The 72,089-nt window shown below is 32.4% G+C and overlaps 1 protein-coding gene, 2 long non-coding RNA genes and 1 pseudogene across 7 annotated transcripts; 2 read left to right on the top strand and 2 right to left on the bottom strand.

Annotated features, from left to right (window-relative positions):
• Positions 1-15,543: 15,543 nt before the first annotated feature.
• Positions 15,544-35,371, bottom strand: LOC145047312 (uncharacterized). Of its 5 annotated transcripts, XR_013682188.1 has the most exons (5): positions 35,293-35,371; positions 34,279-34,330; positions 32,190-32,307; positions 30,308-30,408; positions 21,219-21,487 (listed from the first exon to the last, which is right to left on the bottom strand). It is a non-coding gene; the product is annotated as an uncharacterized LOC145047312 (long non-coding RNA). The 5 variants fall into 5 exon arrangements; XR_013682186.1 differs by lacking the exons at positions 21,219-21,487; positions 32,190-32,307 and adding an exon at positions 15,544-15,765; XR_013682187.1 differs by lacking the exons at positions 21,219-21,487; positions 32,190-32,307 and adding an exon at positions 15,544-15,765 and having other exon boundaries at positions 30,319-30,408.
• Positions 30,311-32,919, top strand: CYP707A4 (cytochrome P450, family 707, subfamily A, polypeptide 4). The gene is made up of 9 exons (XM_078995566.1): positions 30,311-30,676; positions 30,795-31,116; positions 31,189-31,338; positions 31,432-31,680; positions 31,808-31,897; positions 31,985-32,063; positions 32,185-32,291; positions 32,414-32,532; positions 32,639-32,919. The coding sequence occupies exons 1-9, from the start codon at positions 30,477-30,479 to the stop codon at positions 32,730-32,732; spliced, it is 1,410 nt and encodes a 469-aa protein (XP_078851692.1). The 5' UTR covers positions 30,311-30,476; the 3' UTR covers positions 32,733-32,919.
• Positions 35,372-54,912: 19,541 nt separating the features above from the next.
• On the bottom strand, positions 54,913-56,991 carry LOC144997499 (uncharacterized). The gene is made up of 2 exons (XR_013659825.1): positions 55,776-56,991; positions 54,913-55,637 (listed from the first exon to the last, which is right to left on the bottom strand). It is a non-coding gene; the product is annotated as an uncharacterized LOC144997499 (long non-coding RNA).
• A 505-nt stretch (positions 56,992-57,496) lies between these two features.
• On the top strand, positions 57,497-61,864 carry LOC145046490 (uncharacterized; annotated as a pseudogene).
• Positions 61,865-72,089: the final 10,225 nt, after the last annotated feature.

Raw genomic sequence — 72,089 nt, 5'->3', positions numbered from 1 at the left:
TCATTCCTTTTATAGCCCTCAAGTTATATTAGGGTTTTGCATCTGGGTCGTTACGCCTGATGTAACCTTGGGTACGCTGGGCGTACCTGGATGAATCCGCATACAAATTAAGCGCGCGAGTACGCGCAACGTACTCCTTGGTACGCCCAGCGTACTCACAAGCTTAGCATTCTTACAAGGGACCTAACATGATAAATTGGAAGAAAAAAAAAAAGAAGGGTTAAATGGTCGAACCTGAATTTCGGGATGTTACAATTCATTTATGAATAACGTTGTAGTTATGTGTGAATGGTTGTATTCATTTATGAATAGCATGTGTATTCATTTATGATAGAATGTGTATTAATTTATAAATAACAGTATATTCATTTGTGAATTGCAATGTATTCGTGTGTGAATGATTGTATTTATTTATGAATAGTAGTGTATTAACGTGAATGAGTGTATTTATTTATGATTAGAGGTATTCATTTTAGGAAAAAAAATGATGATTTTTACACTATTTTTTATTTTCAATATATGAAAAATCCATTGTATTATTTTTGTAAATTGATGTGTTTTCATTTATGATTGGAAGTGTATTGAGTTGGGATTGGATTTCTATTCATATTTAAAAAAAAAAAAAAAACAAAACAAAAACGTGAAATAGTAGAAAATAATATTTTCTTAAGATTTTCTTTTCAGATTTAATATAAAAGGAAATATTAATTTTTTTAGGTAATTTTTTTGAAATGGTCATATATATTCTTTGGAAAAAATCATAAAAAAAATATTTATATATATTTCATTAACTAAAAGGAAATATTAATTTTGTTAGGTAATTAAAATCATTATCCCTAGATTTTAGAAAATCATTAATTAATATTTGAGTAAATTACCAAAATCATCCCTATGGTTTGATTAAAATTGCACGTTTGGTACTTAACTTTTATTTTGCACTCGGATCATCCCTATGGTTTGATTTTGTTGCGTTTTTCGTCCCTATGATTTGGTCAAAATTACATGTTTGGTCCCTAACTTTATGTATGTAAGGGACGAAAAACGCAACATAATCAAACCATAGGAACGATCCGAGTGCAATAAGAAAAGTTAGGGACCAAACGTGCAATTTTGACCAAAGCATAGGGACGATTTCACTAATTTACTCTTAATATTTATATAAAGTTACTAATATACCCTTATAAAATGATTGGTCCAGAATTGTTCTCGCATTCTCAACCTTTTCGGTGTTCTCATTTGATTATTTCCATATATATATATATATATATATATATATATATATATATATATATATATATATATATATATATATATATATATATAAAATGAATAAATACACTTTTAAAGATACAAATATGGTTTTATACACTACGAAGAGTTTTATATATTTTTAAAACTATAAATCATGAATCCTCTTTATATATATTTCTAAAAGTACAAATACAATTTTAATATATATATATATATATATATATATATATATATATATATATATATATATATATATATATATATATATATATATATATATATATATATATATACGCCTTTTATTAAAATTTTCCAGTATTAAATACAATAAATGCATTATTTACTTACTTTTTCCAGAATTATATACAATAAATGCATTATTTCAGACATTAAGAAACAAAAAGAGTTACAGCTTAGCTGGTCAGCATTTTGTTTGCGTTGTGGGAGGCCTAGGTTCAAAAGCCGACGTCTCCAAATCCTATATTTGAGCTATTAACGCTGACTCAGCACAAAGTCAAACAAGGTTAACTGACTAGTTGTTGTAGGTAAAAACCAGTCACGGGGCAAAAATGAACAATTTTTCCAGTATTTGATCTATCATTACACCAAAAAACTTACTTGGGACATAACCGGACATTTTGTGTAAATTTGGGGGGTTTTATGTCAATAACCCTTTATATATTTGTTATTCTTTCTTTGTTCCACTCAACTATTTTTATATTAATATTAATAAATAGGGATAATGACTTGAAAGGGTAACGAACTTTCGATTTTTTTCACATTTAGTCACTAAACTTTTTTTCGTTATCTATTTGTCATTGAACTATTGAAACTGTTCATATTTTAACCTTATGACCAGTTGTTACCGGTCATAAGGGTAAAATTTAAACAGTTTCAATAGTTTAGTGGCAAATAGATAACCGAAAAAAAGTTTAGTGACTAAATATGAACAAAATTGAAAGTTTGTTTCCCTCTAAAAAGTTCAATGACTAAATGTGAATAAACTTCCTCTTGTATTATGTTTTAGCAAATTATTTATTTTTGTAAAATTGTAGCAACATTTGTTGATGAAGAAATCTATGAAAAAAAAACAACAACAACAAAACCCTGAAAATATATTTAAAAAAAAAAACAAAAAACCGAAACCGAAATAAAAAAAACCAATGGTTTGACATTTTCCTAAATAAAAAATCAAAATTTCCAATCTGATTTTTGTTTTACAAAAAAATGAACCTTTCTCACTGATATGAATTATGACCATTGGTTTGGCATGCGGAATTCATGACATCCCACGAATACGTAGTTACAACATCGTCTGAACTCATAATTCATAGTAAGGGGTTAGAGTATCATCGCATGAATACGTAGTTACAACATCGCCTGAACTTGTAATTCATCATCTATAGGTTATGGGCCTGCTGATGTTTCCACTGGGTTGTCTAGAATAATCTGTGGTCGTCATCTATACTTTGGTAGATGACTACATCGCCACATTGCCGGTTAAGGTTATGATATCTCCTGTCATCCTACATCACCTATTCATCATCATCTATTTACCTATTTATGATCACCTATCTCTCATCATTTTATTTCATCACACACCAATTATTTCATCTACACATGTTTCATCCGCAACATATTTGTAGATATAAAATAAATATACCGTTTAAATCTTTTAAAACATTATAAAATCGTTCATCCAACATAGACAACAAGTATTCAAATAATATGAACACATAGCACGTAATTTATATAAAATACTTCATATTTATGTGTAAGATGAAAGTAACTATATATACCATAAAAATCCCATAAATGCTTCCTAAATTCAAACCCCAAGGTTTACTTTACTAAAGTTTCATATTCTCGACTCTCTGGACCTAGAAGGGTCCAGATTCCTAACTTCAAACCTTAAGGTTTACTCTACTAAAGCTTCATATTCTCGGCTCTCTGGACCTAGAAGGGTCCAGATCTATAACACAAACTTGCAAGAGGGGTTTGAAGCATTCAAAACCCCAAAGATGAAGTGATTCAAGCCCTAACCCCAAAATGGAATCTACACAATAGGGAAGGAAAGGGGTTCATTTTTATACCTCAGAATGAAGCTCCTTGCTTGAATAACTCAGAACAATAACCTTCCTTGGTCCCTCTTGCTGGAACTCTTCTCCTTTCTTGCAAAATCACACCAAAAAGCTCAAGATATTTCTTCCTCTCATTCTACACACTCAAACTCACTAGGGTTCTCACTTATGGGAAAGGTAGTCGCAATTCAAGGCCATAAGTGCCTTTAAATATGGCTCGGACCCAAAGATTTAGGGTTTCTGCCAACAGCGCGGACTCGTCGAGTCCATTCATTAATCCGAAGCATCAGTCGTGACCTTACTCGACGAGTTGAGGCATCAACTCGTCGAGTCTCTCTTCTTAACTCAAAAGAAAAATACTTAAATTATGATACCCGGAAATCCGGATGTTACATTTTGTTTTTTTATTTCATAGATTTCTTCATCAACAAATGTTGCTACAATTAAACAAAAATAAATAATTTGTTAAAACATAATACAATAGGAAGTTTGTTCACATTTAGCCATTGAATTTTTTTGAGGGAAACGAACTTTCGATTTTGTTCACATTTAATCACTAAACTTTTTTCGTTATCTATTTGCCACTAAACTATTGAAATTGTTCACATGTTACCGGTCATAAGGGTAAAATGTGAACAGTTTTAATAGTTCAATGGCAAATAGATAATGAAAAAAAGTTTAGTGATTAAATGTGAACAAAATCAAAAGTTCGTTACCCTTTCAAGTCATTATCCCTACTAAATATTATGAAATTTATTTTTTGAAATGTAAGATAAAATATCATTTATTGTCCTTTCATACATTTTATTCACTCGAGAAAAAAAAAATGAAAAAAAAAAAAAAATTACTCTACTTTTACACTACTTTATCCAAATAAAAGTCATCACTCGTTACTTATTAAATACTTTATTTGATGGAGAGAAAGAAAAAGAAAAGGAAGAGAAACAACCTAGTTGGATATCAATCAATGCATTAGTCAATTTGATTCACTACAACAATTAACGTAAGACCTAACGTTATTGATGATTACCACATAAATACTTTTACTTATTTAGGAAAGATTTCAAATTTTTGTGCAAATATCTTACACGTAGTTTCAACTTTCAAGAACTTGACAAATACATATGCATCGAACTGATTTAGGCAGTATATTCATAAATCAATCGGTGAATATAGTGATATAGTGATATATTCATAAATCAATCGGTGAATATAGTGATATATTCATGTGTCATGTTCTTGAAATAAGTTTGTAGCAAAGGATTAAGTTATCATTACATGAAGTACAATATTGATATTTGTCAGTTTCAAATTGAACATGACTTGATTATAATCTAGATAAAAGTCTAACCTGAAGTTAATATTAAATCCATATACTTTTTCTTTATATATATATATATATATATATATATATATATATATATATATATATATATATATATATATATATATATATATATATATATATATATAGGGTTAAGTTCAAATGAGAACACTATTTAATGTGAGAACGTGAGAACACTACTTTATGTTACTATTCTACTATGAATTTTGTATATACAACGATATGATATTATTCATCAACAAATATATAAACAATCACACATTAAAGTGATCAACGGCAAAAGGAAGGGTTGTAAATTTTTATAATGGATGCACATGTACCGGATTATAACAAAACTCACTTCCTTTTTTTCATTTAAAATTTTTTTTAGGTCAAGTTTTTTATCGAAAAAAAATCTGAATATACCGTTGTTCACGATTTTGTTCTCTTTCCATAGGGATCCATGATGATATATAAAAAACGAACTTTTTTTTCGAAAAAATCTCACTTCATTTTCTTTAATGAAAAAAATTAAAGGTCTATTTTTTATAGAAAAAAATTAATAAATATATCCAAATTCATATTTTTTTGTACTTTGTAAACATAGATTCATATTCATATTAAAAATAAATAAATAAATAAATAAAAACGATATTTCAGTTCAGATTCACATTGTGAACTTGCTCAGATTCATATTGTAAACATGTTCAGATTCACATTGTGAACCTCCTTAGATTCACAGTGTGTATAATAATAAATCATATTCACAGTGTGAATCTGAACTGATCGGAGCTTTTTCACATTGTGAATGTTAAAATTTGAAATATTTACAGTTTAGATTCACAATGTGGAATCTATACTGATCGAAGTTTTTTTTTTTTTTTTTTTTTTTTTTTTTTTTTTTTGTGAACCTTCTCAGATTCACAATTTGAATCTGAACTGTTCGAGATTTTGCATATTGTGAATGTTAAAAATTAAAATATTTACAGTTTAGATTCACAGTGTGAATCTACACTGTTCGAGGTTTTTTTTTTAATTGGTGTTGATGTTTATTAATAGATTACAAAAAATTAGTATTTGGTATAATTAGTTTTTTTTTTTTATTAAAAAAAAATTAATATTATAAAAAATAAGTAAATTAAGTGAGTTTTTTTCAAAAAAAAAAAGATCGTTTTTTATATATTATCATGGATCTCTATGGAAAGAGGACGAAAAATCGTGAACAATGGTATATTCAGATTTTTTTTCGATAAAAAACTGGCCTAAAAAAAATTTTAAATGAAAAAAAGGAAGTGAGTTTTGTTATAATCCGGTACATGTGCATCTATTATAAAAATTTACAACCCTTCCTTTTGTCGTCGATCACTTTAAATTCTGACGTTTTGGATTGGTTCCTTGGTTCCTTCAATAATAATGGTTCTCTATTGAATTTTTCCACACACACACACAAACACACACACACACACACACACACACACATATATATATATATATATATATATATATATATATATATATTATTAAAATTATGAAAGATTTTAACAGTAAAATAGTATTTCTTTTTGTCAATTTTGGTCCTCCAAGTTATAACATTAACCCTTTACCTTTATGATTTTGTTCACAAACAACCCTTTCAATTTGGTTTGAATTTTTCATAACCCTTACCTTTTGTTACATATTATTAGTATTTAGTCTTTTGGCAGAAATGATCCTCATCATTATTATTATTATTGTTAGACAAAATTACATGATTGGTCCCTCTGGTTTACCATATTTAACATTCTCTTTTTGATTTTAAATTAATGTTTTATTTATTAGAAAATATTCACCCACTACCATAAACCCACCCATCATCTGCCATCACCACTACCACAAAAATTACATAAATGGTCCATATGGTTTACCCATGGTCACATTAACGAACAAAAAGCAACCGTCTATATTTTCCGGATTGGTTTTTCGACCACTGCCATACATGGCAATAAATTCAGTTTGTGAGACCATTTCTTTATTTTCTTTATTTATTGCAAGAAGTAATGATTTGGATTTCTTTACTTATGTAATTAGATGTCATTGTTTATCTTCATTTTACTAGATTATCTCAATGCAATTTAACATGCTACTTTACTTTACAAAGCAATACCTTCCGACACAGCAACGCAGGGGAATCTTTTCTAGTATATATTAAAGATATGAAGCTTACGAATAGTAAACTGTGCATTTTTTTAGCAGAAATGGTCCCTGTATTTTGCTCCTCATTCTTTACCTATTTTGATATTTTTGGTCCTTGCAATCAATATTTTTACACTTTTTAGGAACCTTTTAATATTTAAAGTTTGCTCATAAAACTTTAACGGTTTAACTTTGATCACTTTTTTAAAAATTTGCTAATTCATACCCCTTTAATTCTTTAACCGTTTTGAAATTTCTGATTCTTGCAATCAAAACTTTTACATTTTTTCATAAAAACATGAAAAAACGATTCGGGCAAACTCTGGGCTTTTCATCATTGCACTTTCTATGTCTATCATATTTATCGATTCGGAAACAATATTGAAAGCTTCTGACCGCCGCGTAGTGGGGGTAACCTTTCTAGTTATTAATAAAAAACATATATCTATACAGTAACAGTTTTTCCTTAAAGATTACACTTTAACCATATAGGAGAGAAATTAAGAAGTCCACAAATAGCAGCATTCCCATTTCCTGAGGCCAACAATAAAAATAGAGTTGCAAAAATTGATCAATCAACCGATTCAAGCTGAACTCAATCTAAACTTAATAGGTTGGGTAGAAAATTTTAACTCATTTAGTTAAATGGGTTAATTTGTCTTACCTATTATCAACATGTTTTTAACCCGTCAAACCATTTAATTTTAATATATACTTTATGTCATATTATAAGTATTAATTTATTAATTATAATGTTGTATTATTATTATTTATGTTTTAAAAAAAGACTAAATTGCATGAAAACCACTATATTATGATAAAATTTCGATTTTGATATCGAGTTATTTTTTTTCTCAATTATGTCATTATATTTACAATTTTATTGTAATATCAAAAAATGACCAGTTATTCCTTTAATAAAATCACTTTTCTCGAATAGCAATAAAGTCACTAAGTTTATCAAAATTTCGATTTTGAGATCGAGTTTAAAATTGCAAGAAATTCACTATATTAGCACAAAATTTTGATTTTGACATCGAGTTTTTTTCCCCCAATTTATTCATTATATTTACAATTTTCTTGCAATGTCAACCAATTGACTGATTCAGAAGATTTTATTATCGTTTAGAAGCTCGATTTGTACAACAAATAAACATAGGTCGGTCCAATGGTTCAAACTAGGGATGAAAATGGAACCAAACCCAAACTGGATGGACCCGAACCTGGAAAACTCGGAAAACCCGGAACCGGTTAACGGTATTTTGTAGAATCGGAAACCGGATCGGTATATAGGAATTGGTTCTGGTTCGGTACCGGGTAAAGTAGATCTAGAACCGAAAAACCTGGAAACATCAAAGTGGGTTGGAACAGGAGAAAGTGAGTTTAGAACTCCGAAAACTCGAGAAAACTGGATTTTTTTGATAATTACTTACGACTTAGTGGGTTGAACTTTAAAAAAATTACATATTGATATTTCGACTTTGAGGGACTGTAAGTCATTGAATATGAAACAAAAATTGACTAATTTATAGTATAAAATCATGCACAAACTCTAAAATACACTGCGGAAAAAAACCGCATGTGTTAACGTTTTCACATAATTCAAAGTACAAAAACAAATAGTTGAAAAGTTTAAAATTTTCAGTTTTGATATCCCAACTCTAGGGGACTGTAAGTCATTGAATATTAAACCAAAAATAACAAAATTATAGTCTAAAATCATGTACAAACTCTAAACTACAAGTTGGAAAAAACCGCATATCAATCCGACTTTAAACGAATTAGATATGCATGTTTTAAAACTTTCATGGAATACAAAAAAGTTGAAAAACTAAAAACCTTCAGCTTTGATATCTCGACTTTGAGGGACTGTAAGTTAATGAATATAAAACTAAAAATGATAAATTTATAATCTAAAGTCATGTATAAACTCCAAATTACACATTGGAAAAAACCATATGTCAATACGACTTGAAACAAATGAGATATTAGACCTGGCAATTTCAGACACGAAGACACGAATCTGTGAGAGACACGACACGACACGAATACACGACACGAATACATCTTAAAATTTGAGATAAAGCTTATTTCTCATTGTGTAATCGTATCGTGTCAAATTCGTGGCTGACACGTTTTCATGACACGAATACACGAATTGCCAGGTCTGTGAGATATGCATCTTTTAAACGTTTCACGAAAACCGGTTCCGACCTCTAAAAGTGGTTCCGGTTCCTAACATCGATTCTGATTCTTAGACCCGGTTTGCCCGGACCCATTGGACCCAAGCCCAAATTACCCGGAACCCGGATAAAGCAAAATTTTAAACCGGAACCGGTTCTATATATTCTGGTTATAATGGTTCCAGTTCCGGTCCAATTTTCCAGTTTTAAATCTCATCCTTAGTTTAAAATTATTTACAAGTCAGCGAAAAATACATAATCACCCTTATAGGATATGCTACTGTAGTTTAAAAGCTTGATTTGTACAACAAGCAAATGAATACCCCTTCAACGTCGAGTTATGCACAACGAATATATGAAGATCCATACAAACTCGCTTCTAAACCAATTGACTGGTTACCATCCTGTAACAACATAATATATAAATGGCATCACATTATTGTGATGTGGAAGCGATGTAAAATTTTATGTGGTAGGATTGAGTTTCAAATATAAGGTTTGAATCAAACTCAATTTCACATATCTTTTTAGGTCATCCAGTGGTTCAAAGTCACCTAAAAGTCAACGAAAAATGAGTAGTCACCCTTTTAGGAGACTCTTTTTATTATAATGTTTAATGTTTAGTTTTTTTTTCAGAGTATTTCTTCACAATTGACGTATGAAAGTCAATCTAGTGGTTTAAACTCACTTAAAAGTTAGTGAAAAATGCGTACTCACACTTTCAGGAGATGTTACTAGGGTTTACAAGTTCGGTTTATACAATAAGTAAATGAAGATCCTTATAATGTCGATGCAAAAGATCCTTATAATGTCGATGCAAAAGATGCTTAGTGAGTTTGAGCTACTAAATCGATCTTATAGGGATCTTCATTTACTTGATGTACAAATCGAGCTTCTAAACCATAATAACATCTCCTAAAAGAGTGACTATGCCATTTTTACTGACCTGTAAGTGAGTTTAAATCATTGGACCAACTATTTATTATTTTTTTGTACAAATCGAGCTTTTAAACCACAATAACATCTCCTGAATTGGTTAATTGTTTGATATTGCAAACAAAAATCTAAATGTAATGACTAATTGAAAAAAAAATTCAGTGTCAAAATCAAAATTTTATAGTAATATAGGGACTTTCTTGCAATTTGAAACTAGATGTCAAAATCAAAATTTTAGTAAACTTAGTGACTTTATTGCAATTCGAGAAAAATGGTTACCGGTAGAACATGGAAAACCAGTCATTTGGTTGATATTACAAAAATACCGTAAATATAAAATCGAAACTTTATAATACCTTTTTTGCACCGGCAATGCTAGTTATTCTGCAAAATACTTCAAAATAAACATTTTGAATGGTTACCAGAACAATTTATTTGTATTTATGAATTGAGATTATGCTTTTTTCATACCAAAAAGGTGTAACATTTGGATAATTTTTATTTTAATATAAATGAATTAGTTCAGGTTTAACTAATTTATTTAATAGTTTGGATTGAAAAATACATATATATCAGTCCAATAAAAACTTATTTATCTAAAAGATTGGATTGGGTTAAAAGTATGGACCCACTTAAATAAAAATATCAAGTTGAATTGAAATCTTGAACCAATAAAAAAGGATGGACCAAACACAACCTAACCTACTCTTTATTGAAAGCTATAAATATTTTGATCACTTTGGACTTTGTAGTTTGTCCCTCTTCACTTTTATATTTTTTTTAGTGTGAATTGAATTTGTAATTTTATGTTGTCAGCTAAAATAAAACTTAATATCATATGAAAATAAACCTATATAACAAAAAAGAAAAATTAAATATCTTTCAATTTTTCTTCCAATTTATCTTTCTAACCATTTGAAATTATGATAAATATCTTTAAAAAAAATTCTTCACAATATAACACTTGCCATCATTTTATATGGATAAAAAGAAAAAAAATAAAAAAATAAAAAAAATATTTAATTTCGGGAAAATGACTCTTGAGGGTAATTAATTTTTACGTTTATGTTCATTTGGTCCCTTTTTCTTGTATGCAATATACCATTGAACTTGTTGTTTGTGTTCACCATAACCCTTTTGACCGACTTTTGACCTGTGATAGCTGGTCAAAGGGTTATGGTGAACATAAACAACAAGTTCGACGGTATATTGAGTACAAAAAAAAGGAAAGGGACCAAATGAGAACAAACTCAGCAGTTGGTTACCCTGCTGAGTCATTTTCCCCGAAAAGTTAAATGAAATTAAAGTTGCAAAATTATCAAAGACTGCAACCTTCTTTGGCTATAACGTATATGAAGAGCGTTTCCGATGGGTAACTTTGTTAAAACATGGTGTATGTTATGCTTATTGTGGTTAGCTGTCAACACCTCTCTTCAAAATGATATGATTGTGTATGAGAGGTATATTTATCAGCATAAACGTTTACCTCAAGGTATATTATAGTGATGTGTCTGCAAAAGCAGCATGATATTGTACATATTGATGTTGTATCTCATCCCATGAATTCGATCTTAAAGCTAAGTAAACTCAAAAATCACAGCACTTGTGATTCCACTCGTTTGTAGACTTGTCTAGAATCCATGATACGATAAATAATTCGATTGGAAGTGTAAATGTAGTCATGAAATGCACCTGCTTAGTCAAGATTCCCCTAATAAATATTCAAGTGCATTACAAAGTTGTACATGTATGAATAGTGTTTTTTCGTGAGTTATGTTTTGAAGAGAAGCAAAAATGAATCTCATAAAGTCATTAATATCAGTAGGAGATGACGTGAAATTTGTTATAAATGAGTAAAGGAAAAATGACTCAGGATGGTAACCAACTGTTGAGTTTGTTCTCATTTGGTCCCTTTCCTTTTTTTTTTTGTACTCAATATATTATCGAACTTGTTGTTTTGTTCATCATAACCCTTTGACCGGCTATCACAGGTCAAAAATCGGTCAAAAGGATTATGATGAACACAAACAACAAGTTCGATGGTATATTGAATACAAGAAAAAAAAAAGGGACTAAATGAGTACAAACACAAAAGTTAATTACTCACAAGAGTCATTTTCCCTTTTGATAATCAAAAAGACCATATTTCCGTTATACACCAAGATAAGGTTTGGTACAAAGATAAAGTACCAAATCCTGTTAGAAAACCGACATTCCATTTAGGACAACAAAATCTAACCAAAACCAAAATACGGTCGTCTTTTTAAAATTAATAATAACAATAATCATAATATGAATACATATGCTTTAACAAATTCAAGAACATATATTTTAAGAGCACGTATTCTAAATAACCTTCTTATTGTAATAAATAAATAAAAACGTATTGTAAAAACCAACATTGGACCACTAGAAGTGTTGATAGTTACTGTTAGTGAGTAAAATCGACATTCTCCATACAATGTGTATAGGGCGCTCAAACATAAAGGGCATATTTAATGTTGAATAAAATGAATCAAAAGCATGCAATTTCTATGGTGATGATATGGAATCTATGATCATGATGATGATGATGATGATTCATGGTGTGGATACTATAACAAGTTAGAAAAAGGCGCAATTTTGGGTGTGCAGTAAATGCGAAAGTGGTCCTAAATCCTCCTGATGTCTCATTCATATTCATGATGTCACAGTGACGACATGTATGGATATTATGATTCATGAAATTATCATGGTCGGCTGAAATTTTTTTGATTACTCAAAAGTCGGTTGATATATGATAGAACCAAATTAAATTTGATGTGAGCAAATACATGTGCGAATTAAAATCTTTCTAGTCGATGAACTTTTTGGGAGAAAAATCAAGAATTTGAGCTTAAAAGTTAAAACAATTATTCCTAGGGGGCCTACAGCTACCTTCAATACCATGCGGTAGTAAATGCGAATGGTTTTCAAACCACACAACTCTTCTCTCCTATTCCATTCCCAGTTTTTGTTTCCAGGAATTTATTGATGTTTTTTTGCTTATTTGAGGCCAACTTAGATGCTCTAGTCGTTTTACATGCTATAGGAGGCAACTATTACTCATTAAAGAAGCAATCAATAATGCATGCATAGAAGATAAGGGCATTGGACCTTTAGCATGCATATATAAAAGTAAAACTCTTCTCTTTTGGAATAGTATTTTTGCCAAAGTATTAATCATCTTTTCTTACTTAAAGGATCTATCTTTAATATAACTATACGATGAGCATCATTCATAGTTATTTGTTTATAGAACTAATCCGAACTCACATGGTGGATAATATTTCTTGCACCTGAATCTGTTGTACGGAATGGAATTATGAAAACAAAGAGATATACCCAATTAATTAAGAAGTTTGTGAATTGGTATTTGTTTTCATCATTAAAGTTATTTGGAGTAACGTCCCAATTCAGAAAGTAAACGGGACCAGTGGGACTTCTAGATCAGCATGTTCAAAAGGAAAACCATACTCACTTCGCTACCTAGTACGTACTGCAAGTTTTTTATTTATTTTTCACATGAATAATCATTGATAAAACAGACTGAATTTCAAGTTTAATATAACTTGATTATTGCCAAAATAGAAAAAAGAATTGATAGCTACATTGACATATATATAAACATATTACGACTATGTTTATGGTTGATTAGCAACATAAACCAGTTCATGATCAATAATACACAAAAAAGGAAACTTATATATGTGTGCGCCAAATTGAAATTGATGAATGATATTTTTAAACCATGTAACCAATGAACCAATCTCATCCATAAAATTTTATTACTTATAGTAGACGTGCATGCACACAATTATTAAAACACTCATTTCTAGTTTTTTAGTTTTTATGATTAATTTTTTATCGGAAAAAAACAACATATCAAAAATTGTATTTTTTTTATTTTCTATAAATAGACAACTATATTAATCTACTACAGCTCGTTTAAATTCAAAGTGTGAATCTCAAATATGTATAAGTGAAGTGCTAGACAGCTATAATCTGAATCACGTCATTTGATATTGATATGTGTGGATTTTAGTAAATTACTTGTGAATTTGTGATAAATTCACTTGCGAATCTTGCAAAGATAGTTTATAAATAATCAAAACGTTGAAATAACATAAAATTACAAGTGAATATACTTCGATTTTTCATATGTAGATGTGAATATTTATTCGAATTTAGATGTGAATGCGAGTAATTTACTTGTAAATCTCAATAAATTATTTTATGAATAATCAAAGTATTGAAATAACAACTCGGATTCACAGTTTGAATGCTAAAAACAGAATTATATATAGTTCAGATTATATATATATATATATATATATATATATATATATATATATATATATATATATATATGTATATCGGATGTCTATTTATAAAAGACAAAAAATTATCGGATGTCTATATATATATCGGATGTCTATTATATATATATATATATATATATATATATATATATATATATATATATATATATATATATATATATATATATATATATCGGATGTCTATTTATAAAAGACAAAAAATTATAAATTTTGGTATATTTAGTTTTTTTTTAATAGAAAATATAATTTAAAAAAAACATGTTTTTTTTATTATAATCTGATGCATGCACGTTTAACGTTTAACATCTAAATGTACAATCTTTCTTTTGACCCTTGATCATTTTTTTCTTTACCGCCGACATTAATTTCTTGTTTCTATGGTTTAAGAAAGTTTATCATTGAACTCAATGTGTGTGTGCCTATATAGGTGTAGATTATTGTATTCTAACTAATTATTATGTGGATGTAAGAATGATTATGAACCAATCATTTTAGTTAATTTAAGAAAGATATTTATCGTTATTATTAAATTAAAAAAGTAATAATAATACCATTTAATTAAAAAAAAAAAAGTAAAAATGTACATTTGCATTACTTCCAAATTAGGAAATAAAAATTTAAAAATGAAATTTTCGGATTTTAAGAGATTTTGTTTATCTTAATTTTGAATTCTGATTTTTTTTAATTACTCCAATTTTAATTATGTTAGAATGTTGTTCTATGATATTGTTTTGTCAAACTGTTTTTCTATTAGAATATTAATAAAGAACAATAAAATTCTTGAACCTGAAATTGAATAATAACAACATTCTAAATTCATACACATCCGAACTTAAATACAAATTCATAAATATTCTCACATACCGATACATTTTAATATAATTGTACATATTCTAACATGATGTCATCAAAATAAATATAATTCATAAGAATAGCATTCTCAAATATATAATTATTGAACAAATACACTTAATTTTTTTCAATGGTCCAAATAATCACACTTAATCTTCTTCAATGTAACTTGTTATTGAACTCAATTTCAAGTCTTTATATTGTATGATCAATCATTGATTCCTTGTTCAAACCATTCTGAAAAAATAGTTCATCACTAAATGCAAAAAAAAAAAAAAAAAAAAAAAAAAAAAAAAAAAAAAAAAACTTAAAGTCCTTTGTACAAATCTACATACTTGTGAATTGCACCAAAACTGTAACATTCCAAAATACGACCCAAAATTTTTTGTTTAAATAATAATAAAAATCATATACTGATTGTCATATCATAAAAACCATACGTCAAATATCTCAACTCATAATAAAATATCGTGAAACAACTGTATCAAATCAAATTACAAATCAAAACAAACTCCCAGGATAAAGACCGAAGTTGTGGTGTGTGCAATGCCATCATCCCGAACTCTTCCCCTTACTTGCGGAAGTACTTGAAACCAAAACTGAAACTGTAAGCATGAAGCTTAGTGAGCTCCCCCAAACTACCACATACCATACAATAACATATAAACACGTACTGGGCCTTGCCCACTGCATCGGACCGAAGCCCGGAAACTGCATCGGACCGTAGTCCGGAACTGACTGGGACCTTGTCCCCTTCATCGGACCGATGTCCGGAACTAACTGCATCGGACCGAAATCCGGAACTAACTGATCATAGCATAACATAAACACGTATCAACTAGCATAACACACATCATCATAAACTAATATATTGTATACTACGTCAGGCCGTAGCCCATAACACAAAACACATAAATCATGTATGAGCCACGAAGGCATCAAACACACTAACAACTACATCGGACCGAAGTCCGGAAACTACTACTAACTAAACGGGTCAGCATTGTGGCCTTAGACCCGTTCCTACCGGAAGGAAACTCACCTCATAGCCTAGCTGCTGAAAGGACTGCTCCGGAATCTGTCTGTTGCATCTCCGGTTTCACCCTGGCTACAATATCCATGAGCACCATCACTCAAATACTGATAACAATAATACTGAGGATAAAATGACTCTCCTACCCCTGGTCCAAGTCAACCTAACTGTCAAAGTCAACATTCAGTTGACCTGACTCGTCGAGTTGGGTCACCAACTTGTCGAGTCCTTACTCTTACTTTCTTGATTCCACTCGCTACTACTCGTCGAGTTTTGGCGCAAACTCGGCGAGTTCCTCTTCGCTACTAACACTCCGACTATCTACATCCTACTCGTCGAGTTGTATGAACAACTCGTCGAGTTCTCCTTCATCAGATGATCATTCTAGCTGTGACTCGTCGAGTTGTATGAACAACTCGTCGAGTCTGTTCTTGAAGTATGAAGATGGCCTTGAACTCGCCGAGTCAGGGCATTAACTCGTCGAGTTCTTCCACAAATGAGTCTAACCTCCTAGCTCACCGAGTCCACCTCTCACTCACTGCTTCCACTCGGCATAACTCGAAAAAGGAAACACAGGGGACTCGCGACTCGACTCGCCGAGTCGCATGCATGCAAACATTATATACTCGATTCTGCTTGAAACCATTCCATATCATTAATAGATCTGGGTTCCTGCGACTTGATTTACACGTAAAGTTTCCAACTTTACGTGTAAATAACATCAAATGAAGGTTTTAAGGTTCAAAGCACACTGTAATAGTAGATCTAAAGCTTTCATGCAAAATGGATCCATAAAGGTGTTAGATCTAAGCTTCCGGAGTTCAAATCTAGCTAAATCCGAAGGCTAATCAACTCCATGAGTCCTCTATGCTACTATTAAGCTAAGAAATGGTTCAAGAATGGCTTTAATGGCTTCAAAAAGGAGATTTAAGCATAGAAACAGAAAAGGGCCAAGATATACCTTACTTGCTTCTGAAATTCCTCAAGGATCTAGGATCTCCTTCTTCTCTTCTTGATCTACCTTCCTTTATCTCTCAAAATCTTCAAATAACACACCAAAATCACACAAAATGCAAAGAGGGCTCTAGGGTTTCGAGAATGATGCTCTGAGGGGTGATGGGGGCTGACTTGAGGCCCCAAAAGTTGTTTAAATAGGGTGCAAACCCTTGAAATTAGGGTATCATCCAGACTGGCGGACTCGCCGAGTTCGGAATATGGACTCGTCGAGTCGCCAACTTAAACGTGTTCGAAATCGCGACCCTACTCGACGAGTCCAGCTACCGACTCGTCGAGTCCCCCCTTAAAACATGAAGAAAAATAACAATAAATAGAATATAAATATTATACCAAAATTGGGGTGTTACAAAAACTCATAACCAAGAATTGTAGAAAATGTACAAATCATAGAGAAAATATTGAGATTCAATTCCGACAGAATCGAAATTCGAGATTTCATTCCGACATAATTGAAATTCAAGATTCAATTCTGGCAGAATTACCCTCACCATTATTATATATGAATACAAAATGGAAATTTAGAATATTTTATATACCGCAGCTAGTCGCTCTCGGTGAACATCATTACCAAACTGAAACCATCACAAACAAGTATCAAAAGCTCAAATTAACATTTGAAGTAAATTACCTTTTGATCCTTGAGTATTGTATTTATTGCAATTTTGGTCCCAACAAGTTTTTTCTTGCAATTTTGGTACTTATTTGAGATTTTTGTAACATTTTTGGTTCATATAGCTGGTTTTTGCAATTTTGACCCCAATAAGATAGTCATGCTACTTGGAACGGAGTCCAAAAAACATTACAAAAACCTCAAATAAGGACCAAATTTTGTCATATTAGTTGGAAGAAGAACCAAAGACTTTAAAAAAAAAAACCTCAAAAAAAAAATACATTTTTGGACCCTGAGTATTGAATTCTAGAACAAGTAGACAAACGATACTAATAAAAAAGAAATTCTATAAAAAGATCCCAGTTCACTAAATTCAAGTTTTTTCTTTTGTAATGATTGAGGACTTATTTGTGGTCTGAATGATGGTGGTGCAAGAGGAGGCTTGCCTTGTGAGGTGGAAGATAGCCATGGTTGATTATGAGGCTGTGAGGTTTATGGTGTAGTTGGTGAAGGCGTTCCTTGTGATCCAACCGGTGTTGTAAAAATCAGTCTAGGCGACCGATTAATCGGCGCCTAAATGCTTGGAGGACTCCAACAGCCTACGAATATGTGTTAGAGGGTTAATTAATCGGCACTGGTCAATATCGGTCAAAGTCAATCCAATTCGGTCCAAATCGGACTAAATCGGACCAATTTTGACGCCTAATCGGACCAAATCATGCCAAATATTAAAAAACCCGCCAGGTCAATGTAGCCAGCTCGCTAACACAACTTGGCTAACTCTAAAAGACCCACAAACTCAAAGGAGCTGGCTAGCCTAAAGCTTAGCTGGGTTTGATTCTCAAAGGAGCTAGATCCCTTTTTTATAGAATAAGTTGCCTTTATCTAATATCCCACCAACGATGTAGGAGAATTTTAACACTTTACACATGGGAGACTTGTAACCTGTTAAAGCATTCATTGCCTTCATCTATTATCCCACCACCGATTGAAGTTGATTTTGGTGCCTCTACACTCGAAATCTCTAAGAACACATTCACGGATGAAGATGAACGACGACAACACTGTTCTTTACCAATATCATCGACATATCTCGATCCAATTTCTAATCGATTAGGCCTCATCTTCTCCATCAAACTCGATGGAGTTGTTTCCTCCGAAATTTCAAAATCATCGCTTTTTGCTCTGGTTGTGTCTCCTTTTACACAAACACCATCTACATTTGTCTCTGAGTATATGGTTGATTACTCTCAGACTAATAAATAGGTTAGTTCCAATTTCGTTTCTGAAATTGAAATATGTAAGTTCTTCTATCTCGAATCAGATTAATTGCAAGAAAAGAATTCAAGGGGTATGATTGCACCCTTTGTCTTCTCTCTAGCTGTGTTGATTTTCGATTATATGTTCTTTCTTTTGGATATGTACTATAAATGTAACCCGATAGATACGATGTGATTGTGTTCTGAGAAGATGGTTTTCGAAATAGTCACCTGGAATAGTCATTGGAATACTCATTATGGTTGGTGGTTTGATGAGAAATGGAAAAATTACTAGAGCACTCCATGTGTTCGATGAAATGTCTGAGTGATGTTATTTGATATACCAAGTTATTCATGGGTTTGAAAAGAGAAGCAAGATCATGGGAGGGAAACAGATGGTCCTCCATCACATATTGAGGCATTCAAAAGTTCAAAAATGTAACAAACCATCTTGCTTTAACAATCTACTTAGAGCATGATCTAACTTCATTGTTGGCTCGATGTATTTAAATTGGCTTTGTTTCACAAGAATACTAGAAAAAGGGTCAAACCATGTATTTGAATTGTTCTTATTCTTATTATTAATGTTATATTTATTAATTTTCTAATATTTTGTAATAAGTAATGGTACCCGATTAATCCCCGCCTAGCCAATTAATCCCTTGACCCTAGTCCACCAATTAGCATACGTCGAGCGATTTCTACAACCTTTGATCCAACTGATGGAAGTCTTAAAAGATCATGATCTTGAAAATCCTACAGTTAAGATGATCATAACTTGATATCATCATCAATGATCAATCTAGTGCATTTATATGTATCATGAATGTCATGTAGCATTACAATTTGATATTAGACCATGAGAGACAAGAGCACTAACTTGTGATGCAGTCTAATTATTAGCACTTGTCTATAGTCTAAGAGAAGATTGCACAGGTCTCTGTGGATGCGATGCAGGAACTCCACTTGGTCGTATTGAAGAATTAGAACCAAGAGATCCCATCATTCCTACTCCCTGCATCCCAGATATTGATTGCCTCACCTTGAATGTAAACACATAAGTTAATGTTGGAGGCCACAAATTATGATAGTGAAATTAGGGTAGAAGGAAATTGGCATACATATGGAGTGCTAGTACTGGTTGCAGCTTCGGGCATACTAACAGTAACAGGACGGCCTAATCCTCCACCAAACTACGAACCAAACGAAGATGGAGTCAATGACGAAAACGAAGTACGAGGCTATGGAAAAGGACCATGTATAGGAACTCCTATAGCCATCCCACCCATCTACGTTGGTGATATTGAAGTTAATGGGGGGAGAAAGGGTGGTAGCTAGCCGACAATGTAACAAGGGTTGACAGTGGTGACTATGGCACCAAGAACGATGACAGAGAATAGAGAGACGGGGTATTGGATTAAGTTGGGGGCGAAGAATCAAGATTAGGGAAAATAGGGTTTTTGAGATTAGTGGTAAGCACGCAAACATGATTTAAGGAAAGTAATCCAACATTTTAGGGTAATTAAATATTTATTATTATTAAAATTAATTAATAGTTAAAATTACCATTTAACCCTTATTTAGGTTTTTAAAATGATTAACTCATAATCATTCCTACATTCACATAATAATTAGTTAGAATACCATATTCTAATATAAGAATAAAATTTTGCCACATGGCATCTCTAAAATACCATTTCACCTAAATGTTAAATTACCAATCTATCCATATATTCCTTTAAATTCTCTATCTTCCTTAAAATTAGATACTAAGGCTAAGAGGAGTGGTAACATTCCTAACACTTTGTCACGTCAAATTTTAGAGTTTCATCTCACTTTTGACCTTTTAACACCTAATCTTAGCATTTAGTAGAGAGTGGTAACACTTCTAGTATTCCATTTTTTTATTTTTGATTTACTTTTTCTAATTTAATTAAATTACTTTATTTTAATATAAAAAAAAAATTATGCATAGATATTAAACAAATTTTATAAACATTGATACAAGCTTTTTTGTGGTTGACAAGTAAGTTTACTTTAACTTTTAAAAGCATATAATCAATATGCCAAACTTTAGTTTGCACAAACGAAAGAAATTCTTTAATAACAAATTTATTAACATAAAACTGATAAACTAGCAATAGATGACAATAAAATAACTTACCACAAACGTGTTAAAGTAAAATAAATAACTTACATATACAATTAGATTAAACTCAATTACATATCAAGTGTTTCTAATTTCTAATAATTTAAGGGCTAAACTAATTCAAGCCCAACAACCTATTAAAGGCCCCTAATGATATAAAGCATTTTAAAGAATACCTAATCCGAATTGCTTTTGTGATATGTGGAAGGCAGTGAGCATTGAAGAACCAAAGGAAGGAGGCATTTGTGTTTCTTCTCACCTTTTGTAATCAATGGTTTACAAACGAAGTTTTTCTCAGTTTTTATTGTTACAATTCATTATATTAAAAAAAAAAAACTAGGTGTGAGATCTGTGTATTACATGGGTTGATTAAACAGATTAAATATAAGGTGTAGACATTAAGTATTTTCTAAAGTAATATTTTGAAATAAATATAAATGAAATGATGAATAAGTAATTCAATTTATAATAATAAAAAACTATTATCATATTTTAAATAATCATGTTAAATATGAATGTGTAAAAATTAAGTATTATTTAAAGTAAACCACAAGGATTATTTATGTAATTTGTCTCAATTAATCTATATTAATAAGACTAATTAATATAAATTCAAAAATCGAATTCATTAATATACTAATAGAAATAAGAATTCACAACTGGAAGGCTTATTATATACATCAATTCACATTAATAGCAATGAGGTATCATTTAATAAGTGGAAATTGAATAAGTATGAAAAAAATACAAAAATGACAAGTGGAAAAAAAAATTTTAATTCTAAGAAAATAACATGTGTCAAATTCAATAAGAAGTTGACATTTGGCAAAATTATCTTTATTTATTAACGTAGATTAGGCGAATGCCCGCGCGTTGCGCAGAAACAACTATATAGTTGAAATCTTTACAAATATATGATTTTTTAGATATAACAATAACGTTGTTGTTACATTTGATATAATAATTTGTATGAACTAAATTGATATATAATATATTGATTATTTTGAATTATATGATAATATATACATATATTATAACTTCATAATCTCAATCGTTTGAATGACTTCTACCTGCGAGTTATACATGAATAAAATTAAATATAATATATGATTTGATGTTATTTATAATTGTTTTTATTGTTAATTAATTTTTTAAAACTTATTTGATTAATGTTTTAATTTCTATCATTATAATTATTTAAAACATCAAACATTGTTTTTTTTAATTTAAAGCTAGCAATATAATCATTTATATAGAGTTGTTTTTAACTATTGTTATTGCAAGTTATTTTAAGCTACTTATTTGGAAACTTTTAACGATTATAAAAATATATTTAAGAAATATTTTAGTTAAATTGAAATTACAATTTAGTTTTTGCTTTTATCACTACAATTTATCACTTTTAACTATTTACAAAATATTCTTTAGTTTTTTTAAATGGAACTGAAATTTATATTTGAGTTGACATTGTAATGCGCAGAAACACCTATATAGTTGAAGTCTTTATAAATATAAATTTTTTAAAATGTAACACTAACATTGTTAAATTTGATATAATAATTTGTATATTAATTTGATATAATATATTGATTATTTTGAATTATATGATAATATATAAATCTAATATAACGTCATAATCTCAATCGTTTGAATGACTTCTACTCGCGAGTTACACATCAATAAAATTAAATATTATATATGGTTTAATATTATTTATAATTGTTATTTTTAACTAATTTTATAAAATTTATTTGCTTAATGTTTTAATTTCTAATATTATAATTATTTAAAACATCAAACATTATTTTTTGATTTTAAAGGTAACAATATAATCATTTATATAGAGTTATTTTTAACTATTGTTATTATAAGTTATTTTAAGCTACTTATTTGAAATTTTTTAACAATTACATAAATATATTTAAGAAATATTTTAGTTAAACTAATATTACAATTTAGTTTTTGCATTTATCACTATAATTTATCACTTTTAATTATTTACAAAATACTATTTGGTTTTTTTAGTGGAACTGAAATTTATATTTAAGTTGACACTGTAATGTTATATTTAAATTAACAATTTAAGTATTTTGTCCAAACTGTTCAAAAATTGTAGCTTTAAATTGATAATGGTTTACATGCAACAACATTTTAAATATAATAAATTAAGTATAATATGTTAAAATTTAAAGACATAACTTTATAAATAGAAGTAAATATATTATTTTAAAATTGAAATTTAGTCTATTTATGATTACACTTTAGGTTTGATATTTATTTAACCTTATTAACCAACTTACAATCAATATTAGAAAGACACTACAATTTATCACTTTTAACTATTTATAAAATAAGCTTTGGGTTGTTTAAGTTAAATAAATTTATATTTATGTTGAGCCTATAATGTTATATTTTAATTAATAATTTAAGTATTTTATACAAATTGTTCAAAAATTATACCTTTAAAATGATAATGGTTTACATCCAACAATATATTAAAACAAATAAATTAAGTATAATATGTTAAAAGTTAAAAAACATAATTTTATAAGTAAAATTAAAGATATTATTTTAATATTGAAATTTAGTTTATATATAAATACACTTTAAATTTGATATTTATTTAACCTAATTACCAAATTATAATTATTATTATAAAGAAATTTAAAAGTCATGGGAGTTTCAAATGAAAGTGGTGAAAGGAAAAAATAATGGGGGTTCCAAATGCATGAGATTTTAAAAAAATACTAGCTTTATAAGTATGTATGACTACGCGAAAGCCCGCGCGCTACGCAGAAACACCTATATAGTTGAAATATATACAAATATATGTTTTTTTAAATATAATAATAACGTTGTTGTTAAATTTGATATAATAATTCATATACTAAATTGATATAATATATTGATTATTGTGAATTATATGATAATACATATATCTATTATAACTGTATAATCTCAAACGTTTGAATGACTTCTACCGCGAACACTCATGAATAAAATTAAATATAATATATGGCTTAATGTTATTTATAGTTTTTGTTATTGTTAATTAATTTTTTAAAATTTATATTCTTAACGTTTTAATTTCTATCATTATAATTATGTAAAACATCAGACATTCTTTTTTTGATTTTAAAGGTAACAATATAATAATTTGTATAGAGTTATTTTTAAGTATTGTTATTGTAAGTTAATTTAAGATACTTATTTGAAAACTTTTAACAATTATACAAATATCTTTAGGAAATATTTTAGTTAAATTGATATTATAGTTTAATTTTTGCATTTAGAACTACAATTTATCACTTTTAACTATTTACAAAATATTCAGTGTGCTTTTAAGTAGAACTGAAATTTATATTTAAGTTGACACGGTAATTTTATATTTAAATTAAAAGTTTAAGTATTTTGTCCAAATTATTCCAAAGTTGTAGCTTTAAATTGATAATTGTTTACATACAACAACATATTAAATCTAATAACTTAATTACAATATGTTAAAAGTTAAAGACATAACTTTATAAATAGAAGTAAATATATTATTTTAATATTGAAATTTAGTTTATTTATGATTACACTTTAGGTTTTGATATTTATTTAACCTTATTAACCAAATTATAATCATTATTATAAAGACACTACAACTTATCACTTTTAACTATTTACAAAATATTATTTGGATTGTTTAAGTTAAACTAAAATTTATTATTAAGTTGGTACTGTAATGTTATATTTAAGTTTATAATTTGAATATTTTATACAAATTAATCAAAAGTTATAGCTTTAAAATGATAATGGTTTACATTCAACAATATATTAAAACTAATAAATTAAGTATAATATGTAAAAAGTTAAAAAAAAACATAACTTTATAAGTAGAATTAAAGATATTATTTTAATATTGAAATTTAGTTTATATATGATTAGAATTTAAGTTTGATATTTAATTAATCTTATTAACCAACTTATAAACATTATTAAAAAGAAATTGAAAAATCATGGGAGTTTCAAATGAATGTAGTTAAAAGAAAAATGCATGGGAGTTTCAAATGAATGTGATGAAAGAAAAAATGATTCCTTTATAATATAGTACTAGGCGAATGTCCGCATGTTGCGCAGAAACACCTATATAACTGAAGTCTTTACAAATATATGATTTTTTAAATATAACAATAACATTGTTGTTAAATTTGACATAATAATTTGTATATATACTAAATTGATATAATATATTGATTATTTTGAATTATATGATAATATATACATTTATTATAACTTCACAATCTCAATCGTTTGAATGACTTCTACCCGCGAGTTACACATGAATAAAATTAAATATAATATATGATTTGCTGTTATTTATAGTTGTTTTTATTGTTAATTGATTTTTTAAAACTTATTTGCTTAATGTTTTAATTTCTATCATTATAATTATTTAAAACATCAAACATTGTTTTTTTATTTTAAAGTTAACAATATAATCATTTATATAGAGTTGTTTTTAACTATTGTTATTGTAAGTTATTTTAAACAACTTATTTGGAAACTTTTAACGATTATAAAAATATATTTAATAAATATTTTAGTTAAATTGAAATTACAATTTAATTTTTGCTTTTATCACTACAACTTATCACTTTTAACTATTTACAAAATATTTTTTAGTTTTTTTTAAATGGAATTGAAATTTATATTTGAGTTGACATTGTAATGCGCAGAAACACCTATATAGTTGAAGTCTTTACAAATATATATTTTTTAAAACATAGCACTAACATTGTTGTTAAATTTGATATAATAATTCGTATATTAATTTGATATAATATATTGATTATTTTGAATGATGTGATAATATATAAATCTATTATAACCTCATAATCTCAATCGTTTGAATGACTTCTACTAATGAGTTACACATCAATAAAATTAAATATTATATATGGTTTAATATTACTTATAGTTATTATTTTTAACCAATTTTTTAAAATTTATTTGCTTAATGTTTTAATTTCTATTATTATAATTATTTAAAATATCAAACATTATTTTTTGATTTTAAAGGTAACAATATAATCATTTATATAGAGTTAATTTTTAACTATTGTTATTATAAGTTATTTTAAACTACTTATTTGAATTTTTTTAACGATTATATAAATATATTTAGAAAATATTTTAGCTAAACTAATATTACAATTTAGTTTTTGTATTTATCACTATAATATATCACTTTTAACTATTTACAAAATATTACTTGATTTTTTTAGTGGAACTGAAATTTATATTTAAATTGACATTGTAATATTATATTTAAATTAACACTTTAAGTATTTTGTCCAAACTGTTCAAAAATTGTAGCTTTAAACTGATAATGGTTTACATGCAACAACATTTTAAATCTAATAAATCAAGTATAATATGTTAAAATTTAAAGACATAACTTTATAAATAGAAGTAAAGATATTATTTTAAAATTAAAATTTAGTCTATTTATGATTACACTTTAAGTTTGATATTTATTTAGCCTTATTAACCAACTTACAATCATTATTAGAAAGACACTACAATTTATCACTTTTAACTATTTATAAAATAATCTTTGGGTTGTTTAGGTTAAATAAAATTTATATTTAAATTGAGCCTATAATGTTATATTTTAATTAATAATTTAAGTATTTTATACAAATTGTTCAAAAATTATACATTTAAATTGATAATGGTTTATATCCAATAATATATTAAAAACTAATAAATTAAGTATAATATGTTAAAAGTTAAAAAAACATAATTTTATAAGTAAAATTAAAGATATTATTTTAATATTGAAATTTAGTTTATATATGAATACACTTTAGATTTGATATTTAGTTAACCTAATTACCAAATTATAATTATTATTATAAAGAAATTGAAAAATCATAGGAGTTTCAAATGAATGTGGTGAAAAGAAAAAAAGAATGGAAGTTTCAAATGCATGAGATTCAAGAAAAAATATTAGCTTTATAAGTATGTATGATTTTAAAAAATATGATGGTTTAAATGCATTAAAAAAAAATAATATAATGATCTTTTAATACTTTCGTGAAAATATATTAGGTTTTTTTAGATCAGAAAACCTTAAATAAGAATTTCCGAAAATGTAAGGGTTTTAGTGCACTAAAAAATAATATAGTGAGTTTTTTAAGTGTTTAATGAAAATACGTTGGTTTTTTTGTGAGGTTTTCCCTTTCTTTCACGTTTATTTTTTTATTGGTTACTCTTAAATACTTAAATATTATATTTTTCACCCTTTTATTTAATGCTTATTAGCAATTTATATCCTTTTCTATTTTGAAAAGTTATTCATTGTCTTAATATTTGTGTACCAATATGCATACATGCTTTTAGAGTATTGAAAATAATAAAATTTGGTATTTTCTTTTTGAAAAAAATAAAATTCTGAAAAATTGAAATATATATATATATATATATATATATATATATATATATATATATGAATAAAAAAATAGTTTTTATATCAGTATTTATACCATTTAATCAAGGTTCTAAATAATGTAATGCGTGACTTGACGGCAATGTCAAGCCTCAAGCTTTTCGAGTCTTGGCGAGTCACGACGTTTGTAAAGCGTGACTTAAGACAGCAGTTTTCTATATACTTAATATTTTTATATGTATTTTCAACTATTATTCATTTTTATTCACATATATGAGTTAAGGCAGCATCTTCGCAAAACTTGACAGCAGTTGCAAGCCATAGAACCATGACGAAGCCCTAACAAGCTTTTTAGAACCTTGCATTTAATAAAGCATAATATATATTTATTGGCATAATGTTTTATATACTTCTTCATATGTGAATGTATGTTTAAGTATATTTTTGTGAGAACCGGCATTCCGAATTTTTAATAGAAAAAACTCTTCTGATATTTTTAAAAAATCCGTCCAAAATCCAATGTATGATTCCATAATATGATGAATAATTTCGAATGTAACTCCGAAACATGACAAATAATTCTAAAATATTTCATGGATTTTACATTATAATTTTATATTCTAACAGGAGCTAAAAGTGTATTATTGATTATAAATTCAAAAATGCGTTATCAATTCATTTTACATGTTTAGTTTGACTTGGATGGTAAAAAACAATTAGTAACTTTCTTTATGTAATGAACTTTTTAATTTTATATCCAAAAATGCCAGTTAATAAGGTATTATTGATTATAAATTCAAAAATGTCAGTCAAATTTTCTAATGGTTTAGTAGTTGTATTATATTTTTTTTAATTTTCAAGACTTAAACTTGTAGAAACCACAGTTAAAAAAGAAAAAACGTTATTCATAATTCGAAATCCTAATAACTAATCAAATATTTGCAACAAAAAAAATAGAAAAATAGAAAATCAATTATTTCTCACAGCCAAAAAGACTGAAAAATTACATAGAAAACAAAATCTAAGATATAAAAGGGGTTAGGACTCAATATATTTATTTATTTATTTCGATAAAAAAACCATAAATTTTCGAATTATGAATAATGTTTTTTTCTTTTACCGTTCTTTCCACATGTTTAAACCCTATATATATATATATATATATATATATATATATATATATATATATATATATATATATATATATATATATATAGAGAGAGAGAGAGAGAGAGAGAGAGGGAAAAGTGAATATACCCTTAAGGGTATATAAGCTTAGGTATCCAAACTTACCATACTACATCATTTTGTATCATATAATACATTATAATTATCTAATTTTCTTATCAATTAACTTCAAACTTGATTTACTTCTAATATTTTTATAAATTACACATTTATCTTCCTCTTACATAATTTTCATTTTCAACTACAATATATATATATAGCCTACTAGGTATTCGGCAAAAAGATATGATGTAAGAGAAATATAATAATGAAATTTCGAAAATATTGAAAGTAAAACATATTAGGAGTTGAAGTTTAAAAACATTATAATAATTATATCATACAAAATGACGTGTTATGGTGTGTTTGGGTACCTAAGCTTATATACCCTTAACGGTATATTCACTTTTCCATATATATATATATATATATATATATATATATATATATATATATATATATATATATATATATATATATATATATATATATATATATATATATATATATATATATATTCAAATATCATATTAGAATACTAGACTATAAATATTGAAACAATTCTAATAGAATATTAAAATAATCTAATAATTATAATAGCTTATTAGAATATTTCAATATATGTAACAATTGTAGTAAAATAGCAAAATATTCTAACATTCTAAGAATTCTATTGGAATATTTACAGTGTAATATTTTATTAAAATATTTCACGTTTAATTTAAAAAAAAATATTTTTTTTTAATTTTTTCGGATAAATTAAATGATGAAAATAATATTTAAAAAGAGGAATTTTCGGAATTTTCCTTCTGTTTTGCATTTTATAATTTTTATTTTTATTTTTTAATCTACAAGATAAGTGGTTAGAATTGCATCCTCATGTCTCACAAAATTAACATGGGTTTAAATGAATATATATATATATATATATATATATATATATATATATATATATATATATATATATATATATATATATATTTTTAGTTTTTTTTTTATGGTTAGAATGAGCGGTTTAACTAGTTTGTTTTGAAATGGAATAATTTGTATATATTTGTTGTTATCTTAAATAGTATTAAGATTAATTATCAATAATAATTTGGTGAATAAAAGGCTGGGTTGTGAATAACGTAGTATAAAACTGAAATCAGGTTGTGGTTAATGATGTGGACGAGAGAAAATAATTTTGAATGAAAGGTCGTGTGGAGTTGCCGATTTTTATAGTCTAACGGTATATACTATATACTTTTGAGGAAAAGACAAAAAAGTCAATATGGAAAATAATTTGAATTTCCAGAGGGTAGTTGACCTTTATTATTGGGTCCGTATATAAAAAGGTAACGTATATAATATAAATTATTATAGTTAATTTGGATATCGAAGAAACGAGTGGCATGGAAAATACGTAAAATATACCTGGAATTTACCTCTTTCTGGTAGATCTGTCTCTATATAAACCCCATCACCCTTTTGTCCTCCCACTAAAAGGCTCTTCTTCTCCAGCAACTCCAAGCATCCTACACCCAATATTCGCCCTTCATTAGCCCAACAAAATCAGAGAGACAGAGAGGTGTGTTAAATATTAATGAAGCTTTTCACAACTATTTTCTATTTAATTATGTTTCTAGCTTCTCTTTTATCGTACTGTTTATTCAAGAAAGATAAAAGGAGGCACAAACAAACAGCCAGGCTTCCTCCAGGTTCAATGGGGTGGCCTTGCATTGGTGAAACTCTCCAAATGTATTCACAAGACCCCAATATTTTTTTCGCCTCAAAACAGAAAAGGTTCGTATATCATATATCATATATATCACATGCATTTATAATTATATATCACACGTACGCATGCAGAAATTAATATAAAATATTGTATATATGATGCTGTTTGATTTCCCATGATCAGGTATGGAGATATATTCAAAACCCGAATACTTGGGTACCCATGTGTTATGTTAGCAAGCCCTGAAGCAGCTCGTTTTGTGCTAGTGACTCACCCTCACTTATTCAAACCCACATACCCAAAAAGTAAAGAAAACTTAATCGGACCTTCAGCCCTGTTTTTTCATCAGGGGAATTATCATGCTCGCATGAGAAAGCTAGTTCAAACCTCATTTTCTCCAGAAGCATCTAGAAAGTTGATCACCGATATTGAAAATATCGCCATTTCTAGCCTTGAATCATGGTCAAACGGTCAAGTCATTAACACCTTCCTCCAGATGAAAAAGGTATATGATATCATTTTTAATTACATACATATCATATACATAAGTATTTATAATTTTATATATTCTCCACAGTTTGCTTTTGAGGTGGGAGTTTTGTCAATCTTTGGTCACTTGGAGAAGAAATATACACAAGAGTTGAAGGAGAATTATAGCATATTAGAAAAAGGTTACAATTGTTTCCCGACAAGCCTTCCAGGAACCGCATATCATAAAGCTTTAATGGTAAATATGATAAATAAAAATAAGAAAAGAATTTTATGAATTTTCACGTGTTGTATAACTTATTATTTTATTGATTCATGTGAAAATGTGAAGGCAAGAAGAAGACTTAATCGGATTATTGGTGAGATTGTCCAAGAAAGGAAGGAGAAGAAATGGTTAGCAAGCAATCTCTTGGGACAACTCTTGAACTTCAGGGACGAAATGGGAAATACATTAAGTGATGAACAAATATCAGATAATATTATCGGGGTACTTTTTGCAGCTCAAGATACAACAGCTAGTGTCCTAACATGGATACTCAAATATCTTCACGATGATCCAAAGCTTCTAGATTTTGTTAAGGTGAGATTAATCTGATTATAACAATGTACTTTTTTCAATAATTTTAACATATATATTTGTAAATCTGTTTTATAGAATGAGAATGAACTTACTGAAGAATTTCTACTGGTGGAATACATAATGGCAGGCAGAGCAAAAGGCAATATGTGAATCCGAAAATGGAGAGGAACGGGGGTTGACTTGGTCAAAGACAAGACAAATGCCTCTAACATATAGAGTATGTAGTTATAAAATTTGGATTTTGATTTTAATCTTTTTGGTATAGTATATAAGTTAAATCTTAATTAACGATAATCAATTTCAGATAATACTAGAGACTCTGAGGAAGGCAAGTATTATATCTTTTACTTTTAGGGAAGCGACAGTTGATGTTGAATACGAAGGTGAGTAAAAAAAAAAGATTATTTTTCAAATTTAAAGATTAGACATATTTAGTAAGTGATTTTAATTAATTAATTAATTAATGTGTGATGATGTAATTGTAATTTGTAAATAAACAAACAGGATACCTTATCCCAAAAGGGTGGAAAGTGATGCCTTTGTTCCGGAACATTCATCACAATCCTGAATTTTTCACGGATCCAGGAATCTTTGATCCCTTTAGATTTGAGGTATGGAATGAAACACCTGCCCAAAGTTACAGTTTCAGTTCCTGTTGATTAAACTATTTACACAAAAGTTGATAATGATTTTTTAGGAGTTTTATTTAATCTCTTTATTTCCATTTTTGCAGAATCCTCCAAAACCTAATACATACATGCCATTTGGCAATGGAATACATGCATGTCCAGGAAATGAACTTGCAAAAGTTGAGATGCTTGTTTTACTTCACCACATGCTTACAAAGTATAGGTATATATATATATATATATTATATATGATGTTAATATGTTAAATAATTATGGAGGGTATTTCGGTAATTTGACCATGTCGATTTTGTTTTTTTGTTAAATAATAGGTGGGAATTGGTGGGTTCAACAAACTTTATACAGTATAGTCCATTTCCAATTCCAGAACATGGGCTTCAAGCTAGATTCAAGAAAGAAATTTGACAGTTAATAATGTCTAGTGCATACTAAATACCCTACTTTTTTACAGGGTTTAGCTACATGTATTTAATCCTTTCTGTATATCACATTTGTATTGTATATGTATTCATGATATATATATATATATATATATATATAACAGATGCATCTTTACTTATTATCATTGTGTCTATATGTATGTACCAATAAAGAGAGCTCTAATAAAGAAGATAAATATTTGCTTCCCCTCTTAACCAAATCTTCATACTTGCTTTTTATCACCTATCTATTTTGGATTGTTATAAGAGCATGGTGGGAATAATTATTAACATTTAGCTTCTAACATTGTTTTGTTATAGAAGTTAGATGCTTATGTTAATAATAGTTATTGTAATCATAGTTAGATGTAATCACTAACGTGACAAAAAAGAGAGGTGTTAGAAAAGCATATGACCATTTGTTCGGGAGACTATCACATAATAACCACCCATTTATCAGAATGAGTTTTGCAAAATTAGGTAATTACTTTTTTGGTCCTTTTCAACAAAAAAATCCAATTATATTACGCAATTATTAATATTTTGTGAAAATATGAAAAAGAAAATCAAAATATGAGCAATTTCACACTAAAACTTTGTGAAATTATTAATATTAAAAAAATACGTATTATTTTGCAAAATAAAAAGCAAATGGGGACCATTCATAAAGTAATTTTACAAATTAAAGTAATTTCATAAAACCCGTTTTACGAAATAGGTCGTTATTTTGTGATAGTTTCCCAAAAGATGGTCATTTTGTGTTCTAACACCTCAATTTGTGTCATTTACGTGATTACCCCTCATGTTCAATATATTAACTTTTACAGCTTCCAACTAAAAGGACCAAAAAAGATGTTGGTGGGTCGACCCAACATATCATGAACCATCCTAAAATTTTACCCGTTTTGGCTCATTACCCATCCACCCAACCCAACCCAATAATGGAAAAAGGCTAGCAAAATACGAATATTAAATCCAACTATTTGGCAAAAATTTCTTGCTAAGGGAGCTACAAAGAAGAATTCACATTTGCTAAAAGAATCACAAGAGTAGATATATAGATTATAGAGGCATGTTTCAAAATTATTGAGCTCCATCACTATTATCAATAATTGAGATTTGTCAACATGTTGAAAGGTCCTTAGTAGTTGGTAGATGCATATATATAGCATTATAAGTGATGGCCTACAATCATGGGTTTCATGGTAAAGTGTTTTATAATGACATTATATAATACTACCCTACTCGACAACTACATTGGAAAGAAAGCTATAGGTAAATTACTAAATTAATGTTGCAAAACATACATGTTTCTAGGTCTCTAGCTGTAAAATATGAAGCATTGTGCAAGTTTTCAAGAAAATAAATCAAATCAATGCAATGTTTTCAAGAAATCACATTGATATGATTGTGATTATCAAGGAAGTGATATTGACCATACAATACTAAACAATGACTATATGATAGAGTTTTTAACAATTACGCACACTACTTTCAATAGAAAAACACAACTCATACATCTATCAGGTTACCTGTTTGTATGAAGGAAGGCATTGAAGCATCAAATCAGAAACAATTTCGTCCCTGAAATAGAGGTTAGCTTCCTTATCATATAAGGCCAAAAAAAGATTACATTAATCAACCTCATTAGTCATTTCTCAAGGACCTCAAGCTTTCAGGAATCTTCTAAACATTGAATACACCATAAATTCAAGACCAATATGTCTAATCAAGATAAGGAGATACCAAAATAGCATGCCATATCTAATCTCATCACCTTGGAAGGACCACAAATAGAACATTTATTATTTTTCATGTGAAATACTGTTCTATAATACGATCTAAGATCTTTTTCCAACATCTAAAACAGTATTTTCAATTTCTAAGTTCAAAAATGTTAGCCTATTTTAAGCTCAAAACTTCCACAAGAGGCATATGTTACATTGTTATGTGACAACATATTACTCTAATATCAGTTATGAGTTATGAAGTAGAATTAATGGTTCCACCATGGTTTTAAAGTTTTTGTTATGGCAATAAACTACAAGCAACAAAATGAGATATGCTTTGCAAAAAGCAAAACAAAAACATTAACCTTCTCCTAATTCATGACTTTTGTTTGCCAAATTGCTTAATCTTTTGAGTTTCATGTGAATATCAATAACTTTCAGCGAACAAAATCGCTCTAATCGGTTTTAGATTTTGTGCTAAGAAAACTACTAGCTTACATTACACAAATCAAGAGTGTAATATATTATTATATATTCAACATAATTCATGCGATTGATCATTTTAGATGTAGACCTACGGACTATAAGCGATTATGCCGGATTTCCAGAGACAAAACTTCATTCTGCAACTATAAAATAATAAAAGGCACAAATAAAAGGCGATTATAATTTCAAACCCAAATGTATTTCGTGAATCAATTTTAGGTCCGATTTTAGCATCTGAATACCATATGATATCATTGATCACTAAACGATCATATGAAAGCGATAATCAGTTGTACGAAATCAGGTGGGAGAGTGTGTGAAAGAGCTTACGATGTGTTGATCAAATTGGCGGCAAACTTCTGAAGCTACAGAATCATCATACCCCCCTCTGACCTGATTTGAAGCTACAAAATAAAAATACTTTCGCGACTCAGTTTCAAAAAATAAATAAATAATAAAATATCAGGTCGGGTTCTATTTTAACTTTTCGGCCCACACTACACAGATCCAGTCCGAGTCCGACCATAGGTTTTTGTTACTATTATTCATTCTATTAACTTAATAGGTTTTTGACGTTTTTCACTATCATAATATCATAAATTCATTATAGGCCTATTTTGGTAATTCCAAAATAACAAGTTTTTGCTTTAGTATTTGTACATTTTGCTAAGATGGAAGGAATAAGAAAGGTAGTTGACCAATGGTAAAAATATTTGATCAATGGTTGATATGGTGTTGATGTGGAAGAGATTAAAATGATTCATACCCTTTACCCTTCTGAGAATCAAGAATTTTTGTTATTTTTGTTTGCTAAAGGAACCACAAGTATACATATAGAGAGAGAGAGGCATGTTTCAAAATTATTGAACACCATCAATATATTATCAATAATTGAAATATGTAAACATGTTGAAAGGTCCTTAGCAGGTGTATATAACATTATTATTGATGGCCTACCACCATGGGCTTCATGGTAAAGTAACTAATAATGACATAGTATATTACTCCCCCAGTCAACAACTCTATTGGAAAGAAAGCTATAGATTTGCAAAACATAGATGCTTCTAGATTTAAATATGAAACATAATTATGCAAGTTGTTAAGAATTAAAATCAATCAAATCAATGGAACGTTTTATGGAAACCACATGATATGGTTGTAATCGTCAAGTAAATACCAATCAATTACTATACAGTAGAGTTTATAACAATTACGCACGTTCGTTTAGACAGAAAAACACGGATCATATATCTATTATCAGATTAATTACCTTTTCGTCTGAATGAAGACATTAATCATAAACAATTTCGTCCTTGAAAATAGAGGTTAACCTCATTGGTCATATAAGGCCAAGAAAATATTACATTAAAATCAACCTCATTAGTCATTTCTCAAAGGACCCAAGCATTCAAGAATCATCTAACCATGTTCACATTTATATTTATTTATTTAAAACCAATATGTCTAATCAAGATGAAGAAATGGTACACCCTCTCTAACATTACTTCCCTTAAGGACCACAAATAGAATATGATATGAGATAGATGTATCATGTCTTTGTAATGAATACATAAGATTGACAACATGAGCTAACTAGGATTTGTATAGCATCATTGCATTTATCAGATCCATCTAAAGTAAGTATCAAATCCATTATTCATCTCATAAAAAGAAGGGAAAACTTACATTCGATATTAGAAATTTAGACTAATTCTACTCCATTTTTAAGTTAAAATTTTGTAGCTAACAAACTAAGATGTTGATTTCATAATTCGAAAATTTCTAGCATTAAATCAACAAATCACGAGTGCAATACATTATTGAATGCATTAATTATCCATCAGAATTCATGTCATGAAATAAAGCCATTCTTTTTAGTTTATCATACTCAAATAACCATTAAAACAAATATCTGACATATTCATTAAAAAAAATATCTAAAGACATGTGTATGGGATGTCCGTGGTAATCCAGACTAAAAACAATTGTGCACACGTGAAACCCTATATAATGAGTCTTCCTAACTTGAACTTCAACCTACAAATGTTAAATTAGAATTACGAATGCATATGTCAGAAATAATCTAGTTCGTAAATATTTATGCACAAGTAATTAGGAAAAAGAACTTGTTAAATTTATCCACCTTTGATGAACCATTACTACTCCTTAGACCTCAATATATGATTATTATTGGGAATTTTAAGTAACATAGTAGCCACCATCAACTGTCACGTCCTGTCCGGTCGTTGACGGAAACACCAGGCAGTGTGACATATGGATAATTGGATCTCGGCAACAGGTACAATCAAACACAAAAGTATATATATTACATATTTATTTATTATTGATTTTTGAAGGATTACATTATCTTAGGGACAGACACACACTCCTAAAATAACTATACTAATCTTCAATAGCTTCCTTGCAAACTTCCTTCATACTTGGAGGACACTCTTCCCCACTCATATTCCTGAGAATACATGTATTTTGAAAGTTAACATAATATTGTTGAGTGCACGAGTTTTTATTTTGGATTTTTGAATTCCTTTTAAGAATACTTTTCTTTAGTGAAAATATTTTTTATTTGTATAGTCTTCTATCTTTTAAGATATCTTTTATTGATCTTAAATTATTATATTTTCAGGATATCTAACGATCCTAACGTATTTTAGTTAAGAATGTCTTTTGTTAATCCTAATTTACTATCTTTCCAGGATTTCTAATGATCCTAACATAATTTTAATTACCATAACAAACGGTCTTAATGGTAATCTAAGCTCTAATGCAATTTTTAATGTATTAACGTGAGCCCCTATGATCGACGCTACGACTGTAAATGTATCCCTGTTCATGACGTTTTACCGGACGTCGAATAGTAACTTATATAGAAGGTATCCTGTCAGGATTGTAGCTAGCAATCGCATGTAAGGTTGTCATGGCCTGTTTATAGGGGAATATGTCGAATTTAATGAAGACTTTTGGATGAATAACCAACTCACTAACGTATTAACCATAAGCTTTTATCTTTTATCTTATCATAATTACCCATATATATATATATATATATATATATATATATATATATATATATATATATATGGAAAAGTGAATATATGGTTGTCATGTATGTAATGTTAGGTATAGAACCATCAAAATTGACTTCATTTTGATTAAACAACACATTTTTCTTTCATTGTTAGTTTCTTCCAATTGCCTTTGAACTCATATTATATTTGATTTCGTGATTCATCGACAATATCTATCTATTTCAAATGTTAGTTTCTTCCACACACACATCATATTGTCTTTGTATACACCTCTTTCGGGTATATATCATCAAATGATATTTGTGTGTGTGTGTGTCTATATATATATATATATATATATATATATATATATATATATATATATATATATATATATATATATATGCATGTATGTATTTGATAACTATATTTATGATCTTATAATTATCTAATATATATATATATATATATATATATATATATATATATATATATATTGTCATATATATACCCTAATTATGGTTATTTTAATAGGATATTCGGGCAGCGTAACAATTAAGTATAATGTATATCCTAAATTGTGTCTAGCATAACTCCTAGGGATTTGGTCATTATAAGATCTAGGTATTATCTACTCCTAAATTATCGGACATCATATCTTTTAGACACATAACATAGCTTAAATCTAGGCATAGTATCTACAATTATACTATCCTAAGGTATCTTGCTTATAATAAAATGACTTAATATTTATAAGATAAATATTTTTATAAAATCATTTGTTAAGCATGTATCTGTTGGAATAGTGTCTAAGGCTATAACTATATTCGGTGGTGCATGGTCCTTTTGGGTTGCCTTCACCATAGCAACTTGAAGGATGATTTGTTAAGAGAGAGTAAATATTATAAGGAATAATATTTAGCTATTTGATTAATATAAGTCATAGATTAATTGGTATTAATTTGGTGACTTAAAGAGATTAATTAAATAAGAGGGTATAAACTGTCAATTGTTTGATAGTTAGACTTTAGACTATAAATCCATTAGGATGGACTTTGGACGGTTTCTAAGAGCTTTAGGATAGCTCAAAATAGTCCATAAGGATATCTATGGAATGGATTTGGATAGCCTTAAGTGAAGATTATCCAATTAGGGTTTAGGGTGAAACCCTTAAGGAGTCTAAAGGTATAAATAGGCCCTTGGGGTGTAGAATTCGTGGACAAGCTTTCAGAACCTAAAGAAAGGAACCTCTGGCCGAATTCCATCCCCTCTCCTCTCTCCTAAATCATCTTGCTTGCTATTGGTGTTTGTGAACCATCAGAGGAGTGACAATTGTGACTCTAGAAGCTCCAAGACAAGAAGATCAACAAGGAACTCAAAGGTATGATTCTAGATCTGTATTAATGTTATTGTTTAACCTAATTAGCCATTAGAAGTCTTGGATTCAAAAGCATGTTTGATAGAAAGCCTAGATCCAAGCAATAGGGTTTTGCATGCGCACATAGGAAAGTTCTTATGGCTAAAACCCAACAGTGGTATCAGAGCCTAGATTGGTTTTCTACAAATTGTTGCTTGTATAACTGAAACAAACCTGCAAAATTCGATTTTTTGGTTTTTGAGTCACTGACTCGTCGAGTTCCAAAGTGGACTCGGCGAGTAGGCCTGACTCGGCGAGTCCATTTGTGTACTCGGCGAGTCCAAGCGTCAGGAAAGGCCAGATTCGGGATTTCTTTGTGTTTATCTTATCCAAACTTACCATAAACTAATTAGATCAATATGAATCCGTTTTTTTGATAAATATAAGTGTTATATTGATCTAGTTAAAGGTAATTATCAACTAATTAAATATTTAGTTTCTTTATATGATAATTAATTAATTGTTTTAATTATTTTTTGGTAATTATCTTCAAAGAAATCAAAGATAAATCAAATAAAGATAATTAAGATATTAATTGTTAATTAAAATTATTTGTTATTTGATCCTCCATGTTTTTTAAATGTTTAAAACCTACCCTATAGTTTTGAAATTTAAATTTGTGATTAAAAGCTTTAATTTAGACAACTTAAATTTCAAACCCTAGATTTTGAAAAGTTTAAAATACAACCCTATACTTATATGACATTATTAGAATAATATATATATGTATAACTAAATGCTAGTCTTACCGCTAGTAGGCCTCATTCACGAAGCCGATCTATAAGGTGGGTATAAGGTTGCGGCCTATAAAATGGCGCTTAATGGGTGTACACTCACACCCACCGCTTGCTTGATTGGTGGAGGGTCGTTAGCCGAACGGGTAGGATAGGGCAACCTCATCCTCTCATTAAAAGTATAATAAGAAATACGAAGTAACTAATTTTTTTTAAATTTCCCAATCTTAGTTACTTTAGGAAAAGTGAATTGATGCAATTCCATGAAATTACACTTTGCACCTTGCTAAGATGTTAGTGGAGCGTGTGTGGTTTACCGGCACACTAATTGGTTCTAAGCGAAGGTGGCGGAGGGTGATTCCTTGTTTATCATAGTTCGGTGGAGCGTGTGTGGTTTACCGGCACATCGAATAGGTGATCGTAACAATGAAGGCACCATGTAAATTTGCATGGTAATTCACACCCGCTTTGTGATCCTCGGCATCCCAGTCACAAACAAGAGGGGCATATCGAGATTTAAACATGCCATTGAATAGTTCAATGAATCTCATCCGAACCTAGGAATTCTCAAAAACACTTAGGACTAAAAGTTTAAGTTTTGTGATGGAGAATTAGTGAATCGTCATTCACTTACCTTCAATTTATTTGCATGTTGGATTACGGCATCCCTTTTCTAGTATGTAAATGTTATTGTTGGATCCTAGCCCTAATTTTTCTTATTGGGTGATAATTAGGGATTCTTGTTCTAATCTATCTTTGTCCTTTCTATAGATGTCAAACGCAAACAACGCTGCTGCTAGTTCTTTCACGTTGATGAGCCTTTGCCAAAAGGTCACCTTTGATGGAACGAACTTTGGCGAATGGATAAGATACATTCGCACCATTGCTCGCTATGAGGATAAAGAGTATGTCCTCGACGAGAAGCTCGAGAAAATCAACCCCGAAATTGCTACTCCCGCTGAAATCACCGCCTTTGAAACCCATGAGCGAGATGCGACGAAAGTACATTGCATCATGATCGCCACCATGAACTCCGAGTTCCAAAAGTCCTACGAGGACATGTATCCATACGAGATGCATCAAGACTTGCTGGAGAGGTACCACCAAAACGCGAGACAAGAGCGTTACGAGATCTTCACCAACATGATTTCCGCCAAGATGGGTCATGGAGAATCTCTTACCGTGCACTTGCAAAAGATGCAAAGGTATGTTGACCGCCTTCGCAAGTTAAATGTTGACTTCAGCGAAGACTTGGCGATCGACATGGTGCTTCACTCTTTGCCTCCGATGTACAATCAATTTAGGATGACCTACCACATGAACAAAGAGGAGGTCACTCTAAGTAAGCTCCAAGGTCTCTTGAGAGTTGCTGAGAGCAATTTCAAGGACAAGTCTGTTGCACCAACTCCCAATCCGTCTGCTGCTCCTGTCTTGGCAATTGGTCAAGGGAAGGGAAAGAAGAGGAAAGCTTCTTCAAATAACTATCGAAAGGTGAAAGCCCGAGATGGTTCCTCTTCTAGTGGGACAAAAGTTGATCCCTCTAAGCCCTGCTCTAACCCGAAGGAGGCAGAGTGCCACCACTGCCACAAGATAGGACATTGGAAGCGAAGCTGCCCGGACTACCTGCAAGCCATCAAGGAAGGAAAGATCAAGCCATCTTTCGCAGGTATATATGCAATAAAATCTAACGATTCTAATCATGCTATTTCTTGGGTTCTTGACACCGGTTGTGGTTATCACATTTGTTCTAATGTGCAGGGACTAAAAGGAAGTAGGGATGTGGAGCAAGGAAGGATCAATCTAATCATGGGAAACAGAAGATCGTCGCCTGTGACCAAGATTGGAGTGTATTCTTTGGTGCTTAAGAATAGTTTAGTTTTAAATTTGAACAATTGTTGCTATTCGCCAGAAATGGCTAGAAACATCATTTCATTTCATGGTTTGTATAGACAAGGTTTTAGATTTTCTTTTAATAATGAGAATGGTTCTATTTTGGCTTATCTAAATGGTGTCTTTTACTTTGAAGCTATACCATGTAATGGAATATATGAAACTGTTATGATTGTTGATAACTTAGGAAATGATGTTTTGAATATTGATTCTTCCACTAGTATGGATAAAGCATCCTTGTGGCATTGTCGTCTTGGACATGTCAACAAGAAACGCATAGCCCAACTCCAAAAGGATGGAGTGTTGGAGTCATTCGACCTTAGGGAAGATGACACTTGCGAGTCTTGTTTACTTGGAAAGATGACTAAGTCACCCTTCACGAGCACTTGTGAAAGGGGTGAGGGACTATTAGACCTAATACATACCGATGTATGTGGACCTTTTAGATCAACCACGAAGGATGGGAACCGCTTCTATGTGACCTTCACCAATGATTATAGTAGATATGGGTATATCTACTTAATCAAGCAAAAGTCAGAAACCTTTGAAAAGTTCAAAGAGTTCAAAAATGAAGTGGAGAATCAATTGGGCAGGAAAATCAAGATGCTTCGATCCAATCGAGGAGGAGAGTACCTGAGTCTTGAATTCCACGATTATCTCAAGGAGTGTGGAATAGTTTCGCAATTGACGCCTCCTAGGACACCGCAATTGAATGGTGTGGCAGAAAGGCGTAATCGAACCTTATTGGATATGGTTCGCTCTATGATGAGTCGTGCTTCACTACCTATCTTCTTTTGGGGGTATGCCTTAGAGACTGCCGCCCATATCCTTAACCGAGTCCCTACCAAGAAGGTTGCCAAAACACCTCACGAGATGTGGACGGGGAAAGTTCCCTCGTTGGCACATATCAAGGTTTGGGGTTGCGAGGCTTTCGTAAGACGAGATACTCACGACAAGCTTGAACCTCGAAGTGAGCGATGTATTTTCATCGGCTACCCGCAAACTTCCTTTGGATATCTCTTCTATAGACCGAAAGATAATGTTATCTTTGTTGCGAGGAGAGGAGTTTTCCGAGAGCGAGAACTCATAAGCCAAGGAGACAGTGGGAGGCGAATCGAACTTGAAGAGATTCAAGAATCGATAGATGAAGGAACCTCTACCGCTGGCGTTCAACTCGAGGAGGAAACTCCGGTCGAACCGATTGACGAATCCTTACCTCTTAGACGTTCCGATAGATTTAGAGTTCAACCCCAGTTTTATGGTTTTCATATTACTACCGAAGGGGACACGTATATTAGTGATGGTACACTAATAAATCTTGATGAACCTAATAGCTATAAGGAAGCCATGGCAGGCCCGGAGTCTGCGAAATGGAAAGAGGCGATGGATAGCGAGATCCAATCCATGTACGATAACCAAGTTTGGAATTTGGTTGATTACGTGCCCGAACGTAAGACCGTAGGGTGCAAGTGGATCTTCAAGAAGAAGACCGACGTGGATGGGAACGTACACACATACAAAGCGCGATTGGTTGCGAAGGGCTTCACTCAAACTCCCGGAGTTGACTATGATGAGACCTTCTCGCCAGTTGCGAAGATTAAATCTATTAGAGTGATGCTAGCGATTGCCGCATTTCATGATTATGAGATTTGGCAAATGGATGTCAAGACCGCTTTCCTTAACGGAAAGTTGGCTGAGGATGTTTACATGGCTCAGCCAGAGGGGTTTGTGGATCCGAAGCATCCGAATAGAGTGTGTAAGCTTGAGAAGTCCATTTATGGACTTAAGCAAGCGTCTCGCAGATGGGATCTTTGCTTCGATGAGAAAGTCAAAGAGTTTGGATTTGTACGAAGCGAAGACGAATCTTGTGTGTATGTCAAAGCCAGTGGGAGTGTAGTAAGCTTCCTCGTTCTATATGTCGATGACATATTACTCATAGGAAACGACATCCCGACTCTGCAGGAGGTTAAGTCCTGGCTCGGGAAGTGCTTCGCTATGAAGGACCTCGGAGAGGCTTCTTACATATTGGGAATAAGGATAGTAAGAGAAAGAAGTAAGAGACTAATTGGACTTAGTCAGAATACTTACTTGGAGAAGATACTAAAACGTTTTAGTATGGAAAACTCAAAGAAGGGAGAACTACCGATACAAGGAAATGCCAAGTTGAGTAAGACTCAAAGTCCGAGTACCGAAGCCGAGATAGCAGAAATGAGCCGAGTACCATACGCTTCCGCAGTTGGCTCAATCATGTACGCTATGACTTGTACTCGCCCTGATGTAGCCTTCGCTTTGAGCATGGTTAGCAGATATCAAGGGAACCCTGGCAAAGCACATTGGATTGCGGTGAAGAACATCCTTAAGTACCTTCGGAGAACGAAAGAATGGTTCTTAGTCCTTGGAGGGAGTGATGACTTGAAGGTGCGAGGGTATAGTGACGCCAGCTTTCAAACCGACAGGGACAACTACCGTTCGCAGTCGGGCTGGGTCTTTACCCTAAATGGAGGAGCAGTGACATGGAAAAGTTCCAAGCAGGAAACCGTAGCTGATTCAACGTGCGAATCAGAGTACATCGCAGCGAGCGAAGCGTCGAAGGAGGCAATATGGCTGAAGAACTTCATCGGTGATCTTGGAGTTGTACCGGCCATAAAGGAGCCCATGGAGATTTTCTGTGATAACGAAGGTGCGGTTGCCTTGACCAAGGAACCAAGGGATCATGGTAGATCTCGACATATCGACAGAAAATATCACTTCATTAGACATCGTGTAGAAGAAGGACAACTCGTAGTGAAGAGGATATCATCAGAAGATAACCCAGCAGATCCGCTTACGAAGGGACTGAGTAGGGTTAAGCACTTACAGCATGCTAGGAGTATTGGGCTGAAGGATGATATTAGCATAGATTAGATTGTATTAGAAACGTATAATAGATAAATGTAATTAACATTTGATGATTAAATAAAGAAGTTTTATTTATGAGTAAAGTTACTATCACATGTTAGTTGTTTAACTATTGTTTCACTTTGCATGTTTTGACTTCCAGAATAATTGAGTTTATTAGGAATAATCGAATTATTCAAATGGTCCACAATCGTTCATATGTTGGGAGTAGATATGAATGAAGATTGTCGTGAATTGGTGTGTAGAGTGTCTAAATGGTGTTAGACATAGCAAGAGTTGCTGCAACGTTCATGAGTGCTTACGAACTGGTTTTGAGCATTGGAATAAACCCGCGCTTGCTAGAATCACTTTATGGAATACGATATAAAAGGTGATCGCAAGACGATAATATCATATGGTCTTAAAACCTAGATATATGGTTTATTATTTGCTGATTGATTGTGCATTGATAATGCGAAAACGCATCAGTAACTTGATGTTATAAAACGCATTGTTGTGTATAGTTGGTTAATGAATAAGTAAATGCATATAAGTCGAAGTTTATCTGTAAATTTTATCCTAAGAGGGTAGAAGAGATATCTTGGCCACTCGATGATTTGATTTGACTTATGTGCCGGGCCCGGTCAGAACTGAATTGATGTGTTCGATTAAGTTCTATGTCAAATAAATCGAAGATCGAGAAATCTAAATGCTAGACTAACCATTCCATAGGATTGTCAGCATGATATCTAACAGAGGACTGTACGATCCCTTATCTAAAGGACAAGATTGATTAGATCAGAGTTGACAGCATCTTTGAGAGCTACGATTGCAAACCGTATTATACTTGTATAGTTACTAGACTTATCCAAGTGGGAGACTGTTGGAATAGTGTCTAAGGCTATAACTATATTCGGTGGTGCATGGTCCTTTTGGGTTGCCTTCACCATAGCAACTTGAAGGATGATTTGTTAAGAGAGAGTAAATATTATAAGGAATAATATTTAGTTATTTGATTAATATAAGTCATAGATTAATTGGTATTAATTTGGTGACTTAAAGAGATTAATTAAATAAGAGGGTATAAACTGTCAATTGTTTGATAGTTAGACTTTAGACTATAAATCCATTAGGATGGACTTTGGACGGTTTCTAAGAGCTTTAGGATAGCTCAAAATAGTCCATAAGGATATCTATGGAATGGATTTGGATAGCCTTAAGTGAAGATTATCCAATTAGGGTTTAGGGTGAAACCCTTAAGGAGTCTAAAGGTATAAATAGGCCCTTGGGGTGTGGAATTCGTGGACAAGCTTTCAGAACCTAAAGAAAGGAACCTCTGGCCGAATTCCATCCCCTCTCCTCTCTCCTAAATCATCTTGCTTGCTATTGGTGTTTGTGAACCATCAGAGGAGTGACAATTGTGACTCTAGAAGCTCCAAGACAAGAAGATCAACAAGGAACTCAAAGGTATGATTCTAGATCTGTATTAATGTTATTGTTTAACCTAATTAGCCATTAGAAGTCTTGGATTCAAAAGCATGTTTGATAGAAAGCCTAGATCCAAGCAATAGGGTTTTGCATGCGCACATAGGAAAGTTCTTATGGCTAAAACCCAACAGTATCCCCCCTGAAAACATTTTTAAAATAATAAAATAGGGGTTGTGAACACATTCTAGGGTTTGAAACCACTAATGTAGCGTAGAGACGTGCTCGAAACTCCAGGGACCGCTCCACGAGCCAACACATGAACCAGAGAGAAAGAGTGGAGTGTTTGGAGGTGTGCTAGAGTGAATGGAACATATCTCTATTTATAGTCGAGTTTTGGGGGTGCGCGTTACACCATTCCTATGTGTAGTGTGCATTAGAACAACGTTGCTCCATAGGAAGTTTACATGTGTCCCCTCCTACTAAGCCACGTTTCTTGCAATCTGATCGAATTCGGAATATTGCATTGTTCTCCAAGTTACCACTGTTGTGAAACTCTAGTAAGAGATTTGCATAACACTATTTTGGTAGAGGAGGATCCACCCATTGAAAGTATTTGTAGTCTTTGAGTGCATCCTGGTAATTTGGGCAGCCTATAAACCTTCTTCTGGGGTTTAACGGAGTCCATGAAGTCCATCTTCCAACGGGATCACCATAATAGAATGTTCTTCTTAGATGATTCATCTCTCTTTGATTTGATCCTCTGCTTCCTATAGAAGATAAAGACGGCATTTGTGGATCATCCTCCTACTTCGCTTTCTGCGTGGTTCGATTTTAGGGCACGAGTGAATGAAACTCTTATGCGTGCGGATGAGCTTTATATTTGATTCTCTTTAGTGAATCACATCCACCTCACATAGACATTTATAACCGGTTAAATGAGGGTTACCGGATGAAGAGGATTGAATTGTTAGGTTTATCCGGATTATTAGGCTTTTTTTTATTCAAAAAAGAAAAAAATTATGACTTTTTCGAAACTTTTCCAAAAATATTGAGACTTTACTGTGTGTGTATATATATATATGTGTGTGTGTGTGTGTGTGTGTGTGTGTTGTTTTTGTACTTACATGTTGAATTTAAGAACATACACGTTGAATTTTGAATATATATATCCTATTTTTTGTACACATGCTTATATATATATATATATATATATATATATATATATATGTGTGTGTGTGTGTGTGTTGTTTTTTATTATAAACATGTCACAAATGGTAATATGGTCATTTTTCATCATTCAACACAGTCAGTAAGACGTACAACCAAACAACATGGTTTCTTTCCCAGTCAGAAAACTTTCCCAGACAGCAACTATCAAACAAGACCTTATTCTTTGTGTCATCTTACCTATTTTTCGTCGACATCAAACACTATCTTTCATGATCTTTTTCTGTTATGTCTCATCTAGTCTCATGTACCAAACGCTACCTAACAGATTTCATCGTGGTCCACACTTGAAGTGAAACCATTATCGACTGTACCTCTTTGAGTGGAATGACACCATAGTTGGTGGCAAGAGGATCAACATCGTCAATGCTAGATGAAACAGTGGTCCGGTGGAAGCATCTACTTGAAGACGTCGGAGTTTTTCGGCCTTGACAACATCCATTTTTTCCGCTTTTTTGCTTGTGAAGGGTTGTCGCCCGGGTTCCTTGGAGGTCCATTGATGTGTGCTTAGGTTTTGTGAAACCCTAGAGTATATATTATATCAAATTTTAAGTCAAAGAATCTACAAAATATTAAACATACAAAATGAAACTATGGAATAAGAATTTACCAAAGGACAGGATTAAGTAGGGCAATGTTGTGGAATTTACAAATACTTTGGCAAATGGTTGACCGGTAGAAAATAGATGGGGTGGACGAGATCACTTCGCAAAATCATAGATACCTAATAGCAGACTGATAAGAGAGGCAAAGGCAAAAGAGACAGAATAAGTTTATTGTCAAGTTATCAATAAAAGAAAGTGTAAATAATAAGAGAAATCAAATATCTTCTTACATTTTTTCTAATCATACTCCTACTCACTAGATCAAGAAAGTGTCTAAATAAATAAATAAAAGATTAAGAGAGAGAATTAGTGGATTACATGTTATTATTTTATATAAGTATGAAAATAAATAAGAACACGAGGTAGTAGGATATTTAAAATTTCAAATAATAATATAGGCAACTCTTGCAATCCAAGTCAACTAAAACTCTTTTTTTATATTTAAAAAAAGGTTAAAAACTAAGTTTATATTTAAATAGGAAAGTGACTTAGGAGGGTAACCAACTGTTAATTTTATTCACATATCATCATCTTTTTTTGTACATCATTTACTAAGTAAACTTTCAAATTTGTTCACATTTGGTCACACTTTTTTTGTACATCATTTACTTAGTAAAATGTCATTTTGTGTTCAAAACATACACTTATGATTGGTTATTGAAGGTTACAGCGTAATTGGCATATACATTGCTATTGGTACACAGTATAAGGTCATTCTTCACTTCTTCCCTCATTTGAGGCCTAAAACTAGACAGTTGGCCATGTCACATTCTTCTTACTCTTTCAAACAAAATCATGAAATGTAAATTGCAATTTCGTGTACATGTAGGTTACCTTCTAGATTGAGGACATCCTGGACTAAAGATAACCCCTAAAAGACGCTCCAAAGTGTTGCCTAACTCAATGGTAAATCAAGTTATGCCTTTTTGTTTTTATGTTCTTTTAAACCTTTTTTGCAAGTATTAAGGGAAATATACCTCATGAGAGTGGGTTGATCCAAAAGAAACAACACAAGAACCTGAAGTCAATGAAGATACATGATATGGAAGCTTGTGATCTTACCATGAAATCTGTTGCATTAGAATATAAGATGGGCATATACAAGATTAAGATGGACTACAATGCTTCAGTTGTTAGAGATGAATTGGAGTCACTAAAAAGGGAAGTTTTTCACTCATAAATTAAAGTTGCTTGTGTGGTTTATTATGTTTCTAGTTAATCTACTTAAATGTATTCAAGTTAGGGATTAATGATAGTTAGCAGTGTGAAAAAGTATTATGGTTGTTGTTTTGGATTAATGAAATTTGTCTTCATGGCTTAATGGCTTAATGCTTGTTAATGACTATAGCTACTTAGCTTAATGGCTTGATGGCAATATCCTTAGCTTAATGGTATATATGAAATATAATGGAATTTAATGGTATATATGACATATAATGGCAATTGGCTTAATGCCCAACTTTGATAGAACCCGACCACATGTAACACAAAATTGGCTTTATATTTAAGCTAATTAAAATAAGAAAACAATATTGATTATTCTTTGCCTATAAGGAGTGGCTTAAGGCCTTATTTATAATCCAACAAACCTAAATCAAATAAAAGAATTAAATAAGGAAACTCCTAATTACAAAACTACTATAATAGCTTAATATTTGCCCTGATCCCTTTCTTTCTTCTTTACATAGACCTGACCCCACCTGCCACTTACTTTCTAATTCATATCAATACCCCCGCCTCGAAACCCCACCTTGTCCTCGAGGTGTAACTCATGAAACCTATGTTGCATCAACTGATCTTCCCAAGTTGCTTCGTTGACAGGAATCCCCTGCCACTGCTCAACCACTCTTATATTCCTTGATTGTCCCTACTGCCTAACACCGTTTCAAGACACATTAGCTCTTCCACTTGACCGTGTAAACCTTCTGTTAAAGTGGCTACACCCTTGTGACATCCCCTATTTTTTAGAAACAATTAAAAAAAATTCTTTACGCTTTATAAATTGAGATGCGGAAATTTCCAGTTAAATAAAACATTTTTTAGATAACAGAAGTTATTTATTAAAACCTTGAGGATGTCATTCGTTCATATCCGAACTTACGTTACAACATAAAATATAAAAGGTCCTAAAACTACAGATTACAGGCACATCTCTTATTCCACGCAGCATCCTAACTAGACTACTACAGCCTTGGTTCCATTACCTATGATGCATAAAAAATGAGTGGGTTGGGAAAACCTAGTGATATACATAGAGTTTTCAAACCCATAATAGTTTATTGATAATAATTAATATCATTCCTGCAAACAAAGTTATCAGATAATTTATCTAAAATATGACCTAAGATCAACTACCCAACCGAACCGATCCTCACAAATCCTAAAGCAACAATTATTTATAGGTATCTCCCAACCTAATAAATCGTTTGAGAAACTATTAGACTACACAACTAGGGGTGTCCTTGGCTAGCGTAAGTCATATAAGGCAACCAATGTTCAAAGATTTGATACATATGGTATCCCATTTTAACTACGTCCAGAGGTTATAAGTCCATGCTAGCAATGTAATTCAATAGACTGCCTAGAATAGTCAAGTATTTCCATCTATTTTGGTCGATGACCCATACATAGTTTCCACTTGTCTAATCTGCGCCCACCATTTCTAGTCATCCAAGAAAAAGAAGAAACACTCCGCTTTGATCTCACACACACTTCCCCAGCCATGAGACTAATCGATATCTAACTTAATTTTAACTAAGTACCCTTTAAAAGTTTTATTTTTAACCTAAGACAAGACTTATATTTAAAGAAATTGATTTCCAATACGGTTTCTAATTCAAAAGTATTATCTTAATTATATAAATAGCATATAACACATATAATACAGGAAAGCATTTATTGTCTCATATAAATAATACTTTTATTTTAGATTATGATAGTGATAGTAACTACACACTAAAGTAACGGGAGATTGGTAAACTGGGAAGGGCTTCGCCTTACACCTTTTCCAAAAGACCTAGAAATCACTCCCATAAATAGATCAAGTAGTATAATGATTTGGAATCATTGATAAATCGTACTTATATGTTCTTAGTAATGAGTTATAACTATGATTATAAATTGTACGAAACCAGAGTAATTGTAACACAGATACAAAGTACAATAGATGAGAACTGGGATCTAAGCAGGAAGACTACTAACTCGGGATCTCCTACTCGAAGGCTACTAATCAGATGAGTACTTGGAGAGGGGGGTCGCAAGGCTTTGTCGTAGAGGATAAATGAGGTGAAAATGGGCTACATAATGAAAGTTTCAGAGAGAAATTAATAGAATGGTGTGAGGAGGAATAAATGAATGAGCTGCTATTTATAGGGAAATTTCTTGGGATGCGCATCGTGCACCATAGTGTCATGCCGCACTCTTGGTAGGGACATAGTGATGTGGCAAAATGATGGCCTGACATGAGACAAAAACTGGGTGGGGTTACGTGTTATTATCTGGCGTGTCATGCTCTTGACGCGCATGCGTACCGATTTTTTCATATTTTCAAAATTATGTAACTTCTTCATACGAACTCCGTTTTTGATGTTCTTTATATCCATAGAAAAGCTCTCAAAAAGATCTATAACTTTCATTTAGACACCATCGGCTAATTTTGACATTATATTTTTCACACAGACTTAGGTTGTTAATCCCATATAAAAAGCATAACTCTCTCATACAGTGTCCGTTTTTGACAAACTTTTTATCGTTGAACTCCTACTCACGAGATATTCAACTCCCATTCATATTATTTTGGTTAAAAGTCAACCGACCTAAAATTTGATTTTTGAGCATAATATTGATATGGCGAATCTTAGAAAATCATAACTTCCTTTCACCAGGTCAGATTTGGACGTTCTGAATATGCATGCTCTCGGTTTAACGATTACTACGACTTTCGTTTTAATCACTTAGGCTAAAAAGTAATTTATCAAAAATCTATTTTTTACGATACGCAGATGCTGGTTTAATCGCAAAACTTCGAAGAAGCATAACTTCTTCATATGAAGTCAGATTTAAATGCTCCTTATATCTTCGGAATCCTTAACGTATACTACAACTAAGTTAAGATTATTTGTCCTAAGTAATCTTTTATTTTTGACGCGTATTTTCATTTATTTATTTTATTATTATATACTCATATCATTTACACATAAAATCCTATAAAACATATAAGTACATAAATATATGAATAATCCTTTCGTATTTAATCATATAAAGATTACAATAGTTGAGCAAAGTGATTACAAACTATGACTTAATAAAGCAGGAAACACATACGTTATAATTATATCCCCCTTAGGACGACTCCGTCCCCGGAATCACGCATCGACAAACAGATGATGATAGCGACTTTTCATTTTTATTCTGTTTCCCAGTTGATGTTCAACCCTGTAGTGTGTTTCCATCACATTAGCACCAAGTCAACCATCTTGTGTCATAATTTCTTCCTCTTACGGTCAACGATTGCTTCAGGCTCTTCAACCAGCCTTTTGTCTTCATCAATCCTTAACTATGAAAGTGGGTGAATATCAACTTCTTCTCTTGAGTACTTCCTCAAATAACAAACATGTAAGGTAGTATGGATACTTTGTAGTTTGTTGGGTAATTCAAGCTTGTATCGTTGATTCCATATCCTTTGAAGTACTTTAAATGGTCCTATAAAACAAGGACTCAACTTTCCATGCTTTTCGAATCTAAGAAGTCTCTTCCATGGTGAGTGTTTAAGTAACACTTGATCACCCACATTAAATGTTATTGGTCATCGCTCTTTTCTACATAGCTTTTCGGATAACTTTGAGCAGGTAACATCTTTTCTCTAATGACTCTTAGCTTCTTATCAGTCTGATGTACTAAACTAGGACCCGCGAAGTGCTTCTCTCCTTCTTCCAACCAACACGATGGCATACGACACTTTCTTCCATACAGTTCTTCGTAAGGAGGCATCTTGATGCTTATGTGATAACTATTGTTGTAGGTAAATTCGTCCAGTGATAGGTGGTCATCCCGGCTACCAGGAAACTCTAAGGCACATGCCCGCAACATATCTTCCAAAGTTTGGATAGTTCTCTCACTAATCTCGTCCGTTTGTGGATAATAGGTAGTATATAAGAACAACTTTGTGCCCATTGCTTCCTACAAACTCTTCCAAAATCTGGAAGTGAATTAAATGTCCCTATCTAACACAATAGATAAGGGAACCCCACATATCCTGACAATTTCCTCTACATAGGTCTCAACCATCTTCTTCATAGACCAATTCACCTATGCTGCTATGAAATACGCACTCTTCGTAAGTCGGTCTACTACAACCTAGATCTTGTCATGGCCTTTCTTTGTCTTTGGCAACTTCGTTATAAAATCCATGGTAACATCATACCACTTCACTATGGGTTCCGGTAAGGGTAATAGATCCCTATATGCCTTCTGATGTTGTGCCTTAACTGTTGCACAAGTTATGCACTCTGCTACATAAGTTGCCACATTGACCTTCATTGCCGGCCACCTGTAATAGGGTTTTAAGTCCAAGTACATTTTGGTTCTACTCGGGTGTATAGAATACATGGTCTTATGAGATTCTTCCATAAGAAGATCTCGTATACCACCCAACTTCGGCACCCAAATATGATTCTTAAATGTATTCAACCCTTGCTTATCTTCTTTAAACAATAACGTCTTACCTATATGTTCTTCCTTCTTATCACCTTCTGCCAGAGCCCTTGTACGAGCTTCCTTGATCATTTCCATAATCATTGAGATCACTTCAATATTCAACGATCTAGCTCTTTTCCTTTCTAGAATCAGCTTTCTACTTAAGTCATTGGCTACAATATTAGCTTTACTTGGGTGGTAAAATATATTGCAATCGTAATCCTTGAGTAGCTTCGTCTATCGCCTGCGTCTCATGTTTAATTCTTTCTGAGCAAAGAGATATTGAAGGATTTTATGATTCGTATAAATTTTGCATTTGGTTCCTCAAAGAAAGTATATCCAAATATTTAAGGTAAAAACCAAGGTGATTATTTCCACAAATAGTTACGACTGAGTCATGGTTGTTGGGGCTACCGACTACTGTTGGCTAATGTTAAGGAGCATCACCATCAACTAGCTGGTAGTGTCATGCTTCAACCTCTGCCTTCATTGTTACCATTTTTTGTTTGAAATTTGCCATCATCGCCATCATCTTTTTCTTGGAGTCGGCTGGCTGCAGCGAGTTCTTGTTCAACCTGGTTCCATCGATTTCTTGTCTCTTCCGATGTGAGTTTCTTGCTATCTTATCAAGTCACTCGCTTGGTGGAGGAAGTGTTGACCTTGGGGGCCATCTCAAATTGGCTCTGTTACCAATTTGATAGAAACCAACCACAGGTAACAGTGTAACACAAAATTGGCTTTATTATTAAGCTAATGAAAATAAGAAAACAATATTGATTAATCTCTGACTCTAACAAGTGACTTAATGCCCTATTTATAATCCAACAAACCTAAATCAAACAAAAGACATAAATAAGTAAACTCTAAAATAAGGAAACTCCTAATTAGAAAACTACTCTAATAGCTTAATCTTTACTCTTATTAATTTCCTTCTTTACGAAGACCTGAACCCACCTGCCACTTACTTTCCGATTCATATCAGACTTCTTATCAAAATGACGGTTGACTTAACGACAGATCATGACAGTTGAGTTAATGATATATAATGATAGTTGACTTAATGACAAACTTGCATGAGATATATATCAAAAGTCGTTACAAAGAAACAAAAGATGTGCAATTACAAAAAGTGTGCCATTATAAAGGGTGAGCCCACATGTCTTGCGTACTTCCCAACAGTTGATCTTGCCTACTTTCCAAAAACATATACAAATCGGAGTATCATTCCAAGGAAACTGGTTTTTTTATTGCTTCCATCTCCATCCTTCACCACCACTTTCCTACTCAACTTTACTTTGGTAATTCTTTCTAAGGATTTCCTTATCATTTTCACAATCTAAGAGACAATCACATTTGGTTTTACTTCAGGTTGATCTTGAGTTGGGTTGGGACCTCTATGTGTCCTTGAACTTCTGGTTCTACTTAAACTTCTTGGTCAACTTGAACTTCCACATATGGTTCTTCTTAAACATCTAGTTCCACTTGACTAGGAGCCACCTTTATGTTGGAGCTTGAACTTCCAGCAATGCAAACATTTGTAAGTTACAATAATATATTTTGGTTTTGGATGCCTTTGTTAAATGGATGCCTTTTCCATGTCTAGGTTTTCGAGCTTTCTTTGTTTTTCCACGTGAAATAGAAGCAACTCCTTTTTGTTTTGAATGATATGTGCTTCTACTGTGTCATCTTTCTCTACATATGGTACATCTCAAAACCATTCTTGATTTGGATATTGTGTTAGCTTCTGGAACCCTTTCTTTAACGGCTTATAAAAGACCTTGATCACATAACATGCAAAATGTTAATTAAATTATTAAAGAAACCACCTGAAAGAATATTGAATAGTATACCCTATGGTGGTCTGCATAATTACTCAATATTTGTTTAAATTCAGTAGGGTTTGAAAACTTCATACCTAAAATGGGCACCATTTTATTCCATTCCTACTTCTCATTATGTATTGGATACACGGTTGTTTACTTGTCTTCACCTTCATCTGGGTCACTACTAATTTCAAACTCGACTGTTATCCCACTAGATTTACCACATAACTTGTTCAAAAGTGCATCCCCAACTGTCTTGTCTAATGCAACCTGTTCATCGTCTTCGTGATCACATGAAAGAGGATCTGAAAGCTGTGAACCAACATCTACGTCTTATCATTCGTCTTCAGATTCTTATAGTTCCTCCTCAACCCAGTCAAGTAAGGGTTTGTTTTGGTGGTCAACATATACACTTATCCTATTGTCTATTTTGATCCACGAATATGAAAGACCGTTTTTAATATTAACGGTTGAGCTCACTACCATAATTAGCATATGTATATTCGGAAATGTCAGTAGCATCAAACTCAAAAGGATTGAAGGAAACATAGAAGCAAATCCAGTAATTTGGAATAACTGAAGCATAGACCAGTCAATTTAATAAGTCAATAAAACAAAATGCAGACTCTTATTATGAACATAAAATCAGATACGATACCTGAATTTGAAATGGAACATAATTGCTTTTGATTGTTGTTTGAACTGGAAATTGTAATCTTGGAATTGAAGCCCTTGAAGCCTGGACTTCGAGTGCAAAATTTTCAATTATAATTTCAATCCCAGGTTCCTAGTTCCTGAAACAACATACCAAAAACCTGATTTCTGATATGTAGAAGTGTTTATTTAGTGTTTGTAGCCCGAAACAAGCTATATCGTTCGCCGATTAACCTGCAAAAATTCCAAGCTAAACTCGAATTTGGAATCGAGAGTCTAAGTTTTCAAATGGGACTAAATTTGGGGTGGGTGGAATTGCGATTTGCAGCAGTAAGAGAGGAAGAGAACGAAGGAGTCGTGAAGTGAGGGTGATGGAAGGTGGGCGGTGGCGTTTCTGGTTATATCGGCGGTGCGTTGGGTTGGGTTGGTGATATAAGGGAGGAGGCTGGCGAAGGTAATGAGGGTTAGCGGTGGTGTTATGTTGTTGGGTGTTGTTCGCCGGGAAAAGAGAAGTGGAAGCCGGCGGAGATTGTTAACTGAAAAACATATTTCATAAAACAAACAAAATTAAATGCAAACATCTTTATTTTCCGAGGTTGTTTCCCTTAAAAAAAAAAAAAAAAAGGGTATTACTAATAAAATACCTTTAGATATTCATTGATAATTTTCAAAAAAATCAATCTATAATTAATTATTTATAATCAGTGTTTTTATAAAACAATCAATTTCATCTAATAAAAGTATTTCAAAATTAAATTAGATTGTGTAAAATATGATATGATTTAAAAAAAAATATATTAAAAATAAAAATAAAAAAATAATGTTTAATTATTTATACATGGTCAAATGCTTACATTGTCAAAGTTATGTGACAAACCTTCCAAAAGAAGAAACTTGCTAACCTGGAAACTAGAGAAGCTAGAACGTGTACTTGTATAAATCACATGCTTGCATGACGTCACTATATCAGTCCAAATTACCACACCACCTCGTCTATAAAATGCCATGTGTACACCGACCGAAAAATATCTTTAAGTCCAAACGTAGAAGGAAAATTCAAACCCGTGTGTGAACAGCGTCCAAGCTGGCAGCCACGTTGACACACGATTTGTATATAGTTTGACCTTACTTTTTTTTAATTAATTATTAATCACAAGCAGAAAAGCAGCGGTCGGTCGATTGACAAATAAACTTAACCACGAAGCAACCACCTGGATTCAACAGCTAGCAACCGTCAATGATGCAGTCGCCGCCGTGGAGGGGGCACACCGAGGATGAAGCAACTTCAATCATGGTGGCTGCACTCAAGAATGACATAACCGGATGCACAGAGTATATGTACAATGACTGTTAATAACCAACGGCATGACTATGATCTCCGACGGATCTATGCTCCGGCTGTCACGTTAGTAAGCCGGTGGATTCTTTACTGGCGGTTCCTGTTCCATAAAGGTGTCCGGTTTGGTGCTAGGGATGTGATTTCTTTACGGATGATATGAAAGTAAACAAAAGCGCCGCTCGTGCTCCAATTAAGAAAAAGAAGAAGAACCGTAGACTATGAGACAACGATCGTGGGGAAAATGGCATCGGAGATTCGAGACCCACATTGACTACTATCCGGAGTGGAAAGAGCTCCACGCGTGAGCTACTTACGTGGAGGCTCTCTCCACACGTGAACATCCCCCCGACTTTGGTGGGTTGGTGGTGGCGTGATGACATGGACGGAAGAGGCCATTGAATGGTCAACTGTTTTCGCATTTATAAAGAATTATGTTTTTTTTAATTTATATATATATATATATATATATATATATATATATATATATATATATATATATATATATTCATTTTACACATATTTTTCAAAACGAAAACCACAAACTCTTTTAAATCAAACAAACACATTCAACAAAAAAAATGGATGACGATTCTGATGACGAGTTGGTAATTGCACACACTATTGTCTACGACACAACACATGGTTCCTGAAAGAGACGAAAGGTCATACAGCAAGAAGAAACATAGAAAATTGATCAACTGTGATCGAGACACAACAAATGAACTTTTGGTACGTGATTATTTTGCCTTTGATAGTTTATATGATCTATCGAAATTTGAAGAACGCTTTCGTATTAGTAGAAATTTATTTTTAAGTATAGCTACAGATTTGGAACATAATTATGAGTTTTTCCGATTAAGATTGGATGCTAGAGGTAAACGTGGTTTTACTACAATATAAAAATGTACGACCGCTCTTAGACAATTGAGATATTGAATAGCTGCAGACGCCTCTGATGAGTATTTGAAAATGTCTGAGAGGACGGGTCAAGACTGTACATATCTTTTATGTGAGTATGTTATAAAACTTTACCGTGACATATACTTGCGACATCCGACTAAAAGTGATGTCAAACAGTTGAATGACGCGCATCAAGCTAAACATGGTTTTCCAGGGATGCTTGATAGTATTGATTGTACACATTGGGAGTGGACAAATCGTCTAATGCGTGGCATGGTCAATTCACTCGAGGTGATCATGGGATACCGGATGTTATATAAGAGGCGATTATTTCACATGACCTATGGTTTTGACATGCATTCTTTGGTATGACAAGGTCCAACAATGACCTGAATGTGTTTCAAGCGTCTCCGTTATTTAACAATATTTTGCAAGGTAAAGCATCAGACATGTCATACGTTGTGAATTGAAATGAATATAATTATGGATATTAGTCAGGTGATGGAATATATCCGGAGTATGCTACAATTGTCAATTCATATTCATTGCAACCGATGAAAAATGAAAATTGTACAAGTTAACACAAGAATATGCATGGAAGGATGTGGAACGTGCGTTTGGAGTCCTAAAACAAAATTGGCACATAATCAAACATCCGTCACGAACATGGGATAGGAAAAAACTAACGACGGTGTTGATTGCTTGTGTTATTTACATAACATTATAATAGAAAAAGATGACAGGGCTATTTGTCAATATACCAGGAACGATATACTTAATCCACCTGCAATAATACAAGTTGGCAGTGCGGCATACTTCTCTAGGGTTTTGAAAATACAAAACTGTGAAACACATCACAATCTACGACACGATTTGACCGAGCACATTTAGGAAAGACAATTCCAAGGGGGGAAATGACGATGAAGATGAAGAGGATGAGGACAATAACGACGAGGCGTATCCGGACGGTGACGACGACAAGTAATATTTTTCTATGGTTTTTATGTTTTAAATTTTTATGTTTTTTAAGTAGTGTAATATTTTATTTGTTATGTTTTATGTTTATTTTAGTAATTTAGGGTTTTAAATTTCTATGTTTTTAATTAATGAAATGTGGTTTTATTTTATTTTTTGTGTTTTCGAAAAATTTATTTATGTTATAAATTATGTTTTTTATTTAATATAATGTTAAACACAAACATTTTATTTAGGGTAGGGGTGAACAAAAAATGTTAAAAATAACCAAACAAAGAAGTTTAGTTTTTCACCAGGCTATTATCATAAAGGATTGTTAGCATTTTATAAAAACTATTTGTAGAGTATAAACCAATGATGATAAATAATATTGATAAAAACAAAGAGAATATATGCAACATAATCTCCTCCAATTTATCATGTAATTAAGGAGAGAATTGATATGAGTAATCAACGAGTATTAACTTTAGAAAAATGTGAACCTTTTAATTTAAGCCTTTAAGGGCTATTTCCCCTCCCCTCCCCTCTCAAGGGAACTGGTGGGGGACCGACACGGAGCATGCTTTCAAATTGTTCAAATTTTTGTCGAGGTAAAGATGTTTGCCACTCGGAGCTTGGTAGGAACATATTTAGTATGGAGAAGACCGGAAGATATAAGTTCATGAATGAAATGATAGTTGATGTTTATATGTTTTGGCCCTTTTATGTGACTCCAGATTTTGTGACAAAAATATTGCATTTTTGTTGTCACTTAGAATAGTGGGTCGAGCCAATGGTAAGGCATGTAGTTTCTGTAGTAGGTGAGCAAGCCTAATGATTTCTGCAACGGTGTTTGTCATGGCTCAGTATTTAGACTCACAACCGGATCTTGAGACAGTTTCTTGTTTCTTTGCACTCCAAGAAACTAAATTGCCACCAAGGAAAATGGAATATGCATAAATAGATCGTTATGTTTCAATGCATCTGGCCCAGCAACGCACTAGACGAGTTTGAGTTGGCTTGTTAAATGTTATACCATAGGAGATGTTTTCTTTTACATAACGAAGAATTCTTTTCACAAGAATCTTAAACAATGGCGAAATACAAACATTTTATTTACAGGCCGAAACAAAAGTTAAAAACAACCAAACAAACAAGTTTAGTTTTTCATCAAGCTATTATCGTAAAGGATTGTCTGCATTTTATAAAAATTGGTTATAAATTATAAATAATAATAAATGCAGTTAAATATTTTATTGGAAAAATAAAATATTATTTCTTAACAAAAAATCAAGTATTTTCATATTTTGACAGCACATAAGCATCATCTTACTTTATCAGTGACATGAAATAGGGATCAAATGATAGGGTTACGAGTAATAGAGGAACGAACACCTTTTCTTTGTCGATCATAATAACAAAACATGATAAAATAAAGTGAAGAGCATGGCAAGAGAGAATAAGAACAAATTATGAGAGAGTAAAAAAAATATTCTAATAAGTGAAGAGAGCTTGAGATGAGAGACCTATAGATAGCGTTTAACAGTGGCAGCCAATGTGAAGCAATAAAGAGTGGCAATTTGACTTATACTACAGTTAGCGCTTCTTAGTATGACATTTTTTATGTTTGTTTTCTCAACTTTTTTGTTAAGCTTTTATAAAAGCTTTTGATTATGATTGATATTTTAGGATATTAATGGTGTAATCGTGATAAAGATTTGTTAAGATTTGGTCTTAAAATTTGGATTACTATTGGATTACTAATTTTCTATGGGTTTGCTGAGGATTAAAAGGAATCTAAATTGATTTACACTTTTTTTATTGTTTGTGCGATACTCATTTACTTTCGGGAAAATTCTTCATTTTTGCACACACACAAACCCATATATTTTATCTAAAGCATATGATGAATTATTGATATATAGCAGTAAAAAACAGGGGGTCATGGCCTTCCTTAAGCCATAAAGAGCTCTGACACTGCACATAAAGCAATTTAGGTATGATTAGGTACGTCCGAGACAAGGGAGGTAGCTGCTCGGGCTTATGACGGAGCATTGATAGAATTCAGTGGAGTGGGGAGCAAAATCGAAGCTTAATTTTTAAGTGGTCAATTACACGACAACACCGTCGTCGCTATCGAAAAACTAACATCGTGTTGCATCTTCATTATGAAGAAAACAAGAAACCAATAATAGCAGGGAAACATGGAAAACCCACATTCTAAAATTCACAGTTTTGGAGAAAGAGATTGAAGATTGGATGATGACGATAATAAAACATGTCAATGGCGGTTTCCCCAACTCAATTTCCAATGGAAACTCGAATGCATGGTGATCTCATGTGCATCTACATATCAGTGCACGTGCCTAATGTAACATCCCAGAAATTACAAAGAGATTATTCCACTATTAAAATAGATTAACCAATTAAAACTTTCTACATAAAGTCAATGAGTATCATTCATTTATTTGAAATCATAAACAATATAGAGTTGGACTGCAAAACAGCGGAAACAATTGTCTTCGATGCGTGTGTATAGTCCCGCTGAGTTCTCCCCACGAACGATCTACAAAACATTTAAATCCATAATTGTAAGCATAAAGCTTAGTGAGTTCCCCAGTATACCACATATTCCACCATATATACATTGCATCACATACAATCCTCGACTCTAGCGCTAAGCAACCAAATCTCTTATCCACATGCATATATCATATGCAACGGGCCCAAACCAACTCACATAATGGGCCCTACCCAAACATACATAATGGGCCCCGCCCAACCATACATAACAGGCCTAGCCCAACCATACATACCCCCCCCCCCCCCCCCCCCCCCCCCGTGAAGGAGTAAATGGGCCCAGACCAAAATATTGGATTAGGTGTCTAAGGTAATAACTAAATTGGTATATATTTGAACTATTGACAAAGTCATTTTGGGTTTCCCTCAAACCTTATAAAATACGATGACTTTTAGATAGCGGACTGATTTATTGATTTATTATATAATTAATAAATAGAAATAAATGATTTGTAAATATATTATGAGAATAATATATTCATTAGAAATGGTATCTTTTAATTAAGAATTCATCATAAACTAATTAGAATTAATTTTGGGATTAAAAGTGCAAGGACCTAAGCTGTAATTATTCAATAGTTGAACAAAAGGGATTCCAAAACCTTCCACAAGAGGTGGATGGTTTAGAGGGAATTCTAGGGTTCTAATATCCCTTGGAGATAATTAGGAAACTAGATAATTACATGATTTAAGATATTATTTTAATCAAGTAAGGGTTATCTAGGGTTTTCTTGTCAGCTATAAATAGGACCTATTGTCTTCATACTTTTGACCAATCATTCCTTTAGAATGATGGCCGAAAACTACCTTCTTATCTCCTCTCTCTTCAATTTTCCTTGGTTGCTCGGGTTTAGGTGTGAACCATCTGAGGCACGAGATTTATGGTGCTTGCTTCCAAGAGTATTTCAAGTAGGATTTGATTAGTTATTTACTACAATAACTAAAAGGTATGCATACCCTAACTTTTTTATTAATTTCGAAAATAATTAGGGGTTGTAGGGTTCTTTTTGTTCAATAAAATGTAACTTTAATAGTGTTATGACTAGATCTAATAGGTTGCATGTACCCTTAAGTGTATAAGGATTTATATGTGTTATTGCATGTAAAACTCATCACAAAATTCATTGACCGAGGCTATATCCTGATCTTCCACACAGTTTCCAAGGGCCAAATCGTAACACCTGAGTCGCCAGGTATGAAATTAAACAAATATTCAATTAAAATTTATGAAAGGACCATGAGTATGTTGGGCATATACTAGGTGCGCACGACATACTCATTACATGTGTGCATCGAGGTGATCCCTACCTACGTTGCGCGTACCCATGCTAAGGCGTACTCAAGTCAAGCGTAAACCTTAAATTTTAGAGTTTGCACCTTATTTAAGCTCATAAGTCCTTAAAGTTCATTACCATTTCAGCTCCCAATGCCTTTTAGTGCTAATCTCGAAACCCTATCCATCTTGAGAGTACTCTTGAGCATACAAAGAGTTTTTGGGTGTTCTTTAGTGATTTTGAAGAAGAAAGAGGCTTGAGGATAATAAAAGGACAAGAAGAAGCTTGTAGATCTAAAGTTTGTGCACCATTTCTAGCTCATTGGAAGTATAAAGTTTGAAACTTGTTCATTCTAAGCTTAGATCTAGGTTTAGGGAAGAACTTAGCATCTTTTGGTCCCATAACTTGGTCTTTTGGAGTATGGGCTACTCCAGACCATTTGAGATGTCCTTTTGGACTCTTAGGGGTCCATGAAATCATAAAAATCGTATCTTGAAGGTTAAGACTCAACCATGCATGAGTTTGTGACCACTTAAGAGAGATAGAAGGCTTAATTCGTGGTTTAAGTCCCATTAAGTCATGTAAGAGCATAAAGTTTTCAACTTTATGGCTTAAGACACTTTTATGAGCTTGATCTAAATTTTGGATGTTAAAGCTTAATGGGTTAAGACATTTGAGCATATTTGGGTTGACTGACCGCTACGCCAGGCGTACTCTTGGGTACACTAGGTGTATTGGGCCAGTGCCCCAATTCCGAATCAACAGCATACACCGGGAGTACGATCCATGTACGTCATGTGTAAGCAGTCTGTGGAATTAAGAGATTTTAGGCTCAAGTTTTCATGGGCTTTTTTTCTTGTTTAGGTTTAGGCCTCAGGCCTACCAGTAGTAGCAAAACATTTATGGGCTTTAGGCCATTTTGGGAGCTCTTAGGCCATATTGCGCCTTAAAGCCTTATAATTAGGCTTGGAATGCCTTTTTGGACTAGTTTGGATTTGGGCCTTGGTGGGATAGGCCGAATGAGGAAAGGGTAAGCAACCCTTTTCGCTTTCAAGTAAAGAATTAGGGCTTGGACTCTCAGGTTAAATTATTGACCTAATTGCTAATTAGGATTTTATACTTGTGACTTAGCGAGAGGATTTTGTGAGTCATCCGTTGGGTTTGATTTGATACTTTCAGTCTGAGGTGAGTTTCCTTCATTGTATCTGTGGGTCAAAGGTACCAATGCTGACCCACTAGTTATGTTGTAGTATGATGATTGTCTTCGTAACAACGGTCAGTTATGCTTGTGTTTGCTTAATGAATCTAGGATTCTTTTGTTATGATATTATGTGGTAGTGGTGAGGGTGAAATAGACCCGATACCAGTTGATATAAACCGAAGGGGATTGCAAGCACCCAAATATGCTTGATTGTATCTGGTTGAAATAGATCGAATGAGATTGCAATCACCCATATATGCTTGATTGTATCTGGTTGAAATACATCGAGGGGATTTTAAGCACCCAAATATGCTTCACTGTATGTTTGTATGGTATGGGGTATGTTGGAGGAATTCATTAAGCTTTGTGCTTACGATTTTCAGTTTATGTTTCAGGTACTTCCAGCTCGAAGGGGAAGGGCCCGGTCTGCTCGCACTGTATCCACCTATGATTTTAGGAATTTTTACTCTGATAAAATGTTTCTATGATACACTTTCGACTGTTTTGATATGATTATCATATGTTTTGAATGCATTGTTAGAAATCAGATAGACAGTCAATCATATGGCCCACCGAAAAGCAATAAATCAAACAAGAACTATGTAATCAGGCATTCGACCATGAGTTCTCAGGCTAGCTAACTTGACTTCTTACAACCCTTCAAGTAATCATCCAACAAACAGACAATATTATCACTACCCTAACCAATCATAACACCTTGCAATACACACAATGCAATCTAAACAAACTACGACTGTCTACATCAAAAGCTAAAATTTTCCCCACAATTCTTTTGCTTTTTCAGTTCTCTTATTTGAATGCTTCGTTCAGACTTTGCTTGATCATTTCTAGCACTAGAGTGATCACAATCCTTCTTAAACACATGCACTTTATTGGTGTACTAGTTGTCTTCCGACTTAATGCATCAACAACTAGTTGGCCTTGATTGGATGATAAATGATTTTACAGTTGTAGTCTTTCACCATATCCAACCATCAATGATGCCTCATGTTTTAATTGGGTTGATCCCTTATGTATCTCAAGCTTTTGTGGTCGATGGAAATGGTACACCAAAATCTATACAAGTAGTGTCTCCAAATCTTGAGATCAAAGACCACTGTTCCTCACTCCAGGTCATGTATCTAATAGTTAGCCTCGTGAGGCTTCTATTATCTTAAGGAATATGCAATTACCCGACCTCGTTGCATGAGAATGGCTCTGAAACCCATGATTGATGCATCGCAATAAACTGCCATGTCTTCAACACCTTCAGAAAGGGTCAACCTTGTAGCTTCATATAACTTCTTCCTCAAAGTCTCAGATGTTAATTGTTGCTCACGACCCTAATGGAAAAGCAACACCCTACTTCATTAAACGGGTCATTAGTACTATAATCTTGGAGAAGTCTTGAATAAATCTTGTATAATATCCAGTTAATCCCAGAAATTTTGAATCTCAGAGGGAGTGGTCGAAACGTGCCATTGCATTACTACCTCAATCTTGGTCTGGTCGATCAAAAAGTCATTATGGTTGATAAAATGTCCAAGGAACTAGACCTCTCGTAACCAGAACTCGTATTTGGAGAACTTTTCATAGAGATTCTCTCTTCTTAGAACTTCGAGTATCTCCCTTAGATACTCCTCGTGTTGTTTTGGAGTCTTGGAAAATACCAATATATTTTCAATAAACACGATCACCGACCGATCGAGCATAGTTTGGCACACACGGTTCACTAAGTCCATGAATGTGTTGGGTGCATTAGTGATCCCTGAAAGGAATTACCATAAAATCATAGTGATCGTACCGAGTTCTAAAGTCCATCTTTGGTATATCTTCCTCCATTACTCACGTCGTGTGGTAACATGTATGTATATCAATTTTGGCAAACCATGATGCCCCCTTGTAGTTGATCAAACAAATCGCCAATCTTAGGTAATGGATAAGAATTCTTCATTGTGAGCATGTTAAGTTCCCTGTATTCAATACATATTATGTGTAACACATTTTTCTTTTTGACGAAAAGAATTAGTTTTCCCTAATGGGAACTATTGGTTCTAATGAACCCTTTGTCACTCAATTCTTGAAGTTGGGCGGATAACTCCTATATTTTTGGTAGCGCAAGGTGAATTGGCTCTTTGGTTATTGGTGTCACACCAGGGGTTAGATCATTTCTAAACTCTACCTATTGAAACCCAAACCCGAACGCAATGGGTCAACAATCCCCTACTATCCTGCATGAATCTGGTGATCTCGCCCCTAATCCTCTCCAACTTCTAGTAGTCCTGTCGTGCACCCTTGGCTTGAGCATCCCTGATCAAGCTCACAAGTGGAGAATCCACTAATATCCTATGCATGCTGATGGGATAGAATATCCAGCCGTCTTGCGGCTCAGGGCGTCCGCAACTACATTTGATTTACCCGAATGGTAAAGGATATCGTAGTCGTAATCCTTGACTACGTCCAGTCACTTGTGCTGCCTCATTTTCAGGTTCGGCGGATCCATGATGTCTCTCAAACTCTTGTGGTCCATGTATATGGTATAGCGGACCCCATAGAGATAGTGTCTCTAAATCTTGAGAGTGAATACCACCGCTTCCAACTCCAGATCCTACATGATATATCTCATCTTGTGTGGCTTCAACTATCGTGATGCATAGGCTATCACCCGTCCTCTCTGCATGAGGACCGCTCCCATTCCGGTGATGGATGCATCATATAAAACCACAAAATCCTCGCACAGCCGCTACCGAAGGTTCTAAAATGCCTTCTGCTGCTCAGGGCCCCACCGGAAATCTACCCCCTTCCTCTTCAGACGATTGAGGGGTACTACAATCTTGGAGAAATCCTTTATGAACATCTAGTAGTACCCTACCAATCCTAAGAAGCTCTTGATATCCGAGGGAGATTTCGGAACCTCCCACTGCATAATCGCCTCGATCTTCGCCGAGTCGACCAAAATCCCCTCCTGGTTAACGAGATGTCCAAGGAACTGAACCTCTCGCAACCAAAACTCGCATTTCGAGAACTTGGCATAAAGCCGCTCTCACAACCAAAACTCGCATTTCGAGAACTTGGCATAAAGCCGCTCTCAATTTTCTTGACATCAAACTTGGCATAAAGCCGCTCTCAACTTTTCAACTTCAAATCTAGAGAATAGAGCTTCAATTTCTTGTCTAGATTCCTACAATCAAACCATTTTCTTAAAATCATCTCCAACATGTCACCATTTATCAACTCAAACAACTCGTGGTCAGTGGTTCAACAACATAATAAAATATAAATATAAGACATCACTAGGATCTCATAGCATCATAAATATTAAAGCTTATTGTTTCACCATCAAATTCCATTGTTAAGTTACCGGCATGCACATCAAGCTTTGTCCTAGCCGTTTTTAAAAAATGATCTTCCAATCAAGATTAGAGTCGATTTGGAGGAAACTTTTCCTCTAAACCAATCACATAAAATCCATCGAGAAGACCAATTGATTCACTTGCACCAAAACATCTTGTAATACATTCCTAGGAAAAACACTTGATTTATTCGCAAATAAGGCATGGCATTAAAGGTCCAACATTTAGCGATTTGTATACAGAATAAGGCATGACATTAATAGAAGCACCAATATCAATCATGACACTACTAAAAGTAACATCCCACATTTTACAAGTAATCGTAAACATTCTGAGGTCTTTGCATTTAGGTGGGTGTTTTCTTTGTACAACCACAAATGCATTTTTGTTAATTGAAATATTTTTCATTCCTTTTCATTTTTCTTTTGTTTGTGCAAATTTATTTCAATTTTTTGGCATATCTAAGGATGTGATTGATTGCATCAATCAAATGAATGTTTACCTCTACCTTTTGGAAGGTGTCCAAGATCTCTTTCTCCTATGCATTCTTCTTTGAAGTTGCATGTCGGGAGGGGAATGGTGATTGATTGGCTATTGGAGTGATTAGAGGGGTAGTATTCATAGGAGCATTGGTTTGTACATATTTCTTGACAATAGGATCTTTAATGGGATTGATATCTATCTTATCCTCATCTTCCCTTGACTTCTTCTTTGAGCCACTCTCTCCAGTTTGTTTACCACTTTTGAACGTTACCACATTAACATTTAGGATCTTTTCAGTTTGAGAAGGTAGTTTTCCGTGTGACTTTAACTTGCTTAAGGATGTAACTATATCTTTCACTTGTGCTTCAAGGTTGGAGATACTAGTTCTTGTCTCTTTCAGAATTGTTGGGTGCTAGTGGAAAGAGACTTGACAATGTTTTCAAGAGACATACCGACACTACTTGGTTGGGATTGAGAATGTTGTTGATGATGATGTGAAGGGTGTGGTTTGGCTTGATAGTGGGTTTGTGGATGTTGGTAATGGGCTAGTTGTGATGGGTATAAAGGTCTAACCAATGCATTTTGAGGCAATAGTCTTGGGTTGTATCTCATTGGGATTAGGATTCCAACTTGAATTGTAAGCATTTTGATAACCAGATGGCTTGTTGTGGTTTCTTTGAAATTCTCTCATGGAATTTACATGTTCCACATCTTCTTGAAGAATGGGACACATATCTGTTGGATGTCCCATTGTTGCACAAATTCCATATACCATCACTTGTGGAGTTTGTCTTATGGAACACTTTTTAACAACAAATGTTAAATCTTTAAGTTAGGACACAAGGCTTGATGTCACCACTTCATTGACTTTTTGATGCGCGTCCCTTTTCATGTCTTGGAGGGGGCCAAAGTGTTAAGAATTTATGCTTATGGTGCTGAAGAGTTGTCTTGTTTGTTGAGGAGTTTTGCTAAAGACATCTCCACAACTTGAAGCATCAACTAGTCTTCTATCCATTGGCAATAAACTTTCATAGAAGTGTTGGATGAGAAGTTGTTCCAGAATTTGGTGTTGCGGGAAACTCAAACACAAGTTAATGAACCTCTCCCAATAATCATGGAAAGTCTCATTTTGACCTTCACAGATTCAACAAATCTCATTTCTAAGACTTGAGACTCTTGAGGCAGGATAATACTTATCAAGGAAAGCACTTTCCATGTCAGTCCATGAGTTGATCGACCCCGAAGGAAGATAAAATAGCCAATCTTTTGCTCTATCGTCCAAGGAAAAGGGGAATGTCGTTAATTTGATTTGGTAATAGGTTGACCCTTGTGGCTTCATGCTAGTGCAAATGATGTGCAATCTCTTCAAGTGTTTATGAGGGTCTTCATTTTCTAATCTAAGAAAAATTAGGAGATGATGGAATAAAATTGGCTTCAATTCTGAGCCTCCTTCCAAAACGGGGTAGTTGATACCGGTTGGAGTTTGGGTGATATTGGTTTCCATCATTTCTCTCAAGGTTCTCTCGAGGGGGGGGGGTGTCTTTGATGGGTTTTATCCATAAGAACTTTCCTATGTGCGCATGCAAAACCCTAATGCTTGGATCTAGGCTTTCTAATTAAACATGCTTTGAATCCAAGACTTCTAATGGCTAATTAGGTTAAATAACAACATTGAAACAGATCTAGAATCATACCTTTGAGTTCCTTGTTGATCTTGTTGTCTTGGAGCTTCTAGAGTCACAAATGTCACTCCTCTAATGGCTTACAAACACCAATAGCAAGATGATTTAGGAGAGAGGAGAGGGGAGGAATTCGGCCAGAGTATCTCTACTTTAGATGGTGTGTCGAATTCCCTCACCCCTAGGGTCTATTTATACTTGTAGACTCCTTAAGGGTTACAACCTAAACCCTAATTGGATAATCTTCTCTTAAGGCTATCCAAATTCATTCCATAGATAAGCCTTTGGACGATTTTAGCTATCCTATATCTCATAGAATTCGTCCAAAGCATATTCCAATGGATTTATAGTCTAAAGTTTAACTATCAAACAATTGACAGTTTATACCCTCTTATTTAATTAATCTCTTTAAGTCACCAAATTAATTCCAATTAATCTATGACTTATATTAATCAAATAACCATATATTATTCCTTATAATATTTACTCTCTTTTAACAAATCATCCATCAAGTTGCTATAGTGAAGGCAACCCAAAAGGACCATGCACAACCGGATCAAATACTTGCCTATTATAGTTGCAGCCTTAGACACTATTCCAACAGTCTCCCACTTGGATAAGTCTAGTAACTATACAAGTACAATTCGGTTTGCAATCGTAGCTCTCAAAGACACTGTCAACTCTGATCTAATCAATCTTGTCCTTTAGATAAGGGATCATACAGTCCTCTGTTAGATATCATGCCGACAATCCTATGGAATGGTTAGTCAAGCATTTAGATTTCTCGATATCTGGTTTATTTGACATAGAACTTAATCAAACACATCAATTCAGTTCTGACCGGGCCCGGCACATAAGTCAAATCAAATCATCGAGCGGCCGAGATATCGCTTTTACCTTCTTAGATAAAAGTTACAGATAAACTTCGACTTATATACATTTACTTATTCATTAACCAACTATACACAACAATGCGTTTTATAACACCGACTTACTGATGCGTTTTCGCATTATCAATGTACAATCAATTAACAAATAATAAACCATATATCTAGGTTTTAAGACTATATGATATTATCGTCTTGCGATCACCTTTTATATCGTATTCCATAAGGTGATTCCAGCAAGCGCGGGTTTATTCCAATGCTCAAAACCAGTTCATAAGCACTCATGAACGTTGCAGCAACCCTTGCTATGTCTAACACCATTTAGACATTCTACACACCAATTCATGACAATCTTCATTCATATCTACTCCCAACATATGAACGATTGTGGACCATTTGAATAATTCGATTATTCCTAATAAACTCAATTATTATGGAAGTCAAAACATGCAAAGTGAAACAATAGTTAAACAATTAACATGTGACAGTAACTTTACTTATAAATAAAACTCCTTTATTTAATCATCAAATGTTAATTACATTTATCTATTATACGTTTCTAATACTATCTAATCTATACTAATATCATTCTTCAACCCAATACTCCTAGCATGTTGCAAGTGCTTAACCCTACTCAGTCCCTTCGTAAGCGGATCTGCTGGGTTATCTTCTGATGATATCCTCTTCACTACGAGTTGTCCTTCTTCTACACGATGTCTAATGAAGTGATATTTTATGTCGATATGTCGAGATCTACCATGATCCCTCGGTTCCTTGGTCAAGGCAACCGCACCTTCGTTATCACAGAAAATCTCCATGGGCTCCTTTATGGCCGGCACAACTCCAAGATCACCAATGAAGTTCTTTAGCCATATTGCCTCCTTCGACGCTTCGCTCGCTGCGATGTACTCTGATTCGCACGTTGAATCAGCTACGGTTTCCTCCTTGGAACTTTTCCATGTCACTGCTCCTCCATTTAGGGTAAAGACCCAGCCCGACTGCGAACGATAGTTGTCCCTGTCGGTCTGAAAGCTGGCGTCACTATACCCTCTCACCTTCAAGTCATCGCTCCCTCCAAGGACTAAGAACCATTCTTTCGTCC

Source organism: Lactuca saligna, chromosome 5, assembly GCF_052625555.1.
Source record: "Lactuca saligna cultivar CGN05327 chromosome 5, ASM5262555v1, whole genome shotgun sequence".
Taxonomy (NCBI): Eukaryota; Viridiplantae; Streptophyta; class Magnoliopsida; order Asterales; family Asteraceae; genus Lactuca; species Lactuca saligna.
The sequence above is the reverse complement of the archived record's forward strand: the minus strand, read 5'-3'. Positions and strand labels throughout refer to the sequence as shown.

Excerpts from the sequence above, each read along its gene's own strand:
- CYP707A4 (XM_078995566.1), top strand. The coding sequence starts at position 30,477 with ATGAAGCTTTTCACAACTATTTTCTATTTAATTATGTTTCTAGCTTCT. Across the intron at positions 31,681-31,807 it reads AGCTTCTAGATTTTGTTAAG|GCAGAGCAAAAGGCAATATG; the intron begins GTGAGATTAATC and ends ACATAATGGCAG. Across the intron at positions 32,533-32,638 it reads CACATGCTTACAAAGTATAG|GTGGGAATTGGTGGGTTCAA; the intron begins GTATATATATAT and ends GTTAAATAATAG.